Source organism: Triticum aestivum, chromosome 6D (assembly GCF_018294505.1).
Source record: "Triticum aestivum cultivar Chinese Spring chromosome 6D, IWGSC CS RefSeq v2.1, whole genome shotgun sequence".
Taxonomy (NCBI): Eukaryota; Viridiplantae; Streptophyta; class Magnoliopsida; order Poales; family Poaceae; genus Triticum; species Triticum aestivum.
In genome coordinates this window covers 450,430,444-450,502,532 of record NC_057811.1, presented here as the reverse complement: position 1 = coordinate 450,502,532, position 72,089 = coordinate 450,430,444, and the positions used below count along the sequence as shown (strand labels likewise).

Genomic DNA, 72,089 nt, shown 5'->3' with positions numbered 1-72,089 from the left:
CTCTGGGACTCTGACCTCTCTTCTATTCGGGTGAAATGATTTTACTAACTCTGACTCTAGGTTCTCGTAACTTCTTCCTCCCGGAGAGTCCCTCACTCTAGATGATTGCTTGGTGCACCGAAGGATTTCGAAGATACTCTCCGATGTTCAGGAGACTTTGTGCTCGTTGCTTTTGCAATTCCCTACCACCGAAATATCCCTATGGATAAATACTTATACCTGTCGTTCTTACTTTTATTCCCAGTTGATCATGTTATTACAAGATACCCCGAAATTCTCTCTATTGTTCCGAGAATCCTTTGAGCTTACTGCCTTGCAGTTCCTTGTCACCTGAATACACCTACAAGTTAATCCTCACACACACATTGAGGATTTGTTTCTCCCCAGTCGTTCATGTGTTCCACCAAAGTCTTCGAATACTATTTGATCTTTTGAAAATCCTCAACAGCCTGTTGTTCTTGAAATTCTTGCTTGCTTGCATTATGGTTAATACGATAAGTATACCAATCTTATTGGCAGCCTTTGTCACTATCATCTTGAGTCCATTGATTCGATATGCTGCGAATGCTCGCAATCCTCAATCAGGTCCTAGAATTCATCCTTTCGGCTCAGACGTCATTTTTAACATGAGCTGAATCTCGACCAATCAAGTTGTTGTCGATTTTACCCCTAAGCTTACTCAACTTATCCATCCTTAATCAGAGCGTTTGCTTCTGATCCTTTGATTTGGAAATCATAATTCCTTTACATGTGAGCTTTGAATTAGCCAGTTGTTTCTATAATCTAAGGCCCTTGCCTTGATTCTTCCTCTGGTTGTGTGCCGATGCTCACATCAGCTCCGTTATGAACCATCAAGTCCTTTGTTGAATTATCATCTGACAGTGTCCTTCATATACAAAAACCTCGAGAAGTTCTTTTCGGGATACATAATACCATTGATAAATCCCGTTCTATGATTTGGCCAACCATGCTCTACTTTCGAGCTGGTGATATTTACTATTGAAGCTTGTGGTATATGTTTCCACGATTCCCTGACGGGTTGAACCTATACCTTCCTTAATTTGTGTGAACCCAAAAGTCTTCATGGGTCATAACCTTCTGGTATTCCGCCAGTTAAACTTTCAAACTCTAAACATTCTTAACCGAGAGCAGTAAATGAGAAGTTGTGTATTGGAGAAGTGGGAGTCGACCTTGAACTTTGTGTTCATGCCCATGGACACGATGTAGCTCTTATCATTAAAGCTTCTCTTAAATTAATTTTTCCTTTGGTATAAGTTCATCTTATATCTGGGATCTGGCCTTTTGCAATCGTGGTTCCGACCATGTTCTCCTTTAAATACCATTTCTCGTACAAGTTTAAGCACTTGTCTTCTATAGAGCAATACCCCAGTCCAACCTCTACTTTGGTTTGTCGTCGAGTATTACCCCCCTGGTATCTCGAGACTGCATAACTTCTTATGAGTTCTCCATCAAGTATTACATTCTCATTGATTCCAATTTTTCATGGGCTCCGAGTTATTAAACACTCAAGGACATCGATAACTGAATCGAGTCCGCATCACGATTAAACAACTCTTAGTAATCTCCTCTGCTTACGAGTTCGTACTCGATCACGTCATCCCTAGCCTGCTCGGCTATGTCATTATCGTGCCGATTTTAACTGTGCTACCTAGTCCTTCCCAGCGCACAGATTTCGACAGTGAGCTAATCTTGCGTCGATCTTCCTCGTCATATCACTTCTCCTTGAACATCAAACTTGATTTCGAGTTTGTGTCCTACCCGTGGTTCCAATAACCTTTCGCTTTCATCATTCCTTTGACTTGATTTCATCGTCGATCAATTACATCTTCTTGAAAACCTCTCGATAAATTTGTCGTGATCATTGTCAACAGTTTGACTTCTTCCAAGTTGTGTGTCGAAATTCAGGATGAGAAATACCATCCTTGCCCCTCGATGAATTGTGTTATCATCGGCAACATTCTTGCTTTCCCTTCAACACAAACTTGTTCATGTCTTGTGTTGTACCTTGAGATCCTTGCTATCCAACTTATGTTATGTTTTACCTTGAGGTATTGCTATCTTTTATGTCAAGAATGTCATGGGAATCCACCACCCTTAAGAATTCTTGATACAAGTGATACTTATTAACATCACCATTCTTTTCTTGGACCGCGTGTTGTTTCTAACCGGGATACCGACAAATGGTCTGTGATGTGTAAATTCTAAACTTCTAGCAACCCTATTGCTTTGAAGTTATTGGTATATAGTTTCATTCTACGTCTATGGCTTATTGAATCATCATTCGAACATTGATCGTGCTACCTAGCCCATATTTCGGGTGCACATTTCAACCAATGTTTAACTATGTATGTTTTCCTCGAGCATACATCATTAAGCCATTTGATCTAGATCATGTTATCTCCTTGTTCACATAATTGTGGAAACCCATCTTTTGGAAGTCTCGATGAATTGTCGTTGAGTTCATCAGCTACCTCCTTATCTTTTCATTGGTTTAATGATGAGCTTTGTTTCGGAACTTGCTTCCATAGTTCGTTTCCCGAGAATCTTACAATGTCATCTCATCAATTGGTGTTGCGCCTTTTCTTCTCAGGCATCCTGAGTCTGAGGTATCCCGACACCAATTAGATCTGAACCTCAATCAGATATGATGGTGGGAACATATTTCCAAGAGTAATAACAATGGTCTTTATATGACCCGGTAAGGTGATATCGTGCCTAGCACACCTGGCCGGAGGACCTATTGTTATCCTTTTTAGCAAGGTTAGCTATTCTTCCATGAGGAAATTGTAAGACTTACTCTATAGGTTGTTCCTGATGGATCCTTTGTGTATCCATAGCCTGATCTTACCTAATGACCATGTCAATGCTATCTCGAAGCATGTCTGTGGTACTCCGATCTTCAATAAAAACATTTGAAGCACAATGCTAAATTTTCGTTATCAATTATTCAAACACCGTTGTTTGGGTAATGTCATGAACTTCCTCTTCCCTAACCTAAATGGTTCTCTTCTAACCATTGTCCTTGGGAAGGATATACCCCTGAAATATGTGTTTAAACACATTTTCCTTTCCATTGTTCTGTTTAATCTGATAATCATATTTTCCTTTCCATTGGTTGGTTTAACGTTTCTGGTGATCATTATGATCTAAGCAGTATTAATTCCCTGCTTGTGCAAACACCTCGGTGTACAACTCTGTCAGTAAGACCCTGTTACTATTGTTGGTGACATTCCGGTAACCACCGATGGACGAGAACTTTGCCTATTGGTCCGCCTCGTTTCAACGAGCAGGAAGATGGTTCTCTTCGTCCCTCGCCCTTGGTACCGACGATGTTGCTGACATATAACTGACAGGCTACCCTCTGACATGCCTTGCTATCATGATCGTGCAAGATGTCACCGCCCTTCCTACTTTAACCACATGGTGGGCCCATAACCCACAGTTCCACAGGATCAAAACCTGACTCTCCTGTGCACCCCCTGTTCCCAAATTTATTCATCGCGCGTGGCCTCGTATGTAATTCACGGACCACCGTCCTACTGATCTATACTGGCATCAGACATAATACTTATTCTGATTGCTTTGAACCCCTTTTACACTCTGTTTCAGGCATAGAACGATTGCCTGCCGCTTGAAACTTCTCATGACACCTTCTTGCCTTACTCTTGATATTTTCTAAAGGTTTTTTATTCGAGAGTTACTTCTCCCACCTTCCCCGATGTTATCAACAAGTTAGTCAACCTTGCAGAGGTCTGTTCTCCCAGCCCCTTTATTCTTTCGTAAGTACGATGGAATTCCCGAAGAAAGGATGCCGACTTCATCATGATGACCTAAAGCAGAGAAATGAAGACCTTAAGTAATGGATCGACCTCTTCGAGAAGACCAACTAAGACCGAGAAGATTCGTTAGAATTTCGTAACCAGAACTCCCCCTTACTCCACCTCTTAAATATCGGGACGAGATTTCTTGTAGTGGAGGAGAATTGTGATGCCCGGATAGTTAAGCTACAATGAACCTCCGCTAATGATGCCACGGCACCTCGGTTACTGTCGATAAACTCGCGTCAGTTCAAAACCCAGTTCAAGTTTTTTTTAATAAAAACAAACAACAAAAGTTTTCAAACAATAAAACAAAAATGTTCGGATTGTGGCAAATAGTCCATACTAAATATTGGTGAAGAAACCACACTTCTGTAAAGTATTTAAGTGCACTATATTAATTAAAATAGTAGCAAAAACGATTATTTAAATACCTTTTATAATTAATGAATTGTCAAACTAAGTTATTTGGGGACTAGACTTTTTGTGACTATGGACTTAGTTGAGATACTAATTTAGATGCTAAGTGTATATTTTATTAAAACTAAAATAAAATGTAACTAAAATAAAACAGGGAAAATAAATTAAAAGGAACGACTCAACAGAATTAAAACAAAATAAAACAAAGTTTGAAAAGCCCCCCCCCTCCACTGGGCCATTAGGCCGACCGGCCCAGTCGCTCCTGGCCTATATGGCCCTCCCCACCCCTGAAACCCTAACCCGTAACCCCCACTCTCCCCACTTCCCGATCCACGTCTCCCCCTCACCCCCACCCGATTTGGATCGGTGGATCAGGGGAGCAACCCCGATCGATCCCCTCCTTCCCTCTCCTCATCCCGGCCCGACCTGGGCGCTGCGCCGCCCCCGGCGTTTCCGCTCGCAGTCGCCCGCGCCTCGCCGCCCGAGGACCGCGCTGCCTCGTCCTCATCTTCGTGCCATCCCCGTCTCCTCTCAATGTCAAGCGCGGCCACGCTCGAGGACCCCCGCCGCTCCTCGCGACGTCCTCTGCTCATGGGAGGACCATGGCGTCGCCGGCCTCCCAGAACGCCACCCCGACCCCCCTTGTCGTGAGCTCCCGCGCCCCGCTTTCCTTTTCTCCTGTCCCGACGCCGTGCGCACTCACCCGCAAGACCCCGCGCGCCCGCCTGCCTGCGCGCGCCCGCCCCTCCCCCAGTCACGGCCTCGCTCACCCCGGCTGGCACCCGCCGCCCCGTGCCCGCCGCAGGCCCGAGCTCCATCGCCGCCCCGCTCACTAACGCCGCCGCCACAACCCACCACCGGCTCCCCCACGGCCACCGTTTGACTCGCCCGGCAGCGCTCGTTCGAATGCCACCATCCATGCGAGCTCCCGTGGCCGGAGTCGGCCTGCCGGCGATTGCCGAAGCCGCCGGATTAGCGCCGGTGGTTACGCTGACGTGGCACCATTAGATTAGGTTAATCACACGCTTAATTACCTCCCCTTTGTATGACAGTGGGACCCGCTGTTTTATTAGAACCATTTAATTAAAGGAAATAAACTGTTAGTTTTAAGCTGAGTCACTGACTACTGGGTCTCGCTGGACCCAATTGACTAGTCAACTCTGCTGACTTGGGGACTCCCAGTCAGTGACAGGTGGGACCGCCTGGGCCCCTTTGACTTTGTTGACCAGTCAACTGGTCAACAGTTGACTGGGCTGACTTGGCCCCTGGCCCCACATGTCGGTCTTAGTAGCACATATGTGGGTACACTTCTGTGTACCCGTAGTAATTTCCCTTTTATTTTCGATTTAATTTAAATTCAGAAAATGAATAAAACTTTGAAAATTAATATAAAATAATCCGTAGCTCGGATGAAAAAACTTTGTACATGAAAGTTGCTCAGAACGACGAGACGGATCCGAATACGTAGTCCGTTTGTCAGCCACACGTCCCTAGCATAGTGAACATGGAACTTTTCCCCTCCGGTCCATCTGTCCGAAAACGCGAAACACCAGGAATACTTTCCCGGATGTTTTCCCCCCTTCGCCGGTATGACCTACTACCGCGTTAGGGCATACCTAGCACCGCGTATTGCCTCGTTATGTTTTGTGATGCTTTGTTTGCTCCGTATTTACTGTTTCTTCCCCCTCTTCTCTCCGGTAGACTACGAGACTGACGCCACTGCTGGTGCCCCGATCGACTGCGGTGTTGACGACCCCTCCTTGCCAGAACAACCAGGCAAGCCCCCCCCTTGATCACCAGATATCGCCTATTCTTCTCTATACAGCTTGCATTAGAGTAGTGTAGCATGTTACTGCTTTCGGTTAATCCTATTCTGCTGCATAGCCTGTCATTGTTGCTACAGTTGTTACCCTTACCTGCTATCCTACTGCTTAGAATAGGATGCTAGTGTTCCATCAGTGGCCCTACTCTCTTGTCCGTCTGCCATGCTATACTACTGGGCCGTGAACACTAGGGAGGTGATCACGGGTATATACTATATACTTTATATACATGACACATGTGGTGACTAAAGTCGGGTCAGCTCATTGAGTACCCGCAAGTGATTCTGATGAGGGGGCTGAAAGGACAGGTGGCTCCATCCCGGTAGAGGTGGGCCTGGGTTCCTGACGGCCCCCGACTGTTACTTTGTGGCGGAGCGACAGGGCAGGTTGGGACCACCTAGGAGAGAGGTGGGCCTGGCCCTGGTCGGCGTTCGCGGATACTTAACACGCTTAACGAGATCTTGGTATTTGATTTGAGTCTGGCCATTTGGTCTATACGCACTAACCAACTACGCGGGAACAGTTATGGGCACTCGACGTCGTGGTATCAGCCGAAACCTTCGTGACGTCAGCAACTGAGTGGCGCGTGCCGGATTGGACTGGAACGCCTGCTAGGCTAGGTCTGCTTCCGGCCGCGTTCGCAACATGCAGGTGTGCAATGGCGATGGGCCCAGACCCCTGCGCCATAGGATTTAGACCGGCATGCTAACCTCTCTGTTGTGCCTAGGTGGGGCTGCGACGTGTTGATCTTCCGAGGCCGGGCATGACCCAGGAAAGGGTGTCCGGCCAAATGGGATCGAGCGTGTTGGGTTATGTGGTGCACCCCTGCAGGGAAGTTTATCTATTCGAATAGCCGTGTCCCTCGGTAAAAGGACGACCCGGAGTTGTACCTTGACCTTATGACAACTAGAACCGGATACTTAATAAAATACACCCTTCCAAGTGCCAGATACAACCCGGTGATCGCTCTCTAACAGGGCGACGAGGAGGGGATCGCCGGGTAGGATTATGCTATGCGATGCTACTTGGAGGACTTCAATCTACTCTCTTCTACATGCTGCAAGATGGAGGCTGCCAGAAGCGTAGTCTTCGACAGGATTAGCTATCCCCCTCTTATTCTGGCATTCTGCAGTTCAGTCCACCGATATGGCCCTTTACACATATAACCATGCATATGTAGTGTAGCTCCTTGCTTGCGAGTACTTTGGATGAGTACTCACGGTTGCTTTTCTCCCTCTTTTCCCCCTTTCCTTTCTACCTGGTTGTCACAACCAGATGCTGGAGCCCTGGAGCCAGACGCCACCGTCGACGACGACTCCTACTACCCCGGAGGTGCCTACTACTACGTGCAGCCCGCTGACGACGACCAGGAGTAGTTAGGAGGATCCCAGGCAGGAGGCATGCGCCTCTTTCGATCTGTATCCCAGTTTGTGCTAGCCTTCTTAAGGCAAACTTGTTTAACTTATGTCTGTACTCAGATATTGTTGCTTCCGCTGACTCGTCTATGATCAAGCACTTGTATTCGAGCCCTCGAGGCCCCTGGCTTGTAATATAAAGCTTGTTTTATTTTAATTTGTGTCTAGAGTTGTGTTGTGATATCTTCTCGTGAGTCCTCGATCTTGATCGTACACATTTGCGTGTATGATTAGTGCACGGTCAAATCGGGGGCGTCACAGGCGCCCCCTTTCTTACTCCCTCTCCCTCTCCTTCCTTCCCCCTCTCTTGTGGAGGAATCCTACTAGGACTAGTAGTCCTAGTAGGACTCCCCCTCCTAGGGCGCGCCCCTAGGGCCGGCCGGCCTCCCCCTCCCTCCTTTATATACGTGGGGAGGGGGGCACCCTAGAACACACAAGTTGATCTTTTAGCCATGTGCGGTGCCCCCCTCCACAGTTACACACCTCGGTCATATCGTCGTAGTGCTTAGGCGAAGCCCTGCGCCGGTAACTTCATCATCACCGTCACCACACCGTCGTGCTGACGTAAATCTCCCTCGGCCTCAACTGGATCAAGAGTTCGAGGGACGTCACTGAGCTGAACGTGTGCAGATCGCGGAGGTGCCGTGCGTTCGGTACTTGGATCGGTTAGATCGCGAAGACGTTCGACTACATCAACCGTGTTACTAAACGCTTCCACTTTCGGTCTACGAGGGTACATGGATACACTCTCCCCGCTCGTTGCTATGCTTCTCCTAGATAGATCTTGCGTGATCATAGGCAATTTTTATGAAATACTACGTTCCCCAAGAGTGGCATCCGAGCCAGGTCTATGCATAGATGTTATATGCACGAGTAGAACACAATGAGTTGTGGGCGATAATAGTCATACTGCTTACCAGCATGTCATACTTTGATTCGGCGGTATTGTTGGATCAAGCGGCCCAGACCGACATTACATGACCGCATTCATGAGACTGGTTCTACCGACGTGCTTCGCACACAGGTGGCTAGTGGGTGTCTGTTTCTCCAACTTTAGTTGAATCAAGTTTGACTATGCCCGGTCCTTGTTGAAGGTTAAAACATCACACTTGACGAAAAATCATTGTGGTTTTGATGCATAGGTAAGAACGGTTCTTGCTAGAAGCCCGTAGCAGCCACGTAAAACTTGCAACAACAAAGTAGAGGACTTCTAACTTGTTTTTGCAGGGCTTGCTGTGATGTGATATGGTCAAGACGTGATGATATATAAATTGTTGTATGAGATGATCTTGTTTTGTAACAGTTATCGGCAATTGGCAGGAGCCATATGGTTGTCGCTTTATTGTATGAAATGCAATCGCCATGGAATTGTTTTACTTTATCACTAAGCGGTAGCGATAGTCGTAGAAGCAATAGTTTGCGAGACGACAACGATGCTTCGATGGAGATCAAGGTGTCAAGCCGGTGACGATGGTGATCATGACAGTGCTTTGGAGATGGAGATCAAAGGCACAAGATGACGATGGCCATATCATATCACTTATTTGATTGCATGTGATGTTTATCTTTTTATGCATCTTATTTTGCTTAGTACGGCGGTAGCATTATAAGATGATCTCTCACTAAATTTCAAGGTACAAGTGTTCTCCCTGAGTATGCACCGTTGCCACAGTTCGTCGTGCCGAGACACCACGTGATGATCGGGTGTGATAAGCTCTACGTTCACATACAACGGGTGCAAGCCAGTTTTGCACACGAAGAATACTCGGGTTAAACTTGACGAGCCTAGCATATGCAGATATGGCCTCGGGACACTAAGACCGAAAGGTCGAGCATGAATCATATAGTAGATATGATCAACATAGTGATGTTCACCATTGAAAACTACTCCATCTCACGTGATGATCGGACATGGTTTAGTTGATATGGATCACGTGATCACTTAGATGATTAGAGGGATGTCTATCTAAGTGGGAGTTCTTAAGTAATATGATTAATTGAACTTTAATTTATGATGAACTTAGTACCTCATAGTATTTTGCATGTCTATGTTGTTGTAGATAAATGGCCCGTGCTACTGTTCCTTTGAATTTTAATGCGTTCCTAGAGAAAGCTAAGTTGAAAGATGATGGTAGCAACTACACGGACTGGGTCCGTAACTTGAGGATTATCCTCATTGCTGCACAGAAGAATTACGTCCTGAAAGAACTGCTAGGTGCAAGACCCGCTGCTGGAGCAACGCCGGACGTTATGAACGCCTGGCAGAGCAAAGCTGATGACTACTCGATAGTTCAGTGTGCCATGCTTTACGGCTTAGAACCGGGACTCAACGACGTTTTGAACGTCATGGAGCATATGAGATGTTCTAGGAGATGAAGTTAATATTTCAAGCAAATGTCTGGATTGAGAGATATGAAGTCTCCAATAAGTTCTACAGCTGCAAAATGAAGGAGAATAGTTCTATCAGTAAACATATACTCAAAATGTCTGGGTACCACAATCACTTGACTCAACTGGGAGTTAATCTTACGGTTGATAGTGTCATTGACAGAGTTCTTCAATCACTGCCACCAAGCTACAAAAGCTTCGTGATGAACTATAATATGCAAGGGAGGGATAAGACAATTCCCGAGCTCTTCACGGTGCTAAAGGCTGCGGAGGTAGAAATCAAGAAGGAGCATCAAGTGTTGATGGTTAACAAGACCACTAGTTTCAAGAAAAAGGGCAAAGGGAAGAAGGGGAACTTCAAGAAGAACGGCAAGCAAGTTGCTGCTCAAGTGAAGAAGCCCAAGTCTGGACTTAAGCCTGAGACTGAGTGCTTCTACTGCAAAGGGACTGGTCACTGGAAGCGGAACTACCCCAAATATTTGGCGGATAAGAAGGATGGCAAATTCAAAGGTATATTTAATATACATGTTATTGATGTGTACCTTACTATGCTCATAGTAGCGCCTGGGTATTTGATACTGGTTCTGTTGCTCATATTTGCAACTCGAAACAGGGGCTACGATTAAGCGAAGATTGGCTAAGGACGAGATGACGATGCGTGTGGGAAATGGTTCCAAAGTCTATGTGATCGCCGTCGGCACGCTACCTCTACATCTACCTTCGGGATTAGTTTTAGATCTGAATAATTGTTATTTGGTGCCAGCATTAAGCATGAACATTATATCTGGATCTTGTTTGATGCGAGACGGTTATTCATTTAAATCAGAGAATAATGGTTGTTCTATTAATATGAGTACTATATTTTATGGTCATGCACCCTTGATGAGTGGTCTATTTTTGGTGAATCTCGATAGTAGTGATACACATATTCATAGTATTGAAGCGAAAAGATATAAGTTTAATAATGATAGTGCAACTTATTTGTGGCACTGCCATTTAGGTCATATTGGTGTAAAGCGTATGAAGAAACTCCATGCTGATGGGCTTTTGGAATCGCTTGATTATAAATCACTTGATGCTTGCGAACCATGCCTCATGGGCAAGATGACTAAAACTCCGTTCTCCGGAACAATGGAGCGAGCAACAGACTTGATGGAAATAATACATACTGATGTGTGCGGTCCGATGAGTGTTGAGGCTCGCGGCAGGTATCGTTATTTTCTGACCTTCATAGATGATTTGAGCAGATATGGGTATATCTACTTGATGAAACATAAGTCTGAAACATTTGAAAAGTTCAAAGAATTTCAGAGTGAAGTGGAAAATCATCGTAACAAGAAAATAAAGTTTCTACGATCTGATCGTGGAGGTGAATATTTGAGTTACGAGTTTGGTCTTCATTTGAAACAATGTGGAATAGTTTCGCAATTCACGCCACCTGGAACACCACAAGGTAATGGTGTGTCCGAATGTCGTAATCGTACTTTATTAGATATGGTGCGATCTATGATGTCTCTTACTGATTTACCGCTATCGTTTTGGGGTTATGCTTTAGAGACGGCTGCATTCACGTTAAATAGGGCAGCATCTAAATCCGTTGAGACGACACCATATGAACTGTGGTTTGGTAAGAAACCCAAGTTGTCGTTTCTTAAATTTGGGGCTGCGATGCTTATGTGAAAAAGCTTCAACCTGATAAGCTCGAACCCAAATCGGAAAAATGTGTCTTCATAGGATACCCAAAGGAGAGTGTTGGGTACACCTTCTATCACAGATCCGAAGGCAAGATATTTGTTGCTAAGAATGGATCGTTTCTAGAGAAGGAGTTTCTCTCGAAAGAAGTGAGTGGGAGGAAAGTAGAACTTGATGAGGTAATTGTACCTGATCCCTTATTGGAAAGTAGTTCATCACAAAAATCAGTTCCAGTGATTCCTACACCAATTAGCTAGTGAGGAAGCTAATGATGATGATAATGAAACTTCTGATCAAGTTACTACCGAACCTCGCAGGTCAACCAGAGTAAGATCCGCACCAGAGTGGTACGGTAATCCTATTCTGGAGGTCATGTTACTTGACCATGACGAACCTACAAACTATGAGGAAGCGATGATGAGCCCAGATTCCGCGAAATGGCTTGAGGCCATGAAATCTGAGATGGGATCCATGTATGAGAACAAAGTGTGGACTTTGGTTAACTTGCTCGATGATCGGCAAGCCATAGATAATAAATGGATCTTCAAGAAGAAGACTGACGCTGACGGTAATGTTACTGTCTACAAAGCTCGACTTGTTGCAAAAGGTTTTTGACAAGTTCAAGGAGTTGACTACGATGAGACCTTCTCACCCGTAGCGATGCTTATGTCTGTCCGAATCATGTTAGCAATTGCCACATTTTATGATTATGAAATTTGGCAAATGGATGTCAAAACTGCATTCCTTAATGAGTATCTTAAAGAAGAGTTGTATATGATGCAACCAGAAGGTTTTGTCGATCCAAAAGGTGCCAACAAAGTATGCAAGCTCCAGCGATCCATTTATGGACTGGTGCAAGCATCTCGGAGTTGGAATATATGCTTTGATAGTGTTATCAAAGCATATGGTTTTATACAGACTTTTGGAGAAGCCTGTATTTACAAGAAAGTGAGTGGAAGCTCTGTAGCATTTCTGATATTATATGCGGATGACATATTATTGATCGGAAATGATACTGAATTTCTGGATAGCATAAAAGGATACTTGAATAAGAATTTTTCAATGAAAGACCTCGGTGAAGATGCTTATATATTGGGCATCAAAATCTATAGAGATAGATCAAGACGCTTAATTGGACTTTCACAAAGCACATACCTTGATAAAGTTTTGAAGAAGTTCAAAATGGATCAAGCAAAGAAAGGGTTCTTGCCTGTGTTACAAGGTGTGAAGTTGAGTCAGACTCAATGCCCGACCACTGCAGAAGATAGAGAAAAAATGAAAGTCATCCCCTATGCCTCAGCCATAGGTTCTATCATGTATGCAATGTTGTGTAGCAGACCTGATGTGTGCCTTGCTATTAGTTTAGCAGGGAGGTACCAAAGTAATCCAGGAGAGAATCAGTGGACAGCGGTCAAGAACATCCTGAAATACCTAAAAAGGACTAAGGATATGTTTCTCGTTTATGGAGGTGACAAAGAGCTCGTCGTAAATGGTTACGTCGATGCAAGCTTTGACACTGATCCGGATGACACTAAGTCACAAACCGGATACAAATTTATATTGAATGGAGGATCTGTAAGTTGGTGCAGTTCCAAACAGAGCGTCGTGGCGGGATCTACGTGTGAAGCGGAGTACATAGCTGCTTCGGAAGCAGCAAATGAAGGAGTCTGGATGAAGGAGTTCATATCCGATCTAGGTGTCATACCTAGTGCATCGGGTCCAACGAAAATCTTTTGTGACAATACTGGTGCAATTGCCTTGGCAAAGGAATCCAGATTTCACAAGAGAACCAAGCACATCAAGAGACGCTTCAATTCCATCCGTGATCAAGTCAAGGAGGGAGACATAGAGATTTGCAAAATACATACGGATCTGAATGTTGCAGACCCGTTGACTAAGCCTCTCTCACGAGCAAAACATGATCAGCACCAAGACTCCATGGGTGTTAGAATCATTACTATGTAACCTAGATTATTGACTCTAGTGCAAGTGGGAGACTGAAGAAAATATGCCCTAGAGGCAATAATAAAGTTGTTATTTATATTTCCTTATATCATGATAAATGTTTATTATTCATGCTAGAATTGTATTAACCGGAAACTTAATACATGTGTGAATACATAGACAAACAGAGTGTCCCTAGTATGCCTCTACTTGACTAGCTCGTTAATCAAAGATGGTTAAGTGTCCTAGCCATAGACATGTGTTGTCATTTGATAAACGAGATCACATCATTAGAGAATGATGTGATGGACAAGACCCATCCGTTAGCTTAGCACTGCGATCGTTTAGTTTATTGCTATTGCTTTCTTCATGACTTATACATGTTCCTATGACTATGAGATTATGCAACTCCCGAATACCGGAGGAACACTTAGTGTGCTATCAAACGTCACAATGTAACTGGGTGATTATAAAGATGCTCTACAGGTGTCTCCGATGGTGTTTGTTGAGTTGGCATAGATCGAGATTAGGATTTGTCACTCCGATTGTCAGAGAGGTATCTCTGGGTCCTCTCGGTAATGCACAGCACTATAAGCCTTGCAAGCAATGTGACTAATGAGTTAGTTGCGGGATGATGCATTACGGGATGAGTAAAGAGACTTGCCGGTAACGAGATTGAACTAGGTATGATGATATCGACGATCGAATCTCGGGCAAGTAACATACCGATGACAAAGGGAACAACGTATGTTGTTATGCGTTTTGACCGATAAAGATCTTTGTAGAATATTTATGAGCCAATATGAGCATCCAGGTTCCGCTATTGGTTATTGACCGGAGATGTATCTCGGTCATGTCTACATTGTTCTCGAACCAGTAGGGTTTGCACGCTTAACATTCGATGACGATTTGTATTATGAGTTTATGTGGTTTGATGACCGAAGGTTGTTCGGAGTCCCGGATGAGATCACGAACATGAAGAGGAGTCTCGAAATGGTCGAGACATAAAGATTGATATATTGGACCATGTTATTCGGACACCGGAAGTGTTCCGGATAGTTTCGGGTAAAAACGGAGTACTGGAGGGGTTAACGGAACCCCCCGGGGGAACTAATGGGCCACCATGGGCCTTGTTGGAGAGAGAGGAGGGCAGCCAGGGCAGGCCACGCCCCCCCCCCCTTGCAGTCCGAATTGGACAAGGGAAGGGGGGCGGCGCCCCCTTTTCCTACTCCCTCACCCTCTCCTTCCTTCCTCCTCTCTTCCTTGTGGAGGAATCCTACTAGGACTAGTAGTCCTAGTAGGACTCCCCCTCCTTGGGCGCGCCCCTAGGGCTGGCCGGCCTCCCCCTCCCTCCTTTATATACATGGGGAGGGGGGCACCCTAGAACACACAAGTTGATCTTTTAGCCGTGTGCGATGCCCCCTCCACAGTTACACACCTCGATCATATCGTCGTAGTGCTTAGGGGAAGCCCTGCGCCGGTAACTTCATCTTCACCGTCACCACGCCGTCGTGCTGACGGAACTCTCCCTCGGCCTCAACCGAATCAAGTGTTCGAGGGACGTCACCGAGCTGAACGTGTGCAGATCGCGGAGGTGCCGTGCGTTCGGTACTTGGATCGGTTAGATCGCGAAGACGTTCGACTACATCAACCGCGTTACTAAACGCTTTCGCTTTCGGTCTACGAGGGTACGTGGACACACTCTCCCCGCTCGTTGCTATGCTTCTCCTAGATAGATCTTGCGTGATCGTAGGTAATTTTTTTGAAATACTACGTTCCCCAACAAATATATGTTCCTTTCTAGGTTTGTAATCCTCCAGCTCCTTAATATTTTTCATTATGAAACTATGAGTGGCACGAGGGCTCTGGAATATTTGCTCAGGTAGAGCTTGTCGACCTGCGTCCCATATGGCCCAAAGAGTGAGAAGAACTTGAATGAAGTTGTCATGTGGAAGTTGTTCCATTAATGAGAAAATCCATCTTTTAGCGTCAGGCTCTCGAACTCCATTTAGTACGCCTAGGAGGGTACACCCACGAGCGAGGGGCAATGACCGGCCAAGTTACAGGCTTACCTGCGCCCGCTTTTCTGTTTTCGTCTGTTGTTTCTTTTTTCTATCTTTTTTGGGGTATTCATGTTTCATATTTTTGGTTTTATGTTTTTCTTTTCATTTATTTATTTATTTTACTTTACTTTTCTGTTTCTTTCTCTTATCTTCTTGATTTTTTGAAGTTATTATTTTTTTAGTTTTTGTACTATAAATATTGGTTAATATACGGTGAACGGTTCCTCAAATGCACATTCAACATTTACTTTGTATACAGTAATTTTTATGACATACGATGAACATTTCCTATATTGAGACAGAATTTTCTCATATATGGTGAACATTTTTTTAACATACAGTGAACTTTTTTAATACGGATTGAACTATTTTAAACACATAATAAATATATTTTTCAATATATTTTTCTAATCTTAATATTACTTAGGTCTGTAAAATAACCAACAATCGGTTTCTCACGAACACCGAAGGAAAAAAGAAGAAAGAAAAACCGCTCAAAACGAGCTCGCCATAATGTGCTAGCCCATTTGCGCCTGGTTCAAGTGTAGAGTGCATTAATTGAACGAGCGACCCCTAAAAAACATAAAAAGTAATTGGACGAGCGGCAATTAATTTGGTCGCCCCTCAATAAAAAAAGACATCGAATGCCGTCTCCCAACATGGCTAGCGACGCAGGTGGACGCGTCCATGACGTCTGCGACTGTTATACTGTTGAAAATAAGCTAGTAAATCACTGTTTGTTTTAGTAAACGTGTTAATACAAAGATATAGTCAAGACTCTGCACGAGCGCGACACGTCGTCCTGCATATCCGTATACATGGGGCACATGGGAGTGGCGGCGAGGTCAGCCACGAGCGGCATTTCCTATTTAGCGCTGCAGGCACCCGTTATAGGGCATTTCGCAAACGGGTGCCTGCTACGAGCTGAGCCGGCCCATGTATATCTTCTTGTTTTCTGTTTTAACGTTCAAAAAATATGCGCTCGAGGTGGTTCGAACTCGGGAGAGCTCCTATACGCTGCCTGTGAGCGTCCGAGCGACGCGGCTTCGCTGAAGCGAAGCGCAAACGGGCCGGCCCAATAAGCACGCGTCGAGCAAAAATTCAAAACGAAGCGCACAAGTTGGGATCGAACTGCCGACCTCATTCTGGATCCAAGTGAGCCAACCAGCCGAGCCAGCTACCTACAACAGTAAAATTGCAGCGCCTGTCTTAAGGTATAAAAGGCAGCGGCAAATCATGTTATTTTTTAAAATAAATATTTTTATAATATGCGTTGAACAAACTTTAAAATACAGAGATTTTTTTTAAAACAAACACTGAAATTTTTTAAAATACACAACTGAACATTTTTTTTTGTATATGTTGAACAAATTTTTTATATATGATGAACAAATTTTAAATACACAATGAACTTTTTTTAATATACATTAAACAATTTCATTATATACTATGAACATTTTTGTAATACACGATGAAGAATTTTAGAATGCAAGGTGCACTATTTCATAATATACGATGAACATTTTCTTAATATGATGAAGATTTTTGTAATATGCGGTGAACTTTTATATAATGTGCAATAAAGATAAGAAAAACAGAAAGGAAAATAAAAAGGAAACATAAAAGAAAAAAGAACCAAAAAAAGAAAAAGAAAAAACAGGAAAAAACAACTGAAAACCAGGCAAAACAATGAAAAAACTGGAAGAAAAAATCATAGAAGAAAAACGAAAAAAAACCCGCACGGAATAGAGAAGGCAGCGGCAGCGAACGCATCGAACGGTAAACGCTAATCCCGTACATGGGCCGGCCGAACCGATGGCTCCCTCAGCGAAAGCACAACAATCTGACGCTAACGAGCGTCAAATAGGGTTTACCCGAACTCGGGATCAGTTGCAGCGACACCAAAACAGTTACCAGTAGGCCATCGAATGACCACTGCTTAGCAACTTGCTTTTTTTATTTGTATCTTCAATCGCGGGAATTCATTGGTTTTGGGAAGCCTCAAAAAACTTTGAAAGCCGGTTTTTTCACGGTTTTTAAACATGTGTTCTTTTTTTCATTGACTTTGTTCCTTCTGGTTTTTTAAATGATGAACTTTTTTCAAATGCGATGAACTATTTTCAAATTCGTGGAACTTTTTTCAAGTTTGATGAACTTTTTTCAAATTCAATGAGCTTTTTTGAATTTGATGATTTTTTTTTATAAAATCGATGATTTTTTTTGCAAATTTGATGAACCTTTTTTCGAATTTGATGAACCTTTTTCGATATCCAACGAACTTTTTCCAAAATTGTGAACTTTTTTTGAACTTTTTAACAATTTGATGAACTTTAATTGAAATTTGATGTTTTTTTTGAAAATCTGTGAAATGTTTTTCAAAATCCGTGAACTTTTTCAAATTCGATGAACTTTTTTCAAAGTGGATGATTTTTTTCAAATTTGATGAACTATTTTTAAACTTGCTGAACTTTTTTTCAAATGGATGAACTTTTTTTCCAAATTGACGAACTTTTTCCATTTTACTGGAACTCTTTCTAATTTTTGAACTTTTTCAAGAATTCATTTTTTTAATGTTTTTTTGTGAATTTCTGTTGAAATAATTAATTCTGGGTATATAGTATATCTCTTTTTTTCAGAAGGGTATATAATAGATCTCGACAGTAGGGTCAAATAGAGCTCGTTTCTTACAATGGACAAGCATGGCAGCTTGGTGTGATGGTTGTGATGTCAGGTTTTCTCTTCTAGGTTAGAAGTTCGATTCCCAGTTCTCTGTCAGCACCCCTACACCAGCAGCATCCAGCGGGCATGCTGACATTGAAGACCCAGGCACGGCTGGCTCGTCCAACTCGCCACCAGGCCCACGGCCCACGAGGAACAGGCGGCCCAGCCAGCGCGTCACTGGGCCAGCGTGGACGCGGTGACTCCAGCCCGTTCCACCAACTACTTGAGGGATTGGAGCAGTACTTCAACAAGATGATCATACTATTGCATACATGAGCAAGAGCTTAAGCCCCCGCTATCAAGGGCTCTCCACCTATGGGAAAGAGTATCTGGCCATTGTGGTCGCGGTCGATCAATGGTGGCCGTACTTGCAGCACAACGAATTCATCAGCCACACAGACCAGAAGAGTTTGATCCACCTTGAAGAGCAGCATCTCACGACACCTTGGTAGCAACGGGCATTTCCCAAATTGCTCGGCCTTCGTTACATCATCAGATACAAGAAGGGTACCGAGAACACAGTTGCGGACGCCCTGTCGCGCGCCAACTCACCAACAACCCTGTTCACCGTCACTACGTGCCGCCCGAGTTGGCTCCAAGACGTCGTCAGCAGCTACAATTGTAATCCTCAAGCCTAGAAGCTACTTGCGCAACTGGCCATCCGTGAAGACCCAAAGGGGCGTTTCACAATCCAGAATGGCATCCTGAGGTTCCGAGAGCGGATCTAGCTGGGAGGTTCCACTGAATTGCAACAGAAGATTATGGAAGCATTCCATGATAGCCCAATGGGTGGCACTCGGGATTCCCAGCTACTTTCCGACGAATTCGTCGCCTTTTCGCATGGCCAAAGATGAAGATCCACGCGCTGCAATAAACTTGTGACGCCCTCGATTCAATCGTACACTAATCATACACGAAAATGTGTACGACCAAGATCAAGGACTCACGGGAAGATATCACAACACAACTCTAGACATAAATTAAAATAATACAAGCTTTATATTACAAGCCAGGGGCCTCGAGGGCTCGAATACATAAGCTCGAATACACAAGAGTCAGCGGAAGCAACAATATCTGAGTACAGACATGAGTTAGACAAGTTTGCCTTAAGAAGGCTAGCACAAAAGCAACATCGATCGAAAAGGCAAGGCCTCCTGCCTGGGAGCCTCCTAACTACTCCTGGTCGTCGGCGGCCTCCACGTAGTAGTAAGCATCAGCGGTGGCATCTGGCTCCTGGGCTCCGACATCTGGTTGCATCAACTAGAAAGAAGAAGAAAGGGGGAAAAGGGGGAGCAAAGTAACCGTGAGTACTCATCCAAAGTACTCGCAAGCAAGGATCTACACTACATATGCATCAGTATCAATGAAATGGGCTGTATCTGTGGACTGGACTGCAGGGTGCCAGAAGAGAAGGGGAAAGCCTAGCCTATCGAAGACCAGCATCTTCTAGAAACCACCATCTTGCAGCAACAGGAGGGAGTAGGGTAGCATAAAGTAAAGTAGTAGAAGTGTTATCAACCTCGGCCAGAGATCCTTTCTCGACTCCCTGCGAGAAAGCAATCCCAGAGCCATACTATCCATTACTCATATCAATGTCTCATCTCAAGTATCTAGTTCTAGTTGTATCGATCGGGATACAACTCCAAGTGTCCGTTACCGTAGGATAGGCTATCGATAGATGTATTCTTCCCTGCAGGGGTGCACCAACTTACCCACCACGCTCGATTAACTCCGGCCGGACACACTTTCCTGGGTCATGCCCGGCCTCGGCCAAACAATACGCCGCAACCCGAACTAGGCTTAATAAAGAGGTCAGCACGCCGGACTAAACCTATGCCCCCAGGGGTCATGGGCCATCTCCCCGGGAACTCCTGCACGTTGCGAGGGCGGCCGGTGAGCAGACCTAGCTACCTCCCTAAAAAGGCAGGAGCTTACCAGTCCAACCCGGCGCGCGTCGCTCAGTCGCTGACGTCTATTAAGCTTCGGCTGATGTATACGACGCAGAACGCCCATACTATGCCCACGTGATGGTTAGTGCTATCAGGCCAGAGGCCCCTCGGATCAAATATCCAAATCATAGTGGATTAGGAACGCGCGGTAACAAGCAGAGACTCACGAAATATGTGACCCTGTCGCCCCGTCTCGAGGACTTGCGGCAAGGGCTAGGAGTGCCCCGCCACGCCTCGTAATTATCTCGCGGGCACCCTCCAGGTCAACCCGTCTCCACATCACTCGCGGGTACCCCTCAAGGTCGACCCGCCCTTCCAAGTAACAGTTGTAAAGTCCAGGTATCCGTGTGTTCAAACATCAAGGGAAAAACTCGAGGAATCCCCCCCCCCCCCGGTGAATTCCACTTGATGTAATCATCAAGGTGAACATAAGAGGAATCACCCCGAGGTTCACACTTGAGGGGTTGCACGACAGAGTCGTATCGGAAGTGGTTAAGGAGGAAATCACCCTCGATGACCACGACCGTATAGCTACACTGTAGGGTTAACATCAGAAGTGCTGAAGAGGTCTCACCCTCGGCACTCGATAGTAACCCAGTAGTGTCGAGCAACTAAGGGGAAAGTGATGTGCGGTGCCGGGGCCTGGTCTTCGATCCCGTTGATCGGGTCTTCGATGATGAAGCAGGGGCAACAAGGACAAGGTGGGAGTCACTGATGGATCACTAACCAACCTATACTAAGCAGTTTAGGATTAGCAGGTAAGGTACAATGAGCAGGTACAAAAGCAGGCTATGCATCAGAATAGGAGCAAACAATAACAGTAGCAAAATCTAATGCAAGCATGAGAGAATGGAATGGGCGATATCGGGATGATCAAAGGGGGGGGGCTTGCCTGGTTGCTCTGGCAAGGAGGGGTCGTCGTCGACGTAGTCGATCATAGGGGCAACATCGGTCTCGTGGTCTACCGGAGGGAAGAGGGGGAAGAAACAGTAAATATAAAGCAAACATAGCATCACAAAGCATAATGATGCAAGACATGACAATGAGCAGTGCTAGGTGTGCCCTAACGCGGTAGTAGGTGATACCGGCGAAGGGGGGAAACATCCGGGAAAGTATTCCCGGTGTTTCGCGTTTTCGGATAGATGAACCGGAGGGGGAAAGTTGCGTGTTTGCTATGCTAGGGATGTGTGACAGAAGAACGGGCTGCGTATCCGGATTCGTCTCATCGTTCTGAGCAACTTTCATGTACAAAGTATTTGCATCCGAGCTACGGATTATTTTATATTAATTTTCAAAGTTTTAATCATTTTCTAAATTATTTTATTTCAAAAATTAAATGTTAAATTGCTATGGGTACGCAGAGTGTACCCACAGATGGGCTTGTGTGGTTGACCAGTAGGCCCAGTTGACTTGGTCAACTTCCCAGTCAGCAGAGACTGACTGGTGGGGCCAGTTATAGTCAACAGCCGAGTCAGCATTGACCATAGACTGGTCAAATTGACTAGTGGGTCCCTCCTGTCATTGTCTTATGGACTAACTAACAGTTTAATTAAACATGATTAGGTTAATTAACTTAATTAATTTAATTAAACATGATTAGTTAAGTTAATTAACTTGGTTAATTAATTAATTAATTAAATTATTAATTATATTATATATGTTTTAAACATTCTGGGCGTGGGGGCCGGTTGTCCTAGGCCCAGGCCGCTGGGCGGGCTAACGGGCGCAAGGGTCCGGGCGCCCGTGTGGCGGATCGGGGCGGGTCCGGACAACGGCCATGGCTAGGCAGCCGGCGGCGGCGGGCGCCCGGGAGGTGGTATGCGTGGCGAGGCAGGGTGTGGTTGGGAGCCGCTGTGAGGCGAGGCGAGGGCAGGCAGGGAAAGCGGGCACGGGGTGGGGTGAGCAGGGGAGGCGCAACGCGAGGGAGGCACGGCGAGCGGTCGGGCGGCTACGAGCGAGCCGCGACGACGAGGATAGGGGCGGGGCGACGATGCACGGGACGCAGGCGCGGTGACCGCTCAGAGCTCGCGGCCCCAGTTAGGAGCACGGGCGACGGCCTACGGCGGTGAATCGAGTAGGGGAGTGGGGGAGCGGCCGTGGGAGCTCACAGAGGAGGTCGGGGACGCAGTCGAGGGAGCCGGAGCTTGCCGGTGGTGACAGATCCAGCGGCAAGGTGTCGTGGCCGAGGTGGAGGACGACGGGTCGATGGCGGCGCCTGGCATGCGTCTGCGCTGTGGAGGGCGGCGGTGCTGAAGGAGAGCGAGGGGGAGGGAGCTCGGGCGTCGAGGACGGGCGCTCGCGGCAGGGAGCCCACCATCCGAAGCGATGGCGGGGAGGGAACGGAGGAGGTGACGCGGTTGGGGCGGCGGTGACGGGGCGGTGTAGGTGAGGTGGCGCCGGTGTAGGGGCGCCGTAGGGCGCGGTCGGCGGGGTGGATGGCGCCCCCGATCCAGATCGGGATCGAGGGGTGGGTAGACGAGGGATGAGAGATCGGGGAGTGGGGATAGTGGGGGTTGTGCGCTAGGGTTTCTGGGTGCCAGGGGGTTAGTAGTGGGGGGGGAGGGGTTGGGCCGGCCTGGTGGGGGTGGCCGACTGGGTTGGGATGGGCCGAGGCCCATGGGAGCTGGGGGGTCTTCTTTTCTCTCCTTGCCTTTTCTTTTCTTTTACTGGCATTTAAAACAACCACTATTTGCAATTAAATAAGCCATCAAATGACTTTGCAAAATTATGGAGCTTGGGCATTTAATTATATTGCAGTCTTTTGTACTGACACAAAAAGTTTGGGAGACATAGGAGATCATTTGAATTTTTTTATAATAGGAAAAGTGATTAAATGGGCTGAACTGGTATTGTTTTAATTGATATAGCCCATTTAGCATTGTGGTGATGTAGTTCCCTTAACAATTATTTGTTATGGATTAGTTGCTAAATGGTGGACTATTTTGCAACCATAACAGTGAAACTTGAAATTTCAGTTGCAAATTAAATTTGAATTTGATTTTCAAACAAGCGGAAACTTGCATAGTAATCACGATGACATGGCCACCATTAGGGGGAGATTATTGTAGCAAGATTCTCGGGGCGTTACAAATACGTGCGCTGCTGTCCCACCTGTCAGCAAGCCAAGCCAGATCGGTCACCATCACCAGGCCTCCTGGAACCCTTGCCCATCCCACAGCAGCCTTGGGAGATGATTTCTATGGATTTTGTCGACGACCTCCCTCAATCTGGCAAGTTCAACTGCCTTTGGGTGGTCATTGATAAACGCACCAAATTTGCCCACTTCATTCCCCTTGCACAACCCTACACGACATCCAAGGTGGCCCTGCTGTATATGAACAGCATCTATCGGATACATGGGTTCCCAAGCTCTATTGTCTCTGACCGCGATCCAGTATTCACTAGCCTGTTTTGGCGAGAGCTATTCAAATATGCTGTGACTGAGCTGCGAATGAGCACCGCCAACCACCCATAGACAGATGGCCTTACGGAATGCGTCAACCAGTGCGTGGAAACATACCTTCGATGCTTCGTACATGCATGCCCACAACGCTGGAGCCACTGTATACCACTCGCCCAATTCTGGTACACACTCCTCTTTCCACTCCAGCATTGGTATGTCACCTTTCAAAGCTATATATGTTTGGCCACGAACGGTTCCTGCTCTGCAAACATGGCTCGACGAGCGGGCAGTCATTCAAGATCTATTGCAACGGCACCTCCATCGCGCGCAGCAGCATATGAAAGCCCAGGCAGACAAAAAGCACTCTGCTCGGGCATTCTCGGTGGGGGACTCGGTGTATCTCAAATTGCAGCCGTACATCCAGACTTCGGTGGCCCGCCGCGCCAACCACAAGTTGTCATTCAAGTTCTTCGGGCCTTTCAAGATTATTGCCAAGATCAACGAGGTTGCTTACCGGCTGGACCTCCCAGCGCACTCCAAAGTGCATTCCGTGTTCCATGTTTCACAACTGCGCCGCTGCCTCAACCCGGGTACGACATCCTCACCTACCCTGCCAGACCATTCTGATATACCTGTGGTGCCAGTTGCAATGTTACAACAGCGGTGGTGAAGGAAGAACGACTCAATGGTCGAGCAAGTGCTCATTCTTTGGTCCAATCTGGCCGCTCTCCAAGACACCTGGGAGGACAAGCTGGCTCTCCAGGCCAGGTTCCCGGCTGCAGAGGCTTGGGGGCAAGACTCCTCGCAAGGAGGGGGATGTCAGCGCCCCTACACCAGCAGCATCCAGCGGGCGTGCTGACATTGAAGACCCAGGCACGGGTGGCTCGTCCAACTCGCCACCAGGCCCACGGCCCACGAGGAACAGGTGGCCCAACCAGCGCGTCACTGGGCCAGCATGGACGCGGTGACTCCAGCCCGTTCCACCAACTACTTGATGGAACCGCATCGGCAAGCGAGGCATCCAGTGGATCAGGCAGAAACGGCATCGGCGGCTACCTGCTCCCGATTCCCCATTCTTGTAACCCTAGTTCTTGTACCAGAGACAATTCCTTCGATCGACGCTTGTAGCCACCCCAAATCGCGAGTGATCTATATCCAGTTCCTTACATCTGGTATCAGAGACCATCCCCACCCCCTTCCACAACGCCGATCTAGCCCAGTTTATCGAGACCTGATCCCTGCGCCAAGGACAAGCTCAGCTCACGGCCATGGATCCATCCGTCCAGTCCTTCCTGGAGTGGCTGGAAACGACCCTCAAGGAGCACACCGCCGCGATCCACGTCTCCAACTCCAAGATCGACGACCTCGTCGCGTGGCGCCCTGACTCTAGCGGCGCGTCGCCGATCTGTCCGATGCGGTGGCAGTGTTGCAGAGAGCTTCTCCACCACCACGACCAGAGGCCGCGACGAACCAGGCGCTTCCTCTGAACACCGTCATGCCTGCGACGACCGGTGCCCACACCGGGACCGCGTCCCGCGCGGCGTCACAGCTCCCAGGGCCCGTTGGCCACGGCGTCTTCAACATCTCATGGGGGCCGCCGCGGCGTCGCTCCAGACGCCGCCGCCGCTCCCGGCAAACGGTCAGTACGACGCCCACTCATCACCCCCTGCTCTCTCTCCGTTCGCTCACACGAGCCAGCTACTCAGCGGCCTGGGTCAAGCGCACCCATCCATCTAGTTTCCGCAGTTCACGAGCGACAACCCCAAGCTGTGGAAAACTCTCTGCGAGCAGTACTTTACCATGTTTGGAATTCTTCCCTCGTTCTGGGTACCCATGGCTGCATTTAATTTTTCGGGCTCTGCATCCATCTAGTTACAGTCTATCCAGAAGCGGCTCGTAGAATTCGATTGGGAATCCTTCACCACTCTGTTGTGTACGCGTTTTGGTCGCGATAGTCACCAAACGTTGATCCGTCAGTTTTACACTGTACGGCAGACAACAATAGTTGCAGATTACATTGAGCAATTTGAGTCCATTATTAACCATCTCAGTTCTTATTCTGACACAATTCATCCGGTCTATTTTCTCACGCGTTTTGTCGAGGGACTCCGGAAGGACATCCGCGTCGTGGTCTTGGTTTAGAGGCCACCTGATTTGGAGACAGCGTGCGCTCTGGCTCTCTTGCAAGAAGAGGTGGTCGATGGTGCGGCGTACACCACACGCCGTTCGCATGATCCTCCTGCGCGCGCGGGAGTGGCGCTACCACTGCCGCCGCCACCGACGTGGGTGGAGGCGGCACCCGCTTCCTCGGCAGCAACAGATCGCCGCGGTACTGACGCCATGCGCGCCGACAATGGCAAGGTCAAGTTGCTGCGCGACTACCTGCACGCCCGCGAGCTGTGCTTCAAGTGCGGCGAGCGCTGGGGCCACGACCACGTCTGCCCCGCATCGGTCCAGCTGCACGTCGTCGAAGAGATGCTCGAGCTCTTCGGCGTCGACTCTTCGTCACCACCGAGCGAGGGTACGGGGCCGAGCGACACGGTGATGGCCATATCACGGTCGGCTCTCGACGGCACTGTATCACCAAAGGGTTTCCAGCTGCTGGCGTCCATTCAAGGGCGTGAGGTCCTGTTGCTCATGGATAGCGGGAGTTCCACCTCGTTCATCAACCAAGCGTTGGCGCAGCAGCTGTCAGGGGTCGTGCTGCTGCAACAATCCTGCCGCGTCCGCGTGGCGGACAATGGTGAACTCACCTGTTCTGCAGTCCTACCGGCCTGCAGGTGGGCATCTCAAGGGCAAGAATTCGTCACAGACATGAAGATCCTCCCACTGGGCACTTATGATGCTATTCTCGGTATGGACTGGCTAGAGATGCATAGTCCAATGACTGTTGATTGGAAGAACAAGGTCATTCAAATCCCAACTCCGCTGGGTTCAGCTCGCCTGTTCGGCCATGAGACCAACACCACAGATTGTCATCTGATTAGCAGGCTTCAGCTCCAGAACATGTATTGTCAGGGCTCTCTGCTTCATATGGTTCTGCTGTACCCTATATCAGAGGACTGCCCCGCTACCACCACCACACCACCAGACTTGCAGTGCATATTAGATGAGTTCCAAGATGTGTTTGGTGAACCTGTGGGGCTGCCACCGCGCCGTGCGTGCGACCATAAAATTCCTCTCATGCCAGGCGCTCAACCGGTGAACATACGACCGTACAGGCACAAGCCAGAGCTCAAATCAGAGATAGAACGACAGGTCGAGGAGCTACTGAATTCGGGGGTGATACAACGCAACAACAACAGTTTCTCCTTCCCCGTCATTTGGGTCAAAAAGAAGGACGGAACCTGGCGTCTATGCGTCGATTACAGGCATCTCAACGCCATGACTGGTGTCAGCAAGTTCCCTGTTCCTATCATCGAAGAGTTGTTAGATGAATTGCATGGAGCGGCCTGGTTCTCCAAGCTCAATCTCCAGGCTGGGTATCATCAGATTCGTCTTGCAAAAGGTGAAGAGTACAAGATAGCCTTCCAGACACACACTGGGCACTATGAGTTCCAGGTTTTATCGTTCGGGCTCGCAGGGGGGCCACCTACCTTTATAGGGGCCATGACAGACACATTTCATCCACTGCTGCGTCACTGTGTACTCCTGTTCTTCGATGACATTCTAGTCTTCAGCAAAACGTGGGAAGAGCACCTGGATCATCTCAGGCAAGTATTGACCCTGCTGCGTCGCGATCAATGGAAAGTGAAGCTAGCAAAGTGTGAATTTGGACAAAGGCAGCTCGCCTACCTCGGGCACGTGATCGGCGACAAGGGGGCAGCCACAGACCCGAGCAAGATACAAGCAGTTCAAGCGTGGCCCGTGCCCCAAGATGCCAAGGAGGTGCGTCGTTTCCTGGGCCTCGCGGGTTATTACCGCAGATTTGTCCGTGGTTTCGGTGTCATCGCCCATCCCCTGTTCAATCTGCTTAAGAAGGGGACTCCCTTTGTCTGGACTGACAACACAACACAAGCGTTCACTTTGTTGAAGCAGCAACTCACTTCGGCACCAGTTCATGCCCTACCAAACTTCAGCCGGCCATTTACTATCTAAACAGACGCGTGCGATAGAGGGATTGGAGCAGTACTTCAACAAGATGGTCATCTATTGCATACATGAGCAAGAGCTTAAGCCCCCGCTATCAAGGGCTCTCCACCTATATGAAAGATTATCTGGCCATTGTGGTCGCGGTCGATCAATGGTGGCCGTACTTGCAGCACAACGAATTCATCATCCACACAGACCAGAAGAGTTTGATCCACCTCGAAGAGCAGCATCTCACGACACCTTGGCAGCAACGGGCATTTACCAAACTGCTCGGCCTTCGTTACATCATCAGATACAAGAAGGGTACCGAGAACATAGCTACGGACGCCATGTCGCGCGCCAACTCACCAACAACCCTATTCACCGTCACTACGTGCCGCCCCAGTTGGCTCCAAGACGTCGTCAGCAGCTACAATTGTAATCCTCAAGCCCAGAAGCTACTTGCGCAACTGGCCATCCGCGAAGACCCAAAGGGGCGTTTCACAATCCAGAATGGCATCCTGAGGTTCTGAGAGCGGATCTGGCTAGGAGGTTCCACTGAATTGCAACAGAATATTATGGAAGCATTCCATGATAGCCCAATGGGTGGCACTCGGGATTCCTAGCTACTTTCCAACGCATTCGTCGCCTTTTCGCATGGCCAAAGATGAAGATCCACGTGCTGCAATACGTGCGCTGCTGTCCCACCTGTCAGCAAGCCAAGCCAGATCGGTCACCATCACCAGGCCTCCTGGAACCCTTGCCCATACCACAGCAGCCTTGGGAGATGATTTCTATGGATTTTGTCGACAGCCTTCCTCAATCTGGCAAGTTCAACTTCCTCTGGGTGGTCGTTGATAAACGCACCAAATTTGCCCACTTCATTCCCCTCGCACACCCTTACACGGCATCCAAGGTGGCCATGCTGTATATGAACAACATCTATCGAATACATGGGTTCCCAAGCTCTATTGTCTCTGACCGCGATCCAGTATTCACTAGCCTGTTTTGGCGAGAGCTGTTCAAATATGCTGGGACTGAGCTGCGAATGAGCACCGCCAACCACCCACAGACAGATGGCCAGACGGAACGCGTCAACCAGTGTGTGGAAACATACCTTCGATGCTTTGTACATGCATGCCCACAACGCTGGAGCCACTGGATACCACTCGCCCAATTCTGGTACAACTCCTCTTTCCACTCCAGCATTGGTATGTCACCTTTCAAAGCTATGTTTGGCCATGAACCGCGCCATTGGGGGATCACAACAGCCAGTGAGTGTACGGTTCCTGCTCTGCAAACATGGCTCGATGAGCGGGCAGTCATTCAAGATCTATTGCAGCAGCACCTCCATCGCGCGCAGCAGCATATGAAAGCCCAGGCAGACAAAAAGCGCTCTGCTCGGGCATTCTCAGTGGGGGACTCGGTGTATCTCAAACTGCAGCCGTACATCCAGACTTCGGTGGCCCGCCACGCCAACCACAAGTTGTCATTCAAGTTCTTCGGGCCTTTCAAGATTATTGCCAAGATCAACGAGGTTGCTTACCGGCTGGACCTCCCAGCGCACTCCAAAGTGCATTCCGTGTTCCACATTTCACAACTGCGCCGCTGCATCAACCCGGGTACGACATCCTCACCTACCCTGGCAGACCATTCTGATATACCTGTGGTGCCGGTTGCAGTCTTACAGCAGCGATGGCGAAGAAAGAATGGCTCAATGGTCGAGCAAGTGCTCATTCGTTGGTCCAATCCGGCCGTTCTCCAAGACACTTGGGAGGACAAGCTGGCTCTCCAGGCTAGGTTCTCGGCTGCAGAGGCTTGGGGGCAAGCCTCCTCGCAAGGAGGGGGGATGTCAGCGCCCTGCACCAGCAACATCCAGCGGGCGTGCTGACATTGAAGACCCAGGCACGGGTGGCTCGTCCAACTCGCCACCAGGCCCACGGCCCATGAGGAACAGGCGGCCCAACCAGCGCGTCACTGGGCCAGCGTGGACGCGGTGACTCCAGCCCGTTCCACCAACTACTTGAGGGAACTGCATCGGCAAGCGAGGCATCCAGTGGATCAGGCAGAAAGGGCACCGGCGGCTACCTACTCCCAATTCCCCATTCTTGTAACCCTAGTTCTTGTACCAGAGACAACTCCTTCGATCGACGCTTGTAGCCACCCCAAATCGCGAGTGATCTATATCCAGTTCCTTACATTCTCCTTATTTTTTCAGTTCTTTCCTCCCACGAATGGGCCGGCCCGCTAGCTTTCCCTGCAGGCGTTGTTAGCCCCAATCGGCGCTTGCAGCGCTGATTAGGAGCACTCGCCACGAGCGCAGGAGGATGCCATTCTGACGGTGAAAAACGAGCGCAGCTACTCTGCCAGGATCTGGAGGAGGCCGCTGGTGGAACTCACGATTCAGCCCAGGGGACGGTCTGTTGGGAATCGTAGCATAATTTAAAATTTTCCTACGCTCACCAAGATGCATCTATGGAGTCTACTAGCAACGAGGGGAGAGGGGTGCATCTACATACCCTTGTAGATCGCGAGCGGAAGCGTTCCAATGAACGTGGATGACGGAGTCGTACTCGCCGTGATTCAAATCACCGATGACCGAGTGCCGAACGGACGGCACCTCCGCGTTCAACACACGTACGGTGCAGCGACGTCTCCTCCTTCTTGATCCAGAAAGGGGGAAGGAGAGGTTGATGGAGATCCAGCAGCACGACGGCGTGGTGGTGGATGTAGCGGGTCTCCGGCAGGGCTTCGCCGAGCTTCTGCGAGAGAGAGAGAGGTGTTGCAGGGGAGGAGGGAGGCGCCCAAGGCTGTAGGTTGCTGCCCTCCCCCCCTTTATATAGGCCCCCTGGGGGGCGCCGGCCCCTGGAGATGGGATCTCAAGGGGGGGCGGCGGCCAAAGGGGGGAAGGGGTTGCCTTGCCCCCCAAGGCAAGGGGGAAGCCCCCCCCCCCCACCCTAGGGTTCCCAACCCTAGGCGCATGGGGGGAGGCCCATGGGGGGGCGCCCAGCCCACTAGGGGCTGGTTCCCTTCCACTTTGAGCCCACGGGGCCCTCCGGGATAGGTGGCCCCACCCGATGGACCCCCGGGACCCTTCCGGTGGTCCCGGTACAATACCGGTAACCCCCGAAACATTCTCGGTGGCCGAAACTGGACTTCCTATATATAATTCTTCACCTTCGGACCATTCCGGAACCTCTCTTGACGTCCGGGATCTCATCCGGGACTCCGAACAACTTTCGGGTTTCCGCATACATATATCTCTACAACCCTAGCGTCACCGAACCTTAAGTGTGTAGACCCTACGGGTTCTGGAGACATGCAAACATGACCGAGACGCCTCTCCGGTCAATAACCAACAGCGGGATCTGGATACCCATGTTGGCTCCCACATGTTCCACGATGATCTCATCGGATGAACCACGCTGTCGAGGATTCAGTCAATCCCGTATACAATTCCCTTTGTCAATCGATATGTTACTTGCCCGAGATTCGATCGTCGGTATCCCAATACCTTGTTCAATCTCGTTACCGGCAAGTCTCTTTACTCGTACCGCAATGCATGATCCCGTGACTAACGCCTTAGTCACATTGAGCTCATTATGATGATGCATTACCAAGTGGGCCCAGAGATACCTCTCCGTCACACGGAGTGACAAATCCCAGTCTCGATCCGTGCCAACCCAACAGACACTTTTGGAGATACCCGTAGTGCACCTTTATAGTCACCCAGTTACGTTGTGACGTTTGGCACACCCAAAGCACTCCTACGGTATCTGGGAGTTGCACGATCTCATGGTCTAAGGAAAAGATACTTGACATTGTAAAAGCTCTAGCAAACGAAACTACACGATCTTTTATGCTATGCTTAGGATTGGGTCTTGTCCATCACATCATTATCCTAATGATGTGATCCCGTTATCAATGACATCCAATGTCCATAGTCAGGAAACCATGACTATCTGTTGATCAACGAGCTAGTCAACTAGAGGCTTACTAGGGACACGTTGTGGTCTATGTGTTCACACATGTATTACGATTTCCGGACAATACAATTATAGCATGAACAATAGACAATTATCATGAACAAAGAAATATAATAATAACCATTTATTATTGCCTCTAGGGCATATTTCCAACAGTCTCCCACTTGCACTAGAGTCAATAATCTAGTTACATTGTGATGAATCGAACACCCATTGCGTCCTGGTGTTGATCATGTTTTGCCCTAGGGAGAGGTTTAGTCAACGGATCTGCTACATTCAGGTCCGTATGTACTTTACAAATATCTATGTCTCCATTTTGAACACTTCCACGAATGGAGTTGAAGCGACGCTTGATATGCCTGGTCTTCCTGTGAAACCTGGGCTCCTTCGCAAGGGCAATGGCTCCAGTGTTGTCACAGAAGAGAGTCATCGGGCCCGACGCATTGGGAATCACCCCTAGGTCGGTAATGAACTCCTTCATCCAGACTGCTTCCTGTGCTGCCTCCGAGGCTGCCATGTACTCCGCTTTACATGTAGATCCCGCCACGACGCTTTGCTTGCAACTGCACCAGCTTACTGCTCCTCCATTCAAAATATACACGTATCCGGTTTGTGACTTCGAGTCATCCAGATCTGTGTCGAAGCTAGCGTCGACGTAACCCTTTACGACGAGCTCTTCGTCACCTCCATAAACGAGAAACATATCCTTAGTCCTCTTCAGGTACTTCAGGATATTCTTGACCACTGTCCAGTGTTCCATGCCGGGATTACTTTGGTATCTTCCTACCAAACTTACGGCAAGGTTTACATCAGGTCTGGTACACAGCATGGCATACATAATAGACCCTATGGCCGAGGCATAGAGGATGACACTCATTTTTTCTATATCTTCTGCCGTGGTCGGGCATTGAGCCGTGCTCAATTGCACACCTTGCAATACAGGCAAGAACCCCTTCTTGGACTGATCCATATTGAACTTCTTCAATATCTTGTCAAGGTATGTACTCTGTGAAAGACCAATGAGGCGTCTTGATCTATCCCTATAGATCTTGATGCCTAATATATAAGCAGCTTCTCCATGGTCCTTCATTGAAAAACACTTATTCAAATAGGCCTTTATACTTTCCAAGAATTCTATATCATTTCCCATCAATAATATGTCATCCACATATAATAAGAGAAATGCTACAGAGCTCCCACTCACTTTCTTGTAAACACAGGCTTCTCCATAAGTCTGTGTAAACCCAAACGCTTTGATCATCTCATCAAAGAGAATATTCCAACTCCGAGATGCTTGCACCAGCCCATAAATTGAGCGCTGGAGCTTGCATACTTTGTTAGCATTCTTAGGATCGACAAAACCTTCCGGCTGCATCATATACAACTCTTCCTTAAGGAAGCCGTTAAGGAATGCCGTTTTGACGTCCATCTGCCATATCTCATAATCATAGTATGCGGCAATTGCTAACATGATTCGGACTGACTTCAGCTTCGTTACGGGTGAGAAAGTCTCATCGTAGTCAACCCCTTGAACTTGTCGATAACCCTTAGCGACAAGTCGAGCCTTATAGATGGTCACATTACCATCCGCGTCTGTCTTCTTCTTAAAGATCCATTTGTTTTCTATGGCTCGCCGATCATCGGGCAAGTCAGTCAAAGTCCATACTTCATTTTCATACATGGATCCTATCTCGGATTTCATGGCTTCTAGCCATTTGTCGGAATCTGGGCCCGCCATCGCTTCTTCATAGTTGGAAGGTTCACCGTTGTCTAACAACATGATTTCCAGGACAGGGTTGCCGTACCACTCTGGTGCGGAACGTGTCCTTGTGGACCTACGAAGTTCAGTGGCAACTTGATCCGAAGCTTCATGATCATCATCATTAACTTCCTCCCCAGTCGGTGTAGGCACCACAGGAACATCTTCCCGCGCTGCGCTACTTTCTGGCTCGGAAGGGGTGACTATCACCTCATCAAGTTCCACTTTCCTCCCACTCAATTCTTTCGAGAGAAACTCCTTCTCTAGAAAGGACCCGTTCTTGGCAATGAAGATCTTGCCTTCGGATCTGAGGTAGAAGGTATACCCAATAGTTTCCTTAGGGTATCCTATGAAGACGCATTTTTCCGACTTGGGTTCGAGCTTTTCAGGTTGAAGTTTCTTGACATAAGCATCGCATCCCCAAACTTTTAGAAACGACAGCTTAGGTTTCTTCCCAAATCATAATTCATACGGTGTCGTCTCAACGGATTTCGACGGAGCCCTATTTAAAGTGAATGCGGCAGTCTCTAAAGCATAACCCCAAAATGAGAGCGGTAAATCGGTAAGAGACATCATAGATCGCACCATATCCAATAGAGTGCGATTACGACGTTCGGACACACCATTTCTTTGAGGTGTTCTAGGCGGCGTGAGTTGTGAAACTATTCCACATTTCCTTAAGTGTGCACCAAACTCGTGACTTAAATATTCTCCACCACGATCTGATCGTAAGAATTTTATTCTCCTGTCACGTTGATTCTCAACCTCACTCTGAAATTCCTTGAACTTTTCAAAGGTCTCAGACTTGTGTTTCATTAGGTAGACATACCCATATCTACTTAAATCATCAGTGAGAGTGAGAACATAACGATATCCTCCGCGAGCCTCAACACTCGTTGGACCGCACACATCGGTATGTATGATTTCAAATAAGTTGGTTGCTCGCTCCATTGTTCCGGAGAACGGAGTCTTGGTCATCTTACCCATGAGGCATGGTTCGCACGTGTCAAATGATTCGTAATCAAGAGACTCCAAAAGTCCATCTGCATGGAGCTTCTTCATGCGTTTGACACCAATGTGACCAAGGCGGCAGTGCCACAAGTATGTGGGACTATCGTTATCAACTTTACATCTTTTGGTATTCACACTATGAACATGTGTAACATCACGTTCGAGATTCATCAAGAATAAACCATTGACCAGCGGGGCATGACCATAAAACATATCTCTCAAATAAATAGAACAACCATTATTCTTGGATTTAAATGAGTAGCCATCTCGAATTAAACGAGATCCAGATACAATGTTCATGCTCAAAGCTGGCACTAAATAACAATTATTGAGGTTCAAAACTAATCCCGTGGATAGATGCAAAGGTAGCGTGCCGACGGCGATCACATCGACCTTGGAACCATTCCCGACGCGCATCGTCACCTCGTCCTTCGCCAGTCTCCGTTTATTCCGTAGTTCCTGTTTTGAGTTACAAATATGAGCAACCGCACCGGTATCAAATACCCAGGAGCTACTACGAGTACTGGTAAGGTACACATCAATTACATGTATATCACATATACCTTTGGCGTTGCCGGCCTTCTTCTTGTCCGCTAAGTATTTGGGGCAGTTCCGCTTCCAGTGACCACTTCCCTTGCAATAAAAGCACTCAGTCTCGGGCTTGGGTCCATTCCTTGGCTTCTTCCCGGCAACTGGCTTACCGGGCGCGGCAACTCCCTTGCCGTCCTTCTTGAAGTTCTTCTTACCCTTGCCCTTCTTGAACTTAGTGGTTTTATTCACCATCAACACTTGATGTTCTTTTCTGATCTCCCCTTCCGCTGATTTCAGCATTGAATATACCTCGGGAATGGTCTTTTCCATCCCCTGCATATTGTAGTTCATCACAAAGCTCTTGTAGCTTGGTGGAAGCGACTGGAGGATTCTGTCAATGACCGCGTCATCCGGGAGATTAACTCCCAGCTGAGACAAGTGGTTGTGCAACCCAGACATTCTGAGTATGTGCTCACTAACAGAACTGTTCTCCTCCATTTTACAGCTGAAGAACTTGTCGGAGACATCATATCTCTCGACCCGGGCATGAGCTTGAAAAACCAGTTTCAGCTCCTCGAACATCTCATATGCTCCATGTTTCTCAAAACGCTTTTGGAGACCCGGTTCTAAGCTGTAAAGCATGCCGCACTGAACGAGGGAGTAATCATCAGCACGTGTTTGCCAAGCGTTCATAACGTCTTGGTTCTCTGGGATTGGTGCTTCACCTAGCGGTGCTTCTAAGACATAATCTTTCTTGGCTACTATGAGGATGAGCCTCAGGTTCCGGACCCAGTCCGTATAGTTGCTGCCATCATCTTTCAGCTTGGTTTTCTCTAGGAACGCATTGAAATTGAGGACAACGTTGGCCATTTGATCTACAAGACATAGTGTAAAGATTTTAGACTAAGTTCATGATAATTAAGTTCATCTAATCAAATTATTTAATGAACTCCCACTCAGATAGACATCCCTCTAGTCATCTAAGTGAAACATTATCCGAGTTTAACTAGGCCGTGTCCGATCATCACGTGAGACGGACTAGTCAAGATCGGTGAACATCTCCATGTTGATCGTATCTTCTATACGACTCATGCTCGACCTTTCGGTCCTCCGTGTTCCGAGGCCATGTCTGTACATGCTAGGCTCGTCAAGTCAACCTAAGTGTATTGCGTGTGTTCCGAGGCCATGTCTGTACATGCTAGGCTCGTCAACACCCGTTGTATTCGAACGTTAGAATCTATCACACCCGATCATCACGTGGTGCTTCGAAACAACGAACCTTCGCAACGGTGCACAGTTAGGGTGAACACTTTCTTGAAATTATTATAAGGGATCATCTTACTTACTACCGTCGTTCTAAGCAAATAAGATGCAAAAACATGATAAACATCACATGCAATCAAATAGTGACATGATATGGCCAATATCATCATGCTCCTTTGATCTCCATCTTCGGGGCACCATGATCATCTTCGTCACCGGCATGACACCATGATCTCCATTATCATGATCTCCATCATTGTGTCTTCATGAAGTCGTCACGCCAACGATTACTTCTACTTCTATGGCTAACGTGTTTAGCAACAAAGTAAAGTAATTTACACGGCGTTATTCAATGACACGCAGGTCATACAAAATAATAAAGACAACTCCTATGGCTCCTGCCGGTTGTCATACTCATCGACATGCAAGTCGTGATTCCTATTACAAGAATATGATCAATCTCATACATCACATATATCATTCATCACATCTTCTGGCCATATCACATCACATAACACATGCTGCAAAAACAAGTTAGACGTCCTCTAACTGTTGTTGCAAGTTTTTTTTACGTGGTTTGTAGGTTTCTAGCAAGAACGTTTCTTACCTACGTATGACCACAACGTGATTTGCCAATTTCTATTTAATCTTCATAAGGACCCTTTTCATCGAATCCGTTCCGACTAAAGTAGGAGAGACAGACACCCGCTAGCCACCTTATGCAACTAGTGCATGTCAATCGGTGGAACCTGTCTCACGTAAGCGTGCGTGTAAGGTCGGTCCGGGCCGCTTCATCCTACAATGCCGCCGAAACAAGAAAAGACTAGTAGCGGCAAGAAGAATTGGCAAACTCAACGCCCACAACTGCTTTGTGTTCTACTCGTGCATAGTAACTACGCATAGGCCTGGCTTATGATGCCACTGTTGGGAATCGTAGCATAATTTAAAATTTTCCTACGCTCACCAAGAAGCATCTATGGAGTCTACTAGCAACGAGGGGAGAGGGGTGCATCTACATACCCTTGTAGATCGCGAGCGGAAGCGTTCCAATGAACGTGGATGACGGAGTCGTACTCGCCGTGATTCAAATCACCGATGACCGAGTGCCGAACGGACGGCACCTCCGCGTTCAACACACGTACGGTGCAGCGACGTCTCCTCCTTCTTGATCCAGCAAGGGGGAAGGAGAGGTTGATGGAGATCCAGCAGCACGACGGCGTGGTGGTGGATGTAGCGGGTCTCCGGCAGGGCTTCGCCGAGCTTCTGCGAGAGAGAGAGAGGTGTTGCAGGGGAGGAGAGAGGCGCCCAAGGCTGTAGGTTGCTGCCCTCCCTCCCCCCCTTTATATAGGCCCCCTTGGGGGGCACCGGCCCCTGGAGATGGGATCTCAAGGGGGGCGGCGGCCAAAGGGGGGAAGGGGTTGCCTTGCCCCCCAAGGACGGGGGGAAGCCCCCCCCACCCTAGGGTTCCCAACCCTAGGCGCATGGGGGGAGGCCCATGGGGGGGCGCCCAGCCCACTAGGGGCTGGTTCCCTTCCACTTTCAGCCCACGGGGCCCTCCGAGATAGGTGGCCCCACCCGGTGGACCCCCGGGACCCTTCCGGTGGTCCCGGTACAATACCGGTAACCCCCGAAACTTTCCCGGTGGCCGAAACTGGACTTCCTATATATAATTCTTCACCTCCAGACCATTCCGGAACCTCTCTTGACGTCCGGGATCTCATCCGGGACTCCGAACAACTTTCGGGTTTCCGCATACATATATCTCTACAACCCTAGCGTCACCGAACCTTAAGTGTGTAGACCCTACGGGTTCTGGAGACATGCAGACATGACCGAGACGCCTCTCCGGTCAATAACCAACAGCGGGATCTGGATACCCATGTTGGCTCCCACATGTTCCACGATGATCTCATCGGATGAACCACGATGTCGAGGATTCAGTCAATCCCGTATACAATTCCCTTTGTCAATCGATATGTTACTTGCCCGAGATTCGATCGTCGGTATCCCAATACCTTGTTCAATCTCGTTACCGGCAAGTCTCTTTACTCGTACCGCAATGCATGATCCCGTGACTAACGCCTTAGTCACATTGAGCTCATTATGATGATGCATTACCGAGTGGGCCCAGAGATACCTCTCCGTCACACGGAGTGACAAATCCCAGTCTCGATCCGTGCCAACCCAACAGACACTTTCGGAGATACCTGTAGTGCACCTTTATAGTCACCCAGTTACGTTGTGACGTTTGGCACACCCAAAGCACTCCTACGGTATCCGGGAGTTGCACGATCTCATGGTCTAAGGAAAAGATACTTGACATTGGAAAAGCTCTAGCAAACGAAACTACATGATCTTTTATGCTATGCTTAGGATTGGGTCTTGTCCATCACATCATTCTCCTAATGATGTGATCCCGTTATCAATGACATCCAATGTCCATAGTCAGGAAACCATGACTATCTGTTGATCAACGAGCTAGTCAACTAGAGGCTAACTAGGGACACGTTGTGGTCTATGTGTTCACACATGTATTACGATTTCCGGACAATACAATTATAGCATGAACAATAGACAATTATCATGAACAAAGAAATATAATAATAACCATTTATTATTGCCTCTAGGGCATATTTCCAACACGGTCACTAGTCACTACGACCATGACTCCACCGTCATACACATGCGCATTTCTACTACACTGTTATATGCTGGCTTCTTTCACTGGTTTGGAACTGCGTCATCTCGTCAGGGCTGGAGTTCTTTTGTAAAGTTTGCTAGGCTGGCAGAATTCGTTTGGTGTGGGCTATTCTGTAGCTTGGGGAGCCAACTTGATACGCACACATAAAAAATCTTTTTTGAAGAAAAAAATGTGGATAAGTCACACGTGGTCTGGACAGCTTCACGGACTGTCAGTGCAATTTACTAAAAACTGAACAAATCCAGACTTGCTACAGCAATCACACAACAATACCGAAAACTAGCCAAACTTTAAGCATCAATATCTAACCGGTCCTCACGTACCCATATCGAAGAAGCTAACAAATGGTAGAACACCGTCAACGCATCATGAGAAGAGATACATTATGATATTCCTCATCTATGAACTTCAACTTTCATTGCAAAATGCTCCTTATTATGAGAGACAAACTAAACATCAATTGGAAAAGGCTTGGCATAAAACCCTGAATGATGACGTCAGCCTGCACCGCCAAGATCACACCGAAACTCGGATGCATCTGCCTCTGTGCTACCACTTTGGCATCCATAAGATCGGCATCACTCCCAGTGTCGTTTAATGACGTGCATAACCCTAACACAACCAACATACTCAATTTCTCGATTTGGAGTTTTGGACTGAAGCTATCATCCTCGTCGTATGGAAAATTTTGGTGGCTAGGAACGCAAAAGTTTTAGGGATATCAATGAGCATGTCACAATCATCGTTAAAACTATAGTTAGTGACATGACGCTCTTGGCTTATCAGCTTAAAGAAGCCGATTGAGTAATGGTACATAGGTGGGGAACACCCACCACCCCAACTTTATTGATCTAGACATGGTAGCAAACATGGGAACAATGACACACAAATAGTAGATATACTCTAGTGGGAAGTATCGTCATGTGGTTGGAAGCACACCGCTCGCACATTGAGAAGTCAGACTTTGACATATACTCTAGAAAGCTTGTGAGCGGTATTATGCGGCTTTTGCCTTTGATAAGACCACCTTCCTCCTAATGAGCATATAATGGAACAAGTGTGGAAATCCTGCAATCATCCAGATGAAACGAAGAGGTGCCTTGTCAAATCCTACATATGTATACCTTTGGTCAATAATTGTAAAGAAAGTGTACCTGGAAAATAGATACCCATTAGAAGAACAGATGCATAGTGGTAGTTGAAGGAGAAATTCCATTTATTGGGCATTTGAAGGCAGTATTTATTGGAGGCCTGACAGTAGTCACCGACGATATATAGAACTGTTAAGCAAAACTCTCATTGAAGTGACTAACATGGAGCTCTTCATGTCTTTGGTTATTTGGATTACCTTCATGTAAGGCAGTGTGACGTATATGAGGCCAACTTCACTTAACATACCAATAGGATAGAGTATGAGGAACATGTTATACCTACAAACAATCGGTACAAAAACAATGAAGCTAGCCGCTTTTAACGTAAATATACTAAAACAGTAATACATCTAAGATGTGAGATTTCTTTAGATCCAATACCAACCTAAGCCATAATAGCCAGAAATGAGCAAATCCAAATGTCTCCTTCATACCATAGTAAGGATATCTGATGACCTGCAAATCAATAGCAATTTTACCATAAGATTATGATCAAATAAAGAGAATTTCAAAATCTTGGATTGATTAGGTTCACATAAGAAATGTCGTAACTGCGGGTCTTAAATTAGTGATCTTCAAGCGTTATTCTCACATGAAGAACCAAGAGTCATTTTTCAGTGTCTTATGTTGATTCTACTTTCTAAATAGATGATGTTTCACTTGACTAATTTCAAAATATCCATGGAAGCAACATCTACCTCAGTGATGGACCATGCTAGGATCAAGGAAGAAACAAGAATATGAGGGCGTGTCTGCAAGAAAAGTGTACTTAATGATCAGGCAATATTGTTGAGAAACCAAATAATCATTAGCTTATATTCCCATTAATCGTAAGTGTAGAATATCTGTGTGTTAAATATTTCTAGGTTTGACCATAGTAAGGAAATTACCAGCGTCAACAACATTACTTGATACTACTTCACAAAACATAAATATGCCTACAGATGCTCCACTTTTGAATTTATAGCATAATTCTTTCCATTGTTTTATTCTTTATGAAAGTATTACCATGGACTATTTGATGATCAGAAATAAAATGTGATACATGTCTACTTTTAAGAGTTGCAGTCTACTTTTAAGAGTTGCAATAGAAGTTTTAAATCAAGAGCTTGTTTTGTACATCACAAAGTGGAAATGATGTTTTTCTATCTACAGCTCCAGACTTGCTTAGTGATGCGTTATTCAAATTGATACCTCAGGAAAGCTCCACAAGACACCTCATGTAACAAACATCCTTCCAATAAGTTGTAGAATTGTTGCGGAGACAGGAGACTTCACAATCCCTTTCATGAATTCAGTATTCAAAAGAGTGACGATTAAAAAGGAACATGATACTGTATAACGATAACATAATGAAGAATCCTTACCTACAAGTGAATGAACAATCTATGCTAAAAGCAACGCCGTCACCATGCAACACCAAAATGGTTAGCAACTCACATTCATCATGTTCAAAGAATAAAAACCTATAAACTTGAACTAAAAGATACCATTAAGATTTTAACACAAATTTCGCCCATGGAAGAAAAGCGCCACAAGAATCATCAAAGTATTTTTTAACATTATGGTTAGCATGCGTCCCATGTTGTCGTCCAAAACTCAAGGCAGACCTCTGAGTTGGAGTTTTTAACCTTCTTTGGGCAATTAAGAATTGCTGGAATGATTGCATGTTTAACATATCATCTATACCAATTTCTTTGGCAGGTTATCTTCAAAGCTACCACGTCGATCCGTACATGGTCATTACTCATTACTTCTTTGTTTGAATGCTCAGGGGCATATGGCCTTTTGGTGCAACTGTCTAGAGACGGTCGCACAATGATTATTCAACCAATTTGACTGGCGTGCTAGTAATAGAATATTTGTCTGAGTCATTTAACCCCATTATCGACCGACTGTGGTCTTGTTTTTTATTTCTATTTTTATCTTTACTGTTATCATGCGTCTTATTTATGTTGAATAGTTTTTTAATAAAATGGTTGTGTGCATCACGATGATGCGGAGATGGGGGTTATCCCCCTTTTAAAAAATTGTCCATGCTTTTATTTATACCATGTTTTGAGAATCACAAAAAGGTAGCTTTTGAGAATCAAAGGCCCACGGAGATATTTTTCCACGAGCGAGCGAAGGCTAAGACAACGAGGGGCACATGCGATTTGTATGGCATATAATTTTCTAAGCCTGCAACAGACCCACATGTCAGCATAGTCACCCAAAAAAATGAAGAAACATTCTGCACCGGCGAGGGTAGTGTATGATTGATGTGCCATCGACCCTATCGGTTCACACGACCAGTCTCCTAGTAAAATGACAAATAAGAGAAATACACACCGACAAGAGGACATTACCAACACTAATTAAGTTTCCCAAGCTATCTGAGATAGGAGTATATATGAAAGTGTGACTATACTGGGCGCATCGGAGCGCACCGTACCATCTAGTTTAAACTTAATTTGTTGAACAAATCATGCACCTATGCAAATAATTAGTACTTTACGAAGATAAAAGGTAAGAACCATAGTGCGCAACTGACATGAAGAAGAATACCAGACCTCCATTAAAGCGGCAGTCTGCGTGACCAGTAGCGGCTGCTCGATAGCGGTGTAGATAGCCTCAGGCTTCCTCTCCAACAATGCCAATGTTGCATAGCACAACACCTGTGCCCTGCATGATCGAAATTTAAGTGCTCAATCAAACAAAGTAACAAATGACCTCCTTTTCATCCGTCAAGGCATAGCTTTGATCTTGTATGACTTTGTTTTTTGCCGGTGTGATTATTTATGTGCGTATGTTAATGTTGACTGTGTGCAGCCTAATTATGTAGAGATTGGGTATGTTCATTGTGTTTATATATATATATATCCTCATAATGCTTAATTTTGAGTTGATAAACTTCATCCTTTGCCAAAAAATAAATGACCAGATCTGTCTAGAACTTAAAAACAATGGCTGGAACACAGACCATCCGAAGAACGCAGCCCAATTATAGACAGAGAGGTAGAGCCGGCGCACCACCGGTCCCACATTACCCTCCATTGCAGAGCTACGTGGAAGAAGCAAAGATATTGGGTGTGCACTAAGGCCCCGAATAACTTACCCTATAGGTGCACACACATTGGATGCAGTTAAATACTACCACTATCTTTGGTTGTGCCTTTCTCGAAATAGTATTGGGATTGGAATGTTAGCACCACTCAACCTGATTTAGCTTTAAGTTGAGGACGTCACTACAGGTGTTTGGTACAGATGGTTGGGGAGTGTTAGGGGGAGCGATTGCTGCTGCAACCACCCTGCCATACCATACACGTGATCAGAAAATATCATCACAACATCAAAAGTGAGTGATGGTGCATATGTCGATACAATTAATTACTTTTTCCTTTTGTTCTTCACATGTATACGTGCAAACCATGTCATAAGTAGCTGGTCCTTGCACGAGTTTGATTGAGAGAAAGCTGGTTATCATGTACTCTTACGATCTTATATTTCTTTACAGAGAGAGTACTCTTGAAAAGGGAATGTGTGTAAATGGCGTACAAAACTGAACTGAAACATCTTAATAGCATGTCCTGATGACACAGGAGTTTGGGAGTGACTTCTTCCTCCCTTATCAAAGCCCGCCGCCACCCTAGCCCTATGTCCGCCCGCCAACCTCTTCCTTTTCTTATTTTTGCCGCTGCTTTGAGATTAGGGTCAGACAAAACCTCGACACCAGCTGATGAAGGCGGCGCTGGGGAAGTGTCTGCTCCGTTTGCCTTAAACGAGGAGATGTGATTTACGGGTTGCGGCAAGAGAAGGTGGGTATAGCTGCGCACTAATGTTGATATCTTTCCGAGCTTGGCTGGTAGCCACTGAATGTGAGGTTCCAGACTATACAGAAGGTCGGTCGTGCGTTTGTGGCCGCGATCCCTTCAACAGGTTTGTGGGCAGTAGTGGCGAGTCATCTTCGATGGTAATTTTTGTCCCCACGAGGCGGTGCTCCGCTCTGGCACGCATATGGCGTCGTCGATAGCCGCTCTAGTTGGCTAGAGCTGCCCCATTTGTCGCGATAGAGGCCAGACGACAATTGTCACCGACGGGTCAGAGGGTCTTGGACCTTTAGATTCGGCGGCAACGGTGTTCCTCCTTGGTATGTTTGTCGGCCGATTCTGTCATCATAGTCGAAGACGGGCGGAACAAGAGTTGGTCACGGTGGTGTCGTCAGATGCAAATCTACCACACCGACTGTCACTCGCCGGGACAATGCGGGACTGCCGGCGCTTCCCATCTTGGGATTTTGTTGGGGTCGGTGACTTTCCTTCCTTTTCAATCTTTGTTACGTGTGTGATGACGACGTTCACCATTTGGAGCCTTTGGTGGCGACTGAATCTTGCTGCGTTTGTGTGGCTTCTCACGTCAAAACCGTCCACGATGACTAAATCTTGTTGCGTTTGCGTGGCTTCTCACGTCAAAACCGTGCATGCACATAGGTGTTGGGATTGCAAAATGTAGTGGCGACAATGCATGATGGCTTTGATTTGGTAGTGCTTCTCGGGTACCTAGTCTTATTTCCCGGTGTGAAAACCCTAAATCTGTCAACACACCGCGTGCAATGTCCCACTCTCTGTGAAGGAGCCTGAGTTGGAGGAAGCAATCCTCCTGGTGGTAATAGGTGGTCCAAGTGGCCGCTACTACTGGACACGACCATCCCCAGCGAGCACGACCAGTGCGCTGTTGTACGAGCACCGGCCCCAGATCCATGGATCCCGGCGTCCTCCGACAAGCCACATGCTGTCACGACGGGGGACACGCGTCCACCATGGCTACACTTAGAACCAGGCCCTATGGAGACGGCCGTCGCGGTGGCGGCAGGTGTTCATAGCAGCCGTCACGTCGTCTTAGAAAATGAGGGTGAATGGGGTGGCGAGATAAGCCATCCATTTCTTTCGAAGCCATCTCGTGATATATCACTTGTGCGTATTTGATTTTAATGTAGTTTGAATGTGGCTCGTTGGCTATCCTATTTCTGATCATCCCTCTATCACCTAGTCCCTCCGTTCACAAATATAAGATGCTTTGGATATGTCAGTATGGACTACAAATGAACTGAAATGAGTGAACAAATACACTAAAATGTATCTACATACATCCGATTCACAAAAAAGTTAGAACATCTTATATTTGTGAACCAAGGGAGTACTTTTTAATCCTCCTAATTTTATGCATGGGCGTGTGCCCATCACTATATTTGTTAAAATAGTTAAATAAACAAACAGACCAATAATCTTATCAGAAAACCACATTAGTATATAACATCTTTGAGAGAAACACAACCAAGGATATACAAATAACATTACGACGTAAGAAAAGATTGAGTACAATATTTTCTGCGGGGTACAGGTACAATGGAGATGATAAATTATAACAGTGAAGCTTTGCCTTCACTTGTATTTATTTTAGAAATCAAATCGGGTAAAAAAATGATCCTTTTGTTAGCCCATTTCAAGTGTCTCTCAACTGCTTATTGTTGTGACCTGCCATCTTTTTGGGGACTTACTCCCGGTGGCAAAATCAAACTCAACATAGTGGATACTAGGGATCAATCCCTAACAAATTGACACGATTACATAAGAAATCTCATCCATATCCATCGCCGTTCAACAAGGCTACAGAGGAATTATTCACTTTCGGCGGTGAGCATCATGAAATTGTTGATGCAGAATAAACCATCAATTTCAAGTTGAACTATTGACATCATCATAATCCTCGATCTCTTAGTCAGGGTGATGACCCAAGTTCTCCGATAAGAGGCTAAGGTTGTCGTGGAATCCCTCGTCAAAGAACCATGTAGAAGGCATGTACTTCAAAGTACTGGTACATGGGATCATTTACCCTATATCGGTGTACCGGCTCACTGTGTGCACTAGCTATCGATGCACAAATTATCTATAGCGTGCATATGAAGGTACACAAAGTGGATTTTGTAAGTTCAGGTGTGACACAAGGATCTCATCAACAGAATTGGCAAGAAATTAGAAGTTTGGGACACACAATGTAACTAGGTTCAGGACCCCGAGGTTACTAACATCCCACCTTCTTGCTTTTGTGGATCTCTAACCATCTCAATGTAAGATATATTACCTGTTTTGTGGTGGCTAACAAGAGCTAAACCCTAGTGTTCTTAAATCTTGGAAGCAATCTTGGATTCTCGGTGCAATGTCGATGTACATAGCTTCAAACCACATGATGGTGTTGTTGTTAATATCAAAATTATCTTTCTGTTGGGCCTTCTGGTCCTTTGTATAGGCGTCCCTTATTGTGGGTTCCAAGTAGTAGGAACCAGGTCGACATCCAACCATCACATGACAAGGAATTGTCTTCCTTATTCTCGATGAACCTAGAGTCCTAGACTCATGTGATCTTTCATATGAGCTCTGGTTCCACATCTCAAACACCTCTAGATAGAAGATTCTAGAATGCCTGCTGTCTATATGCACGCATGCATTCCGTGGTCTTTTTTGTCTTGTATGTACACATATACTTATACATAATAAGGGCACACATGTCGATAGCCGCCATTGGGGTCCCATGACTCACATAAGAGGATGTTGGTGTTGTCTGGTGGCAGAGTGAAGGTGTTCCCACCCACGAAACCATCTTTACCTCCCAGGTTTAGAGCATCGACAACATCAACTGCTGCCACCACGTTCACCCGACATATGCTCCTCTCCATCAACTCATGTATTGAAACCTCTTTTTCGCCACCTCCTTTTGAACCAAGACTAGAAGTGAACCCATGGTCGGACTTGCCACACCACATGAAGTAGCCTCACGCAACACAATGGATGGATGGTCCACTCTCGTCCCACTGGCCAAAGAAAAGACTAACATATGGATACCGCTAGGATGTAACGGGGGTGATTCATGACCGGGAGGCCGCTTCGCCTTCCTGCCATCCCTAGGTGAAGATATCGTCCATTCAAGCGCCGACCATGTAGAGAGGTCGAGCAGTAAATGAAGGAACATGGTACATCTAGGAGGGTATTTATGTTGCTTTAGAGGAGGAGGAAAATCATATTCCTAGTGGGATTATTTATGGTACACACACATCCGGAGACATACATACCATAGTGCAATATCTGGAACTTCAGTATAGGCATTACTTATTACAACCACAAATATCGTATGGATGAAGTGAAGCCATTGGTGCACTACATTCCATTTAACATAATGCATATATCGTTCATCCTGATCCATTCCTATTTGAAGACATCTACCAGGTAGCGATGGATGCAATCTGCCCATGCTCTATCAACATTTTGGATCGACTGGATGCACTTCCAGATGGCACTATTGCACTTGTAACCAGATCCAAACCCAACCATTAAAACTCGGTCTCCCTTCCTCATTTGGCCTTTAGCTTCAGTATACGCTAGATCATACCACAAGGAGCTACTTGATGTATTCCCATACCGATACAGTGTCATCCTTGATGGCTCAACATGCTTATATGATAGGCTGAGGCTTCTTTGAACTCCATCGATCACTACTCGTCCACCAGCATGGATGCAAAAATGCTTGAAGGCTTTGCTGAAGTCAGGGATATACAACTCGGTCCTTGTGTTGAATAACTTCCGTGTGATGGAGGAGAATAAAAATGACAATAGTTCTGAGTTCGGGAGAACAAGTGGTCCAGTTATGGTGAGATTGTCCTTGAGAGCCTTACCAGCAATATCCAAAAGGGCTTTTGATAGATGAATCCCTAGATAACCCTCATCATCTTCTTGTTGGAATACGCAACGGTAGGCATTGTCTTTGGCGCCAGTAGACTTCCGAGTGATGTGCAAGAGCTGAAAGCGAGCTTTTGTTCTCGAGGTTGAAAGGAGCACGACAGCACCGCTAGTGCGGAATAATGCATTGGTCACCAGCATCTCATGCTTTGATAAGTCCATTTTGCATCATGCCTTGATATTGATATTTATTGCATTATGGGCTATTATTACACATTATGTCACAATACTTATGCCTTTTCTCTCTTATTTTACAAGGTTTACATGAAGAGGAAGAATGCCGGCAGCTGGAATTCTGGGCTGGAAAAGGAGAAAATATTAGAGACCTATTCTGCACAACTCCAAAAGTCCTGAAACTCCACGGAAGTTATTTTTGGAATTAATAAAAAATACTGAGCGAAGAAAGTACCAGAGGGGGCCCACACCCTGACCACGAGGGTGGGGGCGCGCCCTACCCCCTGGGCGTGCCCCCTGTCTCGTGGGCCCCCTGTCAGGCCTTCGGTGTCCATCTTTGGCTATATGGTGTCTTTCACCCTAGAAAAATCAGAAGGGAGCTTTCGGGACGAAGCGCCGCCGTCTCGAGGTGGAACCTTGGCGGAACCAATCTAGGGCTCCGGCGGAGCTGTTCTGCCGAGGAAACTTCCCTTCGGGAGGGGGAAATCGTCACCGTCGTCATCACCATCGATCCTCTCAGCGGGAGGGGGTCAATCTCCATCAACATCTTCACCAGCACCATCTCCTCTCAAACCCTAGTTCATCTCTTGTATTCAAGCTTGTCTCAAAGCCTCAGATTGGTACCTGTGGGTTGCTAGTAGTGTTGATTACTCCTTGTAGTTGATGCTAGTTGGTTTATTCGGTAGAAGATCATATGTTCAGATCCTTTATGCACATTAATACCCCTCTGATTATGAACATGAATATGATTTTTGAGTAGTTACGTTTGTTCCTGAGGACACGGGAGAAGTCTTGCTATAAGTAGTCATGTGAATTTGGTATTCGTTCGATATTTTGATGAGATGTATGTTGTCTTTCCTCTAGTGGTGTCATGTGAACGTCGACTACATGACACTTCACCATTGTTTGGGCCTAGGGGAAGGCATTGGGAAGTAATAAGTAGATGATGGGTTGCTAGAGTGACAGAAGCTTAAACCCTAGTTTATGCGTTGCTTCGTAAGGGGCTGATTTGGATCCACATGTTTCATACTATGGTTAGGTTTACCTTAATACTTCTTTTATAGTTGCGGATGCTTGCAATAGGGGTTAATCATAAGTGGGATGCTTGTCCAAGGAAGGGCAGCACCCAAGCACCGGTCCACCCACATATCAAATTATCAAAGTAACGAACGCGAATCATATGAGCGTGATGAAAACTAGCTTGACGATAATTTCCATGTGTCCTCGGGAGCGTTCTCCTTCATATAATAATTTGTCCAGGCTTGTCCTTTGCTACAAAAAGGATTGGGCCACCTGCTGCACCTTATTTACTTTTGTTACTTGTTACCAGTTACAAATTACCTTATCATAAAACTATCTGTTACCGATAATTTCAGTGCTTGCAGAGAATACCTTACTGAAAACCGCTTGTCATTTCCTTCTGCTCCTCGTTGGGTTCGACACTCTTACTTATCGAAAGGACTACGATAGATCCCCTATACTTGTGGGTCATCATGCTTCCTCCCCATGTAGTACCGTCCAGTTAGGATCTTCGTGGACATCACGAGTGCATGTGCACCATAAGGCATCGTTTGCAAGATGTTTCTGGCAAGATCCACGCTAATTATCCCTGTGCTGCACCCCATCCCAAAGAGCTGTGCAATCCGGATGTCACCTCGAAGCTTGAATTTTCTCATGATCATGTCAGCAAGGGATGGAGTTGGGTTGAAGAGGCTGCAGTTGACGATGAGTATGTCTATCACATCTGGGTTGAGGCGTGTCTTCACTAATAATTCATCAATAATAGTGAATATGACCATTTCTGCCTCATCACGAGTTTTGCTTAGACAGTAGCCTGGAGGAATATACCATGCGCTAGGGGGATAGTAAGTCTCATTACCGAGACCTAATCTCTCAAGCATTCGTTTCATGAAGTGGACAATGTTTTTATTAGAGTTGGGAAATAATCGGATGTGTTCGAGGAAGGTGGACATGGGGACACGTTAGTTGCTAGGTCGGAAGCAAGCATAATCGACAAGGTATACAACATGAGGACGGTGGATAAGGTAATGCAAGATTGTGACAAATGATAAGAAGGTTGCCATGAAGAGGTGCACTGGTTGGAGGGTATGGAGACATGCAGAATCTTATTAGGGCCGAACACTACTATAGCTTTGAGTAGGATGGTGGCCATGAGTGATACCATGATTACGGCGAGAAAGTTCTTCATGATGAAATGAGAGAGTAGTCTTAGGTGCCTAAGATTAGGTGATGATATAATGTTGTTTCTTCAAGAGTTATGGCTCTATCTTGTGCTGGTTTATGCTTGGAAAATGAGGAGGCGGAGGAGGGGAAACCTGGCATGGGCTTTAAGCATCGGTTGAGGCCACTCCAAGTATTTTGGGTAGTTCACCCGCAAAAAAAAGTAATTTGGGTAGTTTGATTGCACTCACATGCATGTCATGTGTTTTTCTTCCTCCAGATTGGTATTTAACATGTTAATTAATTACCATGAGATGATTAAATCATATATGCATGAACAAACAAGCTTACTACATGAGCGTTGGACTAGCTAGCATGTCACCTCCTTGTGGACGAAGTACGTTCTCACATGATTAGGGGTGATGCGGTCGGACACGTGGCGACCAATGGGATCAGGTATGTACAGATCAACCTTTGGAGAAGGGATGCATAAAATTATTTTCCGGTTGGGCGACGGTATATCAGCATACGCATATGCCCGTGGCTAGCGGAGCTAATGTCGAGCATCCCCCAACATCAACCTACCGTCCTTCTCACTATCGCGCATGGAGTGTGGCGTCCATGCATGCATGTGCCCCGGTCATGCACAAACATGGGCTACATCTATGTGGTTGTGTGGACGTGCTCCATCTCCTCATGTGAAATCCTGTACGTCTCGATCGTGTCATAATATTCCATGTCGGGCACACGTTTTAGAGATATATAGCACCCTTCATTCATCGTCGTTGTCACTGTCATACTCTGGCATCAAATGGCCGTGAAGCACTGTGTACGACATCCCTAGGCAGTCAGGCACTGGACCAGTTCCCTCCATACTCCACCTTTTCCATATGTAGTGCATTTTTGTTTCTGCTTTTTTTTTTTTGAAAAGTTAAGCCTCACAAACTTTGACCAAGTTTGTGGAGAAAAGCATTTACATATAGAATGCCAAACATATATCACTAGATTCATCATAAGATGTAGTTTCATATTTTATATATTTGAAATTGTAGATATAGATAGTTTTATCTCTAAACTTGATCATTTTTTTTACAGAATTTGACATTTCAAAAAATCTATACGCACTACACTGTGGAATGGAGGGAGTACTACACACATACATGCACATTTTTTTCTTTTGCGAGGACATACATGCACTGTTTGCTGATGTTCACAATGGGTGCAGTGGTCATTCTCTGCTATCAAGCATATGGCAATCCAATTGCACCCCTCTCGTATCTCGGCTTTCCAGATAGATCTTGCTCCATAGTAGAAAAACTCAACTTTGGCCCTGTTGGTTCGGCTGTGGATTTCTAAAAGCAGCTGTGAAAAATCTGCTGTGGAAAAATAGCTGTGGAAAATCTGATGTGAAAAAGATGTGGGTCATTTGGCAAACCAGCTTATACACCTTTTTCAGAATTTGGTCCGCAGCAGAATCAGATTTTGGAAAGCACGTCCTGGGTTGCTTCCGCTTTTGGTTCAGATTTTGGCAGCGGATTTCTGGAATCGGATTCTGCTGGGTTCGCCCTTTGGTTCAGATTCTGCTACGCGACAGTGGAATCCGTCGATAAAAACTGAACCAAACAGGGCCAAAGAATAATTACTTTCTCGACACTAACTGGAGGTCATTTTCTGTCAGCTCCCGTTTTAAAAAAAATTGTCGGCTCAAATTTACAAAAGACATATGTGATGGTGCACATCGAGATACCGTTGATTAATGAACTCAGGACCGCCTACATGCATGGCAGCCATGCTAGACAACCACCGTTCTTGGCAATTAGCATAGTTTTAGTTTGAGTTTTTGTTCTAGTTTGATATGTTACTTGTTTTCTTTTCCAAAAAGAAGGACATACCCGAGGCCTCTCCATCGATTGATGCTGTTAGATTTTATGGGCCTTCGCCCACTAAATCTTGCATCTCAGCCCAATTGAAATTCTAAAAAAATACCAAAGGTCCCTTTAGCTAGCATGTCAATTGTGTAAGTTTATTAATATTATACTGCTAGTGAAGTAGAAAAGCATCAATATAAAAGGTGGGTTGCTCTACTACTCTTTGTAGTATGAGAAAATAAAGCAATAAGACGAGCTCTCGCCCACCTACTCATGTGCCGCGTCGCGTCGCGTGAATGGAGTTTGTGCTAATGTCATCCTCCTTGCTGAAAGAAATAATTTTTACATGGCGGTACTCTAGCTATGTCTGCTATGCCATGGTGCATATTTGTCATGTCAGTAATCTTATGATTAATCTTATGATGATGCTAATCTGGATTAAGCTTAAAAGAAAATGACCTAATCTCCTAATAGATGCATACAACAACATATTATTAATTATTTTAAAACGCCTAACAATGATTCCAATCAAATCGGTTTAAATAAACCTAGGCCATCCACGAAGGGCAAGCCTCGTATTAGCATCTTCAAAACCTACCAGATCCGTCTGATTCGGCAAGCATCGCTGCCGCTAAGACCCCTGAAGAATATTGAGAGGGGCCGGACGTCGTTGATCCACGCGGCTCCAGCCACTCGCCAGGTCTGCGTCCTCTAAGCTCGACATATCGGACCTCTGCAACCCGCAGCTCCACCACCAAATGTGGCGGACACTACCGGAATAGGGTTCTATACTGACGGCCCACCGCCTCGACATAGGGGTAAACCCCGTCGGGATACCCCTATGCCGACGGCTGCCGTCGGCAACGTGTACGTCGGTGTATCCAGGCCGATCGATACACCGCCTAATTGTGCCCATATGTTCCAGGCCTGCTCGGACCCAGATGTTGGCTTGACGCTCCTAGAAGAAGCCCTTCATGCCACCACGGAGCAACCACTGCTCTGCACGTGCGTTATCAGCATAGCCTCCAGAAGCACCCCCTAAAGTGGGCTCATGCTAAAGGCCCGTAACAGCCAAGATTCACCCCAGTGACTCCGAGTAGATACTCCCCACGCCGGCATGGATCAACCCCCACGCTGCATGCGCGCGCCTTCGGCACAACCTCCAAATGCATCGTACTTCCCATCTTCGACCCAGAGCCGATGACGTCGGGCCGGATCAACACGATAGTGCCCCGTAACTCCACCACACCACATGAGTCCATCGTCGGCTGGTGCAGGCATGCCTCTGCATCGTTTCCTACGACAGATAACATCGACTCTGCCTGAGCCAGGGTCATGCCGCCATGTAGAACATCCATGTCTACAAATGCAACGTTCCACTCTCCGTGGAGGAGCCCGAGCCCCTCCTGGTGGTAATAGGTGGTCAAAGTTGTCGCTGCCTCTATACATGGGTCACCCCCGGCAAGGACGGCCAGCACACTATTGTACGAGCACTGGCCCTGGATCCATGGATCCCGGCGTCCTCTGGCAAGCCGTGCGCTGTCACGACCCGGGTCACGCGTCCACCATGGAAACCCGTTGAACCAGGCCCTATGGAGATGGCCCTACCGGTGTCGGCAGGTGTTCGTAGCTGCCGTCATGTCGTCTTAGAAAATGGGGGCGAATGAGGTGGCGAGATCAGCGATCCGATTCTTCGAAGCCATCTCGTGATATGTCACTTGTGCATATCAGCTTTTAGTGTAGTTTGAATGTGGCCTGTTTTCTATCCTATTTCTGATCATCCCTCTGTCACCTACTTCCTCCGTTCACAAATATAAGATGTTTTAGATATTTTAATATGGACTATACGGACTGAAATGAGTGAGCAAATACACTAAACACATGGATTCACAAAAAAGTTAGAACATTTTATATTTGTGAACCAAGGGAGTACTGTAAACTAATATAAGATTTTTTTTTAGATCACTAGATGTAGTACTTAGTGATCTAAACACTCTTATATTTTTTTTACGGAGGGAGTGCTTTTTAAGCCTCCTAATTTTAGGCATGAGCGTGTACCCATCACTATATTTGTTACACTAGTTTATTAAACAAGCAGATCAATAATCATATCAGCAACGACATTAGTGTATAACATCTTTGAGAGAAACACAACCAAGGATATACAAATAACGTTCCAGGGTAAGAAAAGATTGAGTACAATATTTTCTGCGGTGTACAGGTACAATGGAGATGATACATTATAACAGTGAGGCTTTGCCTTCGCTTGTATTTATTTTAGAAATCAAAGCGGGTAAAAAACAAAAAAAGGACCATTTCAAGTGTCTCTCAACTGCTTATTGTTGTGACCTGCCATCCGTGTATTGCCGGTGCTTGTTTTTGGGGACTTGATCTGGACTGGATAGCGGTGGATGCACCCTGCCCATGGTCCATTGGTGTTGGGGGCTGGAACGATGCACTTCCACACCACGCTGTTGCATTTGAAGCCTGAGCCAAAGCCGATCATCCATACGCGATCACCGCGATGCAGACGGCCCTTGGCCTCAATGTATGCTAGCTCATACCAAGTTGAGCTGCTGGATGTGTTTCCGAAGCGGTGCAGGGTCATCCTCGATGGCTCAACATGCTCGTTGGACAAGCTGAGGCTGCGTTGAACCTCATCGATGACCGCAGTCCCACCAGCGTGTATGCAGAAATGCTCAAATGCTGTGAGGAAGTTGGGCACGTACACTTTGAAACGCCCGTTGGTCAGCTTTTGTGCCACAAAGGACATTGCTAACAAAAGTTGTTCCGAGATTGGGAGGACGATGGGTGCAAGGGTGACGATGTTGGCTTTGAGAGTGCGGCCGGCAGCAGCGATAAGGTCCTTGGAGAGATTGACACCAGTGTGGCCCTTGTCATCCTCCTCCCGATGTATGCATCTATATGAGTTATCATCCGCCGCGGTAAGCGTACGCACGACAGACATGAGCCGGAGTCGGGCTTTGGCGGCGGACGTGGACAATAGCACGGCTGCTCCGCCCATGCGGAACAGGCAAAACGGCAGAAGCATAGCTCGCTCATTCCCATCATAAAGAAGGGGGGATATAGTTTCCGTAGATACCACCAACGCTCGTGCGCCTCGGCGCCCGGTCTGTAGAAGGTTCCTCGCAGCCTCTACTGATATCAGCCCAGCGCTGCACCCCATTCCAGATAGGTGCACACTGTGGATGTCGCCTCGCAGCTTGTACTTGTTTATTATCATGTCGATGAAGGACGGTGTTGGGTTGAAGCCGCTGCAGTTGACGACTAGTATGTCGATAGTGTCAGGAGAGACGTTTGTCTTGGAAAACAATTCGTCGATGGCTGAGAAGACAACGAGCTCAGCCTCCTCGCGGCCAGCCTCTAATGTTAAGTACTTGTTCCATGGGATATAGTGGACCGGTGTGGGCAAGCAGGTCTCCTCGCCGAGCCCTGAGCTCTCAAGAAGCCGCGACATGAAACGAATGCTCCGCTCGTTGAGCGTAGTCGATTGGCGTGCGCACTCCAAGAATGCGGAAAAGGGGACGCGGTTCAGATGAGTGCCATGGAAGCAGGCGTAGTCGACGAGGTACACCTTCCGTGGTTGTGATAATAGATACATGGTAACTGCAGAGGCTGGGAGGAAGCATGACAAGAAGAGGTATGCAGGTGTAAGGGCTCTGAGCCGACCCAGGATCTCATCGGGCCCGAGCCTTGCTACCACAACAATAGTGGCTGCCGCTATTGCTACGGTCACCATGGTTAGGAAGTTGTCTACTACGAGCTTGAAGAGAAATTTGAGGTTCTTCCAAATTCCTGATGAACTCATGCCGCCAAAGCGCAAACATGTGGTTCTATCTGTGTGCGTGTGAGTGTTGTGAATGTGAAGATAGACTTGTCTTACATATAACAGCTGGTTTTATTGCTACCAACTACCAACTAATTGTGCAAATGAAATGTGTCCATTAATACGGTGGAGCGTTAACAATCACATGTTTTTTATAGATCACCGAACTAAACATATTGTGCCAAATAGCCCAAACAGACATAAGATACCCAAACCATTCTGATAACGTGTAACATGATACTTGGATTTTTTTTCCCCGGTCGATATTTCATATTTCTGATAACGGGAACTCTTGCTAGAAAGGTGTAACACAACAGGACCATGTGGTTGTGAGGCCAAACTGGTGCCCCTGGGCTTCTTTTAGTTCTTCTTGTACCACCACTGATGAATGATGAGAGCTCGTCAGTGATGCTTTTTTGTCAACATTGACGGGCATCCAGTGGAGGGGTTTAAGCGCCCTTCGCTGAAGAACTATTCTGTATTACTTACAACGACAACGGCTAGGGCTATTGGCACAGTTACCATCTCTAGAAAGTTGTTCACGCTGATCTTGCTCACATATTTGAGGTGGCGTGCGCGCACCTGTGTTTCTGGGCGCGCACGGGAGAGGCTGTACGGATAGAATATGGCTGGTGTGCCCGGTATCGCGGTCCCATATACGGACGGGGAGGTTCAAACCAACTGATTTAATTGTTGTCAACCAATCCATGTGTTTTTTTATGGATCGTTCCTTTGACACTTCAACAAACTAAGCATGTCATGTGGTGTTTCTTTGTCTGAACTATATCACATTTTTCAACCTGCGAATTCCCAACCTGCCTTGGCAAAATTAATGGGGCAGTAGTATGGTGGCAGCTTATCTATGATAGTCATTTTTTTCGAATTAAGGGATCCCCAATTCCATTTCTCGAAGAGAATGTTCCCTGCAGGACTGTTCCAGAATTATGATACATATCCAAAACAAAAGGACAGACACAAAGACCGAATAATTCTGACTACTTTATAAAGCCGTCTAGGAAGGTTTTTACATTCCAACATCACAATAAGCAGAGCAAAAAGCCTACATGAAGGCATTTTTCTACTAAAAAACGGTCTTCCCTTCATCCGGCAAGCTGCAGACCCCTTCTTTCTACTAATCAGCTGCAACTCGCAACAGCATTGTTGCACCTCTGCTTGTATGCCTCGTAGTTCTTTTCACTTATACTATGAATTCCAACAGTAAATTAATATATAACATTTTCATTTTTCTCTATCATCTCTTAGCCAACAAAAATGCTTAGCAAAAATATAGACCAAGACTAAGCTTATTATCAAAAACATGGTGAAAATTTAAGACTAACCTATATAACCTTGGATGGACACAGATTGCATAAAGTACTCTCTCTATTCACTTTTATAAGACGTTGTAGACAATTCAGGCAGCGCCCAAAACAGTTCAAAATGTCAGCTGTCTGAAATGTCTTATAAAAAAGAACGGAGGGGGTATTAAAAAAGAAGTACATCGATCATCCAGATCACTGCTTAAAATGAAATAAATGTAAATTCAAACTCAATTTTTTTAAAGAAGATAGAGAGAGAAACGATTACGAATGACCTCACCGCGTACTCAAAACTGAAGCCCTGTGAACTGAACCACCTTTTGCTAGACTGTGCGATGGGATGCTCCAATGCCAAGCCAGTCACCAGATTAGAATAAAATTTCTAGCACTTGTTAAAATTGGAACCTGTGTAATAGTACTTGCGATGTTCTGCCCTGAGATTGATATAAAAAGAACAGTATTCAGCTTATTAGCCATAGTTCAGAAGCAGTGTTTGACAGGTTCATACTCATTGCGTCTTGCTACATATTTGTATGTCTGTCTTCCAAGCAAGCACATCAAAAGTTGATCCCTGTTGAAATTTTTCTTTAGCTGCTGTCATGGTTGATCGATTACATGCCAAATGAAACAGGCAGCCACACGGATACACCAGAGAGAGGACTCTAGCTAGATAAAGCAAGAGCTGATATGATTCATACATGACTTACTGAAGTTGTGTCTACGGTCGACATAGTGTACAAGATACTCGTCAAGGTTGTAGGGTCTGGCATCCGGAGTATAACCCTGTGTCATATCGTAGACGAACTTGTGCTTGGCTGCAACCCTCCTGTGGTTCTTCTTCTTGTTGATATGATAGATGCTGAACCCATAAGATTGCTGATGACGGCAGCCCAGGTATACTGAGTCGGCAGAAATGGAGGGGAATGTCTCCGTGGAGATGTGCAAGCAGTGCGTCAGGCCGACAAACACCGCGTTCTGACCAAGGCTCCTGACGGGGACCAGCCTCCTGCCGGCGATGTCCACCTCCAACAGCTCAATGCGGCTGGTGATGCCGCCCACTGTGAATAGCTCCTTTCGATTGTATGCCTCAACGCCGCCGAACCGCTCCATGCCTCTCCAGTACCGCACCATCAGCATCCTCCCACCGGTGCCACGGACCAGGTGCGAGATAATGTGATTGAACCAAATGTAGTCTTTCTCGGCAAAGCAGCGCTGGTCAACCACCTCCACCAGCCGAGGTAGCGGCTGCAGCTCAAGAAGGTAGACCGAACCCTCTGGCGAGCTGATGTAGCAACGTCCACCGAGGGACAGCAATGTGCGGAATAGTACCTTGCGATGACTGTCGTACATGGGGTAGGAGATCTGGCCTGGGCTGACCAGCGTCCAGTGCGCATCGCCAGGTTTGGCGAAGATGATGGTGGCTACACCGGCTCTCAGGCAGAGGATGAGTGTGGGCCGGGAGGTGGAGTCGTCAAAACATGCGCCATTGATCACCCTCGGAACAACGCGGAGGGGATTCTGCAACAACTTCGGGATGTAACGTTCACTATAGGGGGGAACGGCGACAATGATGTTGGAGACGGCTGGGAACTCGGTGACGGTGTTGGTGAGTGGGTCGAGGAGGTGAATGGCCTTGGTGGGCTTGTGGAAGAGGACGAGGAGGCCGTCGGCGGCGCCGATGTGGCAGTGGGTGGAGAGCGCCGGGAGGTGGATGGCGAGAGAGGCCGCGGTGGCCAGGTTGAGGAGGCGGCGGTGGGGCTCGGCCTCGTGGTTCATGGAGAGCACCATCCAGTTGCGGGGGCGGAAGCGACTGTCGAGGATCCCTGCCGTGCGCGGGTCGGCGGTGAGTCCGCGCCATGGCCTGCACACGGCGCGGAAGCGGAGGTACTCGGCCACGTCGAGGGAGAGCAGCCGACCGGAGATCTCCTCGACGAGGTCCAGAGGAAGCAGGTTGGCCCAATCCCTCCATTCCTCCGGGCCGAAGTGGACCTGACGACGCGCTTCCGTCGTCTCCCTTGCCGATGATTCATCTGTCGCGCCAAGATTGGCCAATCGCTCGCGCTCGGATGATTCTGCGAGCAGGCAAAGCCGCCGGCGCCGCGCTCGTGTCATCATCCCGTGAGATCCGTCGACGTCGGATCCCTCAGCCACGGGAGGGACGGCGAGGCTCCGGCGCAGCCACCGTTGCCTCGTCATCGTAGCGGCCTGGTGTGTTCGGGACTCGGGAGGCGGGGCGCAGGTTTGGCGTTGGCGGCGGCGGCGGGGACAGAGAGGAGGGAGGCAAATATGCGGGCGGGAGTCCGGCGTCGCGAGGGGCGGCAAAAATCACTGTTCTGACATGTGGACGAAACAATATCACAAAATGAACCATTGACGAAATTTTTTCACCCGGCTGACCCTTTCGTGTAGCGCCCGATAGGTAGGCGTCACACTATACTGTGTAACGCCTATCTCTCAGGCGCTACACGCCTAGACAACGTCACACCCCATATTGCCTCAAAAATACCAAGTCAGTATGCAACGCCTGAGAGATAGGCGCTACACTGTATAGTGTAGCGCCTAGGGTCTAGCGCCCAGGGTCTAGGCGTTGCACTATAGTGGATTCATGAAATTTCGATGCTTGACACCCAGAGCTAGCTAGAGTGGCAAATCAGACTTTGGTGTTTTTCTGGCCGGCCGATCGGTCCATATCGATGTGTCCGCATGTGGAAGTATTAGTAGAATCGCTGACTGAATTTGGAAGATCGTGGTGCAACACTAACTCATTTGCGTTAGTAGTAGTACTACTTTTGATCTACAGATGCTTTGAAGATAATATAATATAGTACTCCTAGACAAACAGTAATCCATGTGCAGAAGTAAAAGAGGAGAAAAACAAATCTTCGGCTGCTCGAGCATGATTGCTCCTGGCCCCGTGTGGCGCTAGTTGCATCATGCCAGTAGTGCAACGCCTTGACGCTAGGCGCTACACTGTATAGTGTAGCGTCTAGCTCTCAGGCGTTGCACATTACTTAGTATTTTTGAGGTAATCTAGGATGCGACGTTGTCTAGGTGTGTAGCGCCTGAGAGATAGGCATTACATAGTATAGTGTGACGCCTATATGTCGGACGCTACATAAAAAGGTCAGTCAAGTGAATTTTTTTCGTCAGCGGTTCATTTTGTGATATTGTTTCGTCCACGGGTCAAATTTGTTGTTCTTGCCGCGAGGGGCTGCGGGCTTCTTCAGTTGAGAAATGCGGCCCATGGACTACTGCACTCGCCCTTTACGATCGAGTACACACACTGCCAAAGTATATTTCCTTGCTGCGAACAAACGCTCTTTTGATGATGCTTGGGTAGCTTCTAACAAGGACATGCGTGATACTCGATGATCCCTCTTTTCTCATTGTAAAGGACGTAACTCTCGTTTTAAATGAATATAAAGGAAAACGTTCTATTTAATCCCATTGATTTCTCCGCCCCGCAAACCGCTCCTCTTTGCGCCACGTGTCCCAATAAGGCCCACGCACCGCTCCCTCCCCAACCTTATTATGTCCTATGCAGTCTTCCTTCTCCACCCGTTTCTCCTTTTCCCCTTCCTCCTCGTTCTTCATGGCTAGAGAGAGAGAGCTGATGCTCCCATTGCGAGAGCACCACCACGATAGCTAGGAGCCAGGAGGGATTGCCGCCGCCAGCCGCATGATGCCCACTCTGCCCAACGGCCACAACGGTCGCCGTTCGCTACCACCTCATGCTGTAATGAAGCATCGCCGGCTTTTGTCGTTGGAGCTGCGATGGGCCGTCGGCGCTGTGTCGGAGCACCATGTGCCAGTGTCGCAGCTGGAATGAAGCATGGCCGGAGCTGCAATGGGCCGCCAGCGCTGCGTTGGAGCCCGGCCGCGTCGGAATTGAGGCTGCAATGAAGCATGGCCGGAGCTGCGACGGACCACCGGCGTTGCGTTGGAGCACCAACGGAGCTGCGACGGACCGTCGACGCCTGTGTTTTGATTTTCGGCCGCAAAAAGTGGATTTCGGCCGAATTTCGGCTATCTCGGCCTGAGGCGAAAAGTATATTTAGGACGAAATTGCTTAAATTTGGTCAAAATTTGGTCAAATTTCAGCCGAAATTTTTGAAAATGGCCGAAATTCGGCCATCTCGCCCTAGGGCGAAAAAAAGCTCAAACCGAAAATCAAAACACAGGTCGGCGCTGCGTTGGAGCACCACCGCATCGGTGACAAGCTGCAATGAAGCATGAGTGCATGACCGGAGCTACGACGGGCCGTCGGCGCTGCGTTGGAGTACCACCGCACCGGTGACAAGCTGCAATGAAGCATGAGTGCATGACCGGAGTTGCGATGGGCTGTCGACGTTGCGTTGGATCGAGCACCGCCGCACTGGTGAAGAGGCTGCAATGAAGCATGGACAGAGCTGCGACGGGCCACCGGCGCTGCGTTGGAGCATCGTCGCGCCGGCGTCGAGGCTGCAATGAAGCATGGCTGGAGCTGCGATGCGCGGTTGGCGCTGCGTTGGAGCATCGTCGCGCCAGCATCAAGGCTGCAATGAAGCATGGCTGGAGTTGCGACCGGCCACCGGCGCTGCATTGAAGCACCACCGCGCCAGTGTTGGTGCTGCAATGGTGGATCACCACGGTGACGTTGCTGCTGAACGCCCACTCCGTCGACGAGGGGAGGGTGCGGCTACGGCTCCTGCTTGTGAATCCAGGCAATAATGCTTCTGTGGCAGCTCACGTTGTTGCTTCATTGTGAATCCAACGGCTGTGCAGGGAAGGATTGGATGGCTGTGGAGGCAGGATAGAAATCATCCGCCTGATCCGTAGCAGCGCCCATAAATAAATGGTGGGTTGGATTGTAAGGAAAGAAGAAGACATGCTTGATACCGCATCCAGTTCTCGGGAAAACATGTATTGGCTAGTGTTTGGGCATAAGCCGAGTGCCCTTTTCGGGTACCCGGCTTAGACCCGTGTAAGCCTAGTACAATCCACAAACACAAGGCAACTACAGAGTCTTTGATATATCGGACTAACCCGTGTACGGCTCAAAAAAAGACCGTTTTAGAGCATCTCCAGCCGCGCCCCCAACAAAGCCCCCAGGCGACTTTTCGGCCGCCGGCGCCAAAAAAATCGGCCCAGTCGCGCCCCCAAGGGCCCAATTTTCGCCGGCTCGGGCCGAAATTGGCGCCGGCGGACCCAACCCGAACCCGGCGTGCTGGGGGCGCTCGGGGGTGTCCAGGCGAATCGTTTTTGGCGCGAAAGAGCCGCGGGCCCTCCTTGCCAGCGACTCGTCTCGCTTCTCGCCGCTTCGTCGTCCTCATCGCCTCGTTTCCTGCGGCGAATCAATGCCAAAGCTGCCGCGCGCTGCCACGCCGATCAGCCTCCGCCATTGATGCCTCACGGGCGGCGCAGTGAAGGCGTGACGACGCGCCTAGACGCGGCAGCCACGCGTGCGCGCGGCGCCTCCGCCTATATAAGCCGACCCCCAGCGCGCCGGTGGCACGCACAGAGTCTCCACCGCCGACGCGCCCTCTCTCCCCCTTCCTCCCTCTCCCCTAGCCGTCCCCAGTTCAAAGAAATGGCCGAACGATTCCCAGGCGACGGCGCGGCGGCGAACGGCTTCGGTCGCCGCCACCTTCACGAGGACGAAGCTCGGCTCCTCTTCGAGGCCGAGTACCCGGTCCCGCCGGACATGCGGGTGCCCGGGGCGTGGAGAATCAGCGCCGGCGGGGTCCCGGTGCCACCACCGCCCACCGGGGCGGCGCGGCGTGCGGAGATCGCGCGTATCCGCGCCTCTTTGCCGCGGGCGACGAGGGAGGGGCCGCGCTACGTCCCCAACAGCCCGCTCTGGGAGCCGTACTTCCGCCGCCGTCACGCCGAGCAGCTCGAGGCCACCAACGGCGTCGTGCCCTCCGGTAGGCTCAACTCCGAGGGGCGGCGCCGATGGTGGGGCGTGCCCGGCCGCACGCTGGAGGCCGTCCTCGAGTACATCGAGGGCGGCAACACGCCGAGGCTGGAGTACCCCGAGCCCCGTCCTTCTCTCGCCGCCGTGGGAGCTCGTGGACGCCGAGGCGCATGGACCCCGTGGCGTCCTCCTCCTCGTCCGGTCGGTCGACCGGCTCTCCCTGCCTCCGCCCCGTCAAGCCGGAGCACCAGGACATGCCTGTCAGCCGGCGCACCCGCAGCTCCGGTGTCCGCATCCCCGACTCCACCCCCGCCCGACTCCACCCCCGCCTCGGGACGCCTCGTCCTCGTCGCGCCCAAACCGGAGCCCACCACCCCCTGGAGTACGAGGAGATAGCCCGGCGCGGCTTCTCCGACGAGGACGCCCTACGATGGGCGTGCGACGGCTACCTCCGCGACGAGATGGTCCGGCAGCGCCGGGCCCTGGAGGAGATAGCCGCCCGCAAACATGGGCGCGAGGACGAGCACGGCGTCGTGATCCTCGACAGCGACGACGACGAGGACGCCGCCGGACCGTCCAACAAGCCACGCCAACCGGGGAGGGCTGCAGCAGGGACGGCGGCCGCGGCGGAGGCGACGACGACGACGGCGGCGGCGGCGACGACTACACGCGGTTCTACAGCCTCCTCGGCATGTAGAACTGCAAGGGCGGCGGGCGGCGAGGAGCGGCGAGGGAGACGGCGAGGAGCATACTAGTAGCATTTTTTTCTTTTTTTATAAAATATTTTAAATATGAACGAACTCGCCGAAGTTTGGTTTAATTTGCGCTGTGTTTGTGAGTTTTCAAAAAAGCGTGTGCGCCGCGACTGGAGGGCATCTCACCCCCAGCATGCGGTTTAGCGCCGGTGCGTCCCAGGGGGTGATTTTTAGCGCCTTCTGAGGGGCCAACGGCTGAAGATGCTCTTACAGGAAGCACTTGGCATATGCCCCAAAAAACACTATAATCGATGCTTGACAATGGAATTGCCATTTGATATTCTAACCGCACTTGACCGCCCGTGACGGTGGGCGCTATCAGCCCATCGCAGTCTAATGGCATACTGGGCTTACAATATTTATTTCCTTTCTTCAAAATGGCAAAAATGCCAAGTACCACTTGCTCTGCTTATACAGGAAGCCAAGTGTTATATTGGTAGATATATAATTGAGATATATATGTTAGACAATTGTGTAGTGATGTGAGAGAAGGATATTAGATCTCAGATGTAAGATAATTTGGTTATGGAACATAAAGTTTAGCTCGTCCAATGATTTGAGTTGTGATGATCCCCCCCCCCCCCCCCCCCCCCCCAACACATATGCGTGCAACAATATATTTTTGCTACTGCATAGTGATGTTTGCTATAGTTGATATGTATTTTTGTATGATGAATTTTGGTATGAACATAAAAGTTAGAACGTTTTATAATAACTAGTAAAAGTGCACGTGCAACGCACGTCTTGACAAATAAAAATGTTAATAACCACTATAAATGTTAATAACTACTCCCTGTCTTCAAATGTAGGACGACTTTTGGTCTCAATCTAGACAAAAAAAATGACTCGTATATTGAGACAGAAAGAGTACTATATTATTTGATGTACATTTTCACTAAAATTTTGAATATTTGTTAACTACAATAACAATTGAGCACACAATATTAAAGCGGTACTGTCTAAAATATATCCTACGAACTAAAATATTAGGAATATCTTTCTACAAATTTGTTTGAAACAAATGCTCCAATAAATATTTTCAGCCATTGTTTAGATCATATATAGTGTTGCGGAAACCCTACCGGTGCAAGGTTCAAATCATCATATATCATCTAGTCCAACACATGGATAAAATCGGGCAGTCCATTTGTAGCAGCAAGATGAACCACCAGTTCCTGTACATGCTTATGCTTCTTTAGATCCAGATTCAATCAGAAAGAGAAGTCTTCCACTGTACATGTAATAGGGCAGAGTCTCAAAAGTTTAGAAATGGGGATAACGATGATAATCTGAAGAAACCTAAATGAACATAATCAGATTGTTTTGTTTTACACATTGGTAACATTTGTTTGGGATTAATTTAGCACCAGAGAAATTGCTTTAACATGATGGGTGGACATTACTCTAAACATAGAAATTGTTGTGTCATGAAAACTAAAGTGACTTCTAAATTTCAGGTTCAGACAAATAGGCAGTGCTCAACTGGCCAGACGTTCGAACCTCTCCAGTTGCAAATTGCAGCACACAAACCAGCATGATTCAAGGATAGGTTTTCAAATGTCAGGCTGCTTCATCGTCAAAAAATCTAGTCTATGTGAACAATGCTGAATATAAGGTAATCCTGGTCCCCTTCTAACGTGAGTGAACTTCTAAAAAATCAAGACGAAGAGGTTGGCTACTAATTTGCAGCATCAATGGTGCAAAGCAATTTTCCCAATAAATATTGTGTAACCTGATTAGGCACGTAGGCAGAAAAGCAAAGTGAACTACTTCACCTCTCGAATCTTATTATCTTCTACAAAATCTTGAGTGTAGACAGAAAAAGAAGTGAACTGGTTCACCTCTCGGATCTTATTTTTCTTCTATAAATCCAATTCCACATCTGCATAGCACAATATAAATTGTAAGTACCGGCAAAAGAGAGGTTAGTGGATTTTGGTTCTGTGGACTACCAAAATTATAAATTAGTACTAATTCAGACCTGCATAAAACAGCTTCCTATTATGGACAATACGAAACAGAAAATGATTCGTGACTACGAGGACTTGTATATGCACAGAAATAGAAGATGTTTTACAATATTTAACTGATAAGTACAGAAGTGATGGCGTAACAGCAAGTACAGGTGCAAAAACACAGACCCAGAAGAGCTTCTTGTTCCTCTTTCTCTGAAATTGCCATTTCAGGTCATTTAACTATGTACTGCAAGCATGTAAACAGATAAGCAAAACAGAGGAAGAACATGTCTATATCTTTCCATGAACATTATGGAAAAATGCTGAGATATAGTTGCCCTATTCGTTCATTCAAAAAAAATACTTGCCCTCCCGTTACAGTTCAAGAGTTGCAAAGAAAAATAGAACAAATGTTACATCAATTTGTTCTCAAATTCAGATGAAGATCAGATGGTGGACGAATACCAGCAGTAACATTTATAAGCAGGGGGAAGGCAGCACGTCATCGCCATCTGCTCTGACCTGCGTATTAGAAAACATCAAGCCTGACCATCCTTTTTAATTAATGATCAAAATCAAATCCTGTAGATGCCTCACATTTTTCATGAATTTCACATAGTCATCATTCAAATGCCAAACACACACACTATCCATACAGAAGGAGGTGTGAAATAAAATAAAACCTGTACTAAACTTGCAAAATTCAAAATTGGAACCTTTGTATGGCTGGCAATGGATCATCATATACAGTAAGGTCTTGTGGGCAATGTAGGCATACACATACATAAGAGTCAACAAACCTGATTCGCACTTCAGTTTAACACGAAATGGTTGAGTTAGCAAGGTCTAGATCTAGGCATACAGTTTTCCCATGTCAGTAGTGAATTTTCAATATTCAGATATGCAGCAGTGTTCGCGAGTTTTAAATCAATGCCATGCTCAATTATAGAATAAAAGAAAATAGCAACCTAGCAGGAACACAGTCAATATATAATTTACCAATTCCAAGAACTGCACAAAGTTTACCCACCTCGTAGCTGAGACAGAGCGAGGCGAGGGAGAAGAGGGAGGTGGTGGTCGCGTGGGGCAGGAGAAGAAGATGGTGTGCGACTGTGCGTCGCATGGGGCGGCAGCGGAGGACCGACGGGCATCCGTAGGGATTGGGGAGAGGTGTGCGGGTGAGAGAGCTGCTCCGTTTTTTCTGGGAGAGAGATATATATAGAAAGGAACAGAAAAATAAGGAAAAGCCTTAATTGCTTCCCATAATTAAGGATCCTGGGAAAGAATGGAGAAGAGCATCCACTATTAGCACTTGATTAAGCAATCAACTAATTAGTCTTAGGATGCATTTTTACATACAGTGGTCTATTAGTTTTTCTGCAAGGGTTTGATAAACAGAACACATTGCTATTGCGACCTCATTTTTCTCTCAGCAACAGATACGTTCAAAGGATTATACATGTCCGTTTCCGCAAATCGGTATGCTCACATCTTTCCTGCATTTTTCAAAGAGCAGCATTGTGTTCCATCAGTTTCCAGCTTCACCACCGTAGAAACTGCACTTGATGAAGTTATCATGTCCAGACACCACCAAACGTATACGCGAGCAGATGAAGCACATCTAATGCCTGTTTCGGAGATGATAAATAAATAAATTGAAACATATACCTACACTAGGAAATGACAAGGTTGAGAGAAATTGTCCATTGCAAATTTGCAATGGTGCATCTTGCCTGATTACAGGGATGTTCTAAAAAAAACCTTACAGCAATACAATGCCGTGCACGTCCATACTTTTAGAGACTAGAGACACAAAATGGAGAGAATAAACTGAAGGTAAAAAACCATGGGAAAATTTAAACAATTGTTACACACACAAAATTATAAGTTCAATATGTACTACCTCTCTTCCTAAATGTACGATGCTTTGGCAGTTTATAAAATGTTTTGGCAGTTTATAAACTGCCAAAGCATCTTACATTTAGGAATAGAGGGTGTACACAAGTTTACGACAAGAAAGTCATTAGTCTAACAAATTGATCCTGCCTTTTTTCTGTATAAATATCCAATTGCATATATTTGAGGAGAAGTTAACAACAACAACAACAACAACAACAACAACAAGCATTTTTCTATTATCTCAGCAAGACTGAGCTTATTATTAAAAAAACATGGTCAAGTTTTAAGGCTCCAACCCCGGCCCATATAACCTTAGATGCACACAGATAGCATTTTTCGATAAAGGGCACTTTTATTATCTCGAAATGTAGCATCAAGCGGATACAAAGCATTATGAGTAACACCCGGCCTCTGCATAATTAGGATGCACACAGCCCAACACGGAAAGTCTGACAAAATGAATGGAAAAAAAACCACAAATCGGCGACAGTAGAGTCCTATAGACCGACACTATGCCTATGTCGCAAGGGATGGTGGACCGATACGGAGATTATGCTGCCATCCATATTGGGTAAAAACCACCGTAGCCACCTGCTCCAACCGCGTAGACACCGCCTTGAACAGCGGTTGGTACTCCACTCATTGTAGCGTAGACCACGTACGAAGCGAGTGCGTACAACGGAAAATAACCCGCAAAGAGAGAAGCATTTTTATCATTGAAAACCAAATCATTTCTACATAGCCAAAGCGACCATAGTAAGGCGTATGCTCCCACCCGTATTAGCGTTTTGAATCTATTTGGAATATCGTCCAACCAGTGACCAAAAATATTGGCGACACTTGTGGGCGGATACAAATTTGACGCTATTTGGATGATTGACCACGTAGTACGTGCACTTGCATTGAAAAAAGAGGTGTTTGATTGTCTCTTCATGAGTACAAAAACAACACTTCTTACTCCCTGGCCAGTTGCGTCGTGCGAGGTTGTCTTTGGTTAGAACAACTCCCCTAGGAAGATACCACATGAAGATTTTAACTTTTAGTGGAATCTTCGACTTCCAGATTTTCTTGTTGTTACTCACCGGTACCTCAGAATGCATGAGTGCACGGTACATAGAGTCTACTGTGAATGACCCTGATGTAGTAAGGTTCCAGCGAAACACATCCCGGCCTTGTCTAATATTAATCGAATCCAGACAGGATAAAAGATTGTGCCATGACATAAGTCGGGGGCCAATCAAATCCCGCCTAAACGAAATATTGGGTGAGGATGAACTGAGCACTTGCACACAGATAGCATAAACCATTAAAAAATGCATTGTTCAGATTGCTTCTTAAAGTGAAATAAATGTAAAGCCAAGCCTGAAAGTTCTGAAAAAGAAAGAGGGAGAAACAAAGGACCACATTGCGTAATCAAAACTGAAGCCATGTGAATTGAATCGCCTTTTACAAAAGTGTGCTGTGCGGATGCTCCACTGCTAAACATAAATCTTAGCTAAACAACACAATGAAAAAAATAGTCATGTTTTAAACCGATCACCGAGAACAAATACTACTGAATTCCCTTCTTTCTCTGATGCAAAACAAATGACATAACAAAACATCTTCAGGCTGTTGAACATCACTCAAAGCAATGAACAATTAGCATAAGCGTAAATTTGCAGGGAGGAACATGTTCTCGGTTCTAAGATAACAAGATGCCAAGAACTTATCAATTTTGCATAAATAATAATCAAGGGTTGAGAGATTATTCAAAGGGGTTCTAGCAGGGTTGCTAACAGAGTGTTGTCCCCCAAATCAAATTACTCATATTGGGCCTTTTGGGCTTGCTGCATTCGCCTGGAAAATAACAAAGTGGACAGTCCAATCTTTTCTTTGAAATCTGAAGCTATGTCTAACCTTTCCATATTTGCCATAGGATGTAAAAATATAAGGGTCAGTGTTTACCTTAGAAGAATGGTGCTTAATTAGAGAGCATAGGACTTGCACACAAGAACTGCGCAAATTATCAGTCTGCGAAGCCAATGGAGAGCCAAACCAAATGGTTCTAGCATAAGCAGAATGGGGAAAAAAAAAGTGCTTATCATACTTGACCAATGACATCTAGAGCAAATCAGAGAGCAAGTCTCTATAAAAACAAAAACATGTTAAACAGGCACTTCATTTAGATTGCAAAAATTACACCAATAAGTATATACAGAGCAAAAGTTTTTCTTTAGCTGCTGTCATGATTGATCGATCACACATATGCCAAATTAAATAGGCAGCCACACGGATACATATATATGCACAATGCACTAGAGACTAGAGAGGACTCTAGCGAAAGAGACAGCTGGTATGATTGATACATGCCTTGCTATACCTGTGTCTACGGTCCACACGTAGAATACAAGATATTCATCAAGGTTGTAGGGGCTGGCAGCCGGTTGATATAAATACCGGGATATATCAAAGACGAGCTTGTCATTAGGCTCGGTCCTCGGGTGATTCTTCTTGTTATTGATATGATAGATGCCAAACCCACGGAATTGCTGATGATGGCAGCCCAGGTATATCGTGTCGGCAGAAATGGATGGGAATGTTTTTGTAGAGATGTGCAAGCAGTGCGTCTCAAGATGGCAATGGGCCCCGAAACCTGCGTCCCCGCGGGTTTTTACCTTATTAGGGGACGGGGATGGGCGACTTTCTATCCCCATGGGGCTGCTCGTGGGTACATTATAAAACTCAATATGTTTCGCGGGTTTAAACCCGTTTGAGTACTACCCGAACCCGAAACCCGATAAAACCCGCCAAAATACGTTATTTAGCATGCACTGATCCATCTTGACTCAAGTGGCCCAAAGCCACAGTGCCCGAGCAGCTGAGCCCCACAGTGTCGAGGCCCTGGAGTATAAACCAACCCCACGCTCGGTCGCTACAGTGTCACTCGCTCTTCAAGCCTCTCTCTCCCGCACCACACAACACCTAAACCTAAACCTAGGTCCCCCAGCCGTCGCCTGCTGCTGTAATATGCTCATGTTTTTCTTTCAAATGTTGTTGTTTTCATTGACTGCTCGCGTGGAAGGGTTCCCCGTGGGTTTTGAAAACCCGACGGGTTTAGGGGACGGGCAAAAACTTAACCCCGTGCACGTTGATGGGGACGGGGACGGGTTTGCGATTTTCTCGTGGGGATGGGTTTGGGCAAGCAAAACCCGGTGGGTTTCATCCCCGTTGCCATCTTGAAGTGCGTCAGGCCAATAAACACCGCATGCCGGCCAAGGCTCCTCACGGGGAGCAGCCTCCTGCCGGCGATGTCCACCTGCAACACCTCAATGCAGCTGGTGATGCCGCGCACCATGAATAGCTCCTCTGGATTGTAAGCCTCAACGCCGCCGAAGCGCTCCATGCCGCTCCAGTACCGCACCATCAGCATCCTCCCGCCGGTGCCACTGACCAGGAACGACATTATGTGCTCGCGCCAAATGTTATCTGGTTCGGCAAAGCGGCGCTCGTCAACCACATCCACCAGGCGAGGTAGCGGCTCCAGCTCCATAAGGTAGACTGAACCCTCCGGCGAGCTGATGTAGCAGCGTCCTCCGAGGGAGAGCAATGTGAAGAATAGTAACTGTTGATGTTCATAGTTCCTGGGGTGGGTGGACCGGCCTGGGATCACCATCGTCCAGTGTGCATCACCAGGTATGGCGAAGATGATGGTGGCCAGACCGCCTCTGAGGCAGAGCAGGAGTGTGGGCGGGGAGGTGGAGTCGTCAAAAGCTGCGCCATTGATCGCCCTCGGAATAGTGCCCAGGGGATTCTTTAACAAAACGGTGTGGTGGTCCAGGGGGACGGCGGGAACGATGCTTGAGATTGCCGGGAACTCGGTGAGGGCGCTGGTGAGTGGGTCAAGGAGGCGGATGGTCGTGGTGGGCTTGTGGTAGAGGACGAGGGCCGTCGACGTCGCAGATGTGGCAGTGGCTGGAGAGCGCCGGGAGGTCGACGCCGAGGGAGGCCGCGGTGGCCAGGTTGAGGATGCGGCGGTGGGTCTCGGCATCAGGGATGATTGAGAGCACCATCCAGTTGCGGGGGCGGAAGCGGCTGTGCAGGAGGCCTGCTGTCCGCGGGTCGGCGGTGAGTCCGCGCCATGGGCTGCACACGGCGCGGAAGCGGAGGTACTCTGCCACGTCGATGGAGAGCAGCCGGCCGGAGATCTCCTCGACGAGGTCCAGAGGAAGCAGGTTGGCCCAATCCCTCCATTGTGCGAGGAGGCTAAGCCGCCGCCGCCGCGCTCGCGTCATCATCCCGTGAGATCCGTCGCCG

At 47.2% G+C, this 72,089-nt stretch overlaps 2 protein-coding genes, 1 long non-coding RNA gene and 1 pseudogene across 3 annotated transcripts; all 4 read right to left on the bottom strand.

The window, feature by feature from the left end:
• Positions 1-39,729: 39,729 nt before the first annotated feature.
• LOC123141932 (very-long-chain (3R)-3-hydroxyacyl-CoA dehydratase PASTICCINO 2B-like) lies at positions 39,730-43,052 on the bottom strand (annotated as a pseudogene).
• A 4,316-nt stretch (positions 43,053-47,368) lies between these two features.
• On the bottom strand, positions 47,369-50,046 carry LOC123142684 (3-ketoacyl-CoA synthase 5). The gene is made up of 2 exons (XM_044561484.1): positions 49,555-50,046; positions 47,369-48,040 (listed from the first exon to the last, which is right to left on the bottom strand). Exons 1-2 carry the CDS (start codon positions 50,044-50,046, stop codon positions 47,369-47,371), a joined length of 1,164 nt encoding a protein of 387 aa, XP_044417419.1.
• A 4,372-nt stretch (positions 50,047-54,418) lies between these two features.
• On the bottom strand, positions 54,419-55,983 carry LOC123141931 (3-ketoacyl-CoA synthase 5). The gene has a single exon (XM_044560991.1). The coding sequence runs from the start codon at positions 55,949-55,951 to the stop codon at positions 54,440-54,442; it is 1,512 nt and encodes a 503-aa protein (XP_044416926.1). The 5' UTR covers positions 55,952-55,983; the 3' UTR covers positions 54,419-54,439.
• A 9,439-nt stretch (positions 55,984-65,422) lies between these two features.
• Positions 65,423-67,049, bottom strand: LOC123142859 (uncharacterized). Its single transcript, XR_006470601.1, has 3 exons — positions 66,925-67,049; positions 66,360-66,416; positions 65,423-65,821 (listed from the first exon to the last, which is right to left on the bottom strand). It is a non-coding gene; the product is annotated as an uncharacterized lncRNA (long non-coding RNA).
• Positions 67,050-72,089: the final 5,040 nt, after the last annotated feature.

Excerpts from the sequence above, each read along its gene's own strand:
- LOC123141931 (XM_044560991.1), bottom strand. The coding sequence starts at position 55,951 with ATGAGTTCATCAGGAATTTGGAAGAACCTCAAATTTCTCTTCAAGCTC.
- LOC123142684 (XM_044561484.1), bottom strand. The coding sequence starts at position 50,046 with ATGTCCACCTTCCTCGAACACATCCGATTATTTCCCAACTCTAATAAA. Across the intron at positions 48,041-49,554 it reads GGAAGCATGATGACCCACAA|ATGCTGGTGACCAATGCATT; the intron begins GTATAGGGGATC and ends TCAAAGCATGAG.